The sequence below is a fragment of the Electrophorus electricus genome, chromosome 5 (assembly GCF_041902795.1).
Source record: "Electrophorus electricus isolate QZ-2024a chromosome 5, ASM4190279v1, whole genome shotgun sequence".
Taxonomy (NCBI): domain Eukaryota; kingdom Metazoa; phylum Chordata; class Actinopteri; order Gymnotiformes; family Gymnotidae; genus Electrophorus; species Electrophorus electricus.
The window spans coordinates 3,665,136-3,736,991 of record NC_137501.1 but is presented as its reverse complement, the minus strand read 5'-3'; the positions used below and the strand labels follow the sequence as shown (position 1 = coordinate 3,736,991).

General features: G+C 42.3%; 4 protein-coding genes across 12 annotated transcripts in view; 1 reads left to right on the top strand and 3 right to left on the bottom strand.

The window, feature by feature from the left end:
• The first annotated feature begins 6,637 nt into the window (after positions 1–6,637).
• otpb (orthopedia homeobox b) lies at positions 6,638–11,387 on the top strand. Its single transcript, XM_027006291.3, has 3 exons — positions 6,638–6,752; positions 7,111–7,505; positions 8,825–11,387. Exons 1-3 carry the CDS (start codon positions 6,716–6,718, stop codon positions 9,344–9,346), a joined length of 954 nt encoding a protein of 317 aa, XP_026862092.2. The 5' UTR covers positions 6,638–6,715; the 3' UTR covers positions 9,347–11,387.
• A 3,279-nt stretch (positions 11,388–14,666) lies between these two features.
• Positions 14,667–20,725, bottom strand: ckmt2b (creatine kinase, mitochondrial 2b (sarcomeric)). The gene is made up of 10 exons (XM_027006281.3): positions 20,566–20,725; positions 18,953–19,125; positions 18,028–18,226; positions 17,755–17,850; positions 17,399–17,620; positions 16,305–16,390; positions 15,886–16,009; positions 15,653–15,787; positions 15,338–15,463; positions 14,667–14,910 (listed from the first exon to the last, which is right to left on the bottom strand). The coding sequence occupies exons 2-10, from the start codon at positions 19,096–19,098 to the stop codon at positions 14,794–14,796; spliced, it is 1,251 nt and encodes a 416-aa protein (XP_026862082.3). The 5' UTR covers positions 19,099–19,125; positions 20,566–20,725; the 3' UTR covers positions 14,667–14,793.
• A 1,231-nt stretch (positions 20,726–21,956) lies between these two features.
• On the bottom strand, positions 21,957–70,405 carry rasgrf2b (Ras protein-specific guanine nucleotide-releasing factor 2b). 8 transcript variants are annotated; one of them, XM_081715041.1, is made up of 29 exons: positions 69,693–69,831; positions 55,768–61,726; positions 51,256–51,362; positions 50,134–50,281; positions 47,649–47,738; positions 47,242–47,495; positions 46,872–46,951; positions 46,175–46,368; positions 45,924–46,033; positions 45,675–45,793; positions 44,959–45,119; positions 43,197–43,263; positions 42,323–42,459; positions 38,456–38,538; positions 37,949–38,197; positions 37,106–37,198; positions 35,944–36,368; positions 34,316–34,456; positions 32,632–32,721; positions 31,630–31,736; positions 27,612–27,724; positions 27,394–27,454; positions 25,902–26,005; positions 25,513–25,597; positions 25,199–25,396; positions 24,954–25,033; positions 24,739–24,856; positions 24,566–24,634; positions 21,957–24,246 (listed from the first exon to the last, which is right to left on the bottom strand). In XM_081715041.1, exons 4-29 carry the CDS (start codon positions 50,245–50,247, stop codon positions 24,154–24,156), a joined length of 3,435 nt encoding a protein of 1,144 aa, XP_081571167.1. In that variant the 5' UTR covers positions 50,248–50,281; positions 51,256–51,362; positions 55,768–61,726; positions 69,693–69,831; the 3' UTR covers positions 21,957–24,153. The 8 variants fall into 8 exon arrangements, with proteins under 8 accessions (XP_081571167.1, XP_081571168.1, XP_081571165.1 ...); XM_081715042.1 differs by having other exon boundaries at positions 55,774–61,726; XM_081715039.1 differs by lacking the exon at positions 55,768–61,726 and having other exon boundaries at positions 69,693–70,403.
• Positions 70,406–71,597: 1,192 nt separating this feature from the next.
• msh3 (mutS homolog 3 (E. coli)) overlaps positions 71,598–71,856 on the bottom strand; it is a 41,366-nt gene continuing 41,107 nt past the window's right edge. For both annotated transcript variants that reach the window (XM_035529535.2, XM_035529536.2), the window contains exon 24: positions 71,598–71,856. This exon is cut by the window's right edge and continues 154 nt beyond it. The gene's annotated coding sequence lies outside the window, so the exon portion shown is untranslated.

Genomic DNA, 71,856 nt, shown 5'->3' with positions numbered 1-71,856 from the left:
GTCACGTGTCAATTTTATTAGACCACGTGAAAAACTGAATTGAAAAAATATATTGTCAGTGTGGCTTATGAAGATAATAGCTCGGTAGGCCTTAGTCATCATTACACGGTCAATAATTTCATTGCTACTATCGTTATCAGATGAGTGAAACGATCGTGTTCCTCTTAAAATATTTAAGGTGGTGAACCTATTGTGCTGGTAAACGTTCAAGCAAATTGAAATATATGCGAGACCTCTGAGAAAGAAGTGTTATGGGAACGTTTTTTCCCCACAAAACACATAACGCCTGTCCCGGATGCTTATTTTTTAAATAACATTTAACCATATAATTGAAGCTGAATACAGACTATATATTGATACACTCGTGTATTTACATATATCTTTGGAAAGATTCTCAACTTTTTTATGAAATAAAGGCCAAAGCTAAAATGTAAAATTCATATCATATTCATTACTTAAAGCATGTTACTGCACACACTGCGGCTGATATTTCCTTTGGTGCAATATTGATTTTATTTTGATAGGCTCAAATTGAAAACGGGTCCCGGGTGAACCCATATAATGGCTGGTGCCAAATGTACGAGACATAGCCCTACAGTTAATCTAACTGATCTTAATTTAATTTGCATTTTAGAGTCATTGATGGCGAGATGTAGCAATATAATGTGTTTCAGTTTATGCATTAGAAAATGTTATATGCTCACAGTATAATAATACATTATTGCATATAGACATATAAAACATCATTGTAGACAAATATATTTTTCCTATACAGATAAAGTCGTAAGAATAATGGCTTTATGACGCTGGAAGATAGAAGTAGCTAGTTAAACTAGACGGGGCATTTTAGAGCTACAATAAGCCACTTGGTTTTCTTGCACTAAATAAAAAGTAATCTGATTGAGAAGTGCAACAGTGTAAAAAAGACATTTATCAATACATTTTAGTTAAAGGTTCCATATAAATAACTACACTAATGGCAGATTAAAAGTTTATTCATTGTTGTAATAAACAAGAAAACTGGAAAGCTTAAGCCCTAAAATGAGCACATTTCCAATGCCCATGCATTTATATCCGTTTACTAACATAATAAAACTACAGAGGCCTAGTTACTATTATATTACAGTATGATTTTAAAAACTGATGCGTTTTAGTAACGCATATTCACCGCAGTTCTGCGAAATGCTGTTCACTGGATCGTACGCGCTGAGGTTGATTGTTCACCGCACACCCCTTGCTCAACAGTGTGCGTTGAAGATGTTTATTATGCACACCACACGTACAGCAAAGATACAATGGGTCTTACGCATACGTTAAAGAGTTTTTAATACTAATTTTAAAATTCTGACATATTCAAAGTGCCATCAATTAAGTCTCGGACAGCGGTACATAGTGAATCAAGATAACCTCTGAAAGGATTTCAGGGGTCAGGTTAAAAGAATGCAGCTATACGTTGGGTGCCAAACTAACTTGACCTAATGCTTGACCCAAACCACGAAATAAAACAAAATAGTCTAGGGATATAACAGCTTAATGCATTATTTACGCATTATTTACAAAGGTATGCAAAAGGATCTGCCTAAAAGCAGCACAAACATGCACTGCTTTAAGTTTTTTACTTTTATAGCAAATAAGGAAACACTTTGTTTTGAATAGCCTAGGAAAAGACTGGGTTTCGTCACATGTAAAGCACAATAGCTTATACGTGATCGTTTGTGTCAGTATCCACTAGACAATATATGGCGCCTTCCTGTTTACCTTTGCCCCGCCTTGTCACGTGGCCACCGCACTGTTGCACTTTCAGCTGCAGGCCTACGTGTAAAAAATGAATTATTTAGTTATTTTCAGGCTTAATAAAACGGAATTAATCATGTGATCAACGTTGACTAATTACATTTGCACGTAGTAGTATTTAAAATCTGTAGCTGGTACCAGAACTTTGAAATAGGCCTAATTTTGTTTTGTTTTTTTATTCTTTGCAAGCCAAAGTACGACTGCTGCTACGTTATTGTCACTGTCACGCAGAGATCTAATTTCAAATTAATGCAGACGAATGGTTTTAATAATGGCCTCGCATTTCCTCTCGCATTTCCCTATGCAGAGTTGTCTTTAGTCTGATATAGGCTATTTCATACGACCTATATATAGACTGCTATTAATAGCAATATAAGTAGGTTCCACTTGGTTAATAATGAAAATCTGAATTAAAAGGGCATCTCTTATAACACTTTTTCGTTTACACAGAAATGTTCAGGAATGGGGTAGACCCAGTCATCCAAATAACACGTCACGACATTTAGAAAAGAAGCGTGTGTAGGTCTGTTTTCTCTCGAAATGCTTTACTAAAAGGGATAAATAAAATAAAACTCGCTAATAAGCCACACTCATCAGAGCTGGAACAGCAGCGTCTCTTGCTATATTAGTCTAGCTAGATTCCTCTGCAGTTGGTTCCCCCGTGTTGGAAGCCAACATAACTTTGACTTCTTTCATTTCGTGGACTTAACTTTGCATAACCCAACAATAACAGGATGCCTTGATGGAAATGTATTGAAATCCCAAGTAATTGACACAAAATATGACAAAGTATTTCAGGCTCTCTGGGCAAAGAACACACATTACTATGGATGTGCCCCATAATGCATCTGATTAAAGTGTGCTTGCCCGCGCACGCAGCCGATTCCGTGAAAAATGAATTCTCTACTGTCATCTCGACAAGCTAGTAAAAGCCGGAAAGAGACTATTAGTACGAAATCATTATCAATAGCGATATTTTCAAACTCTATTATAGCAATCAGGCTGGAATTTATTCAATAGATTTAGCTCGTTTGGGCGTAATTGATAAATAATCAAACTGTACCAATGCAACTTGCGCAAATTTCACTAACAATCAAGTAAAAGCAGTCCATTTACCACCTGACTTGGTTCGAATTAGAGTTAAATTGACGATCAATTAATCTTGGATGGGCCAGCGCTGTACATTGTGGACAAGCAGCAGAGAAACAGACAGAAAATTAGCGGAACGAACAGAAAGGAGTTGAAACGTCACGGCCTGGAGATAATGAGATTGGTTGCAAATTGTCAGATTTATAGCGTCACTTAGCAGTTTGAGAATCAAACAGGTGAGGAAATATGGTGAAGCCCAAATGCTGGTTATGCCAGTGAGATATCAAACGATGCCTTTTTACACGATGGCTTTGTTGATCATTGTTGATTGTCTACCTTTGAAATGAGCACTGGTGCATCGGCGTCCTTTCTGGATGACACTTCCCTCCTGTCAGAAGGAAAAAAAAACGTAATAAGAACAATTCATTTAAACATCTCAGCATACCATGACAGTTGCTGGAGTCTTCAAGTGCATCTCAACACAGTGGCAGTTGTCGATGTGCAGAAAGTGATTTCCCACTGGTGATCTTAAACGCCTTGCCATAGTAAACTCATTTCTGATATTCAGTGCGAGGTGTTCTGGGAACATCACCGTAAAATGGTAGGCCCCATATCCCGTCACATAGCTTGAACACGGTTTATGCTTTCCTGCAAACCTGACCCAGAACTGTATCTCTAAAAAGTAATAAAGGTAAACAAAACAATTGTCAAGGCAGTAACCGACTTGCATTGTTACCTTTTATTGTTAGCCCATGAAAGATACACGGATGAATGAGCAGCGGTTTTTGTCGGGAAGGAGACTGGTTTGATTCATTTAAGCATCGTGGTTCGCTATAGCCTTTCAATGTACAAGGTCAGTGAAACTAATTATTTTCAGTACTAATTTGCTGATGCATTAAATTGCATTAGCAGTGTGATTATGCCGGAGTTTAATAATTACCGGCACATGTTCCTAATTTAGAACAACTCAGAATGACCACTGACCCAAGTCCCCCCTTCTTTCAAGCCATCGATCCTTCGCTTGAATGAATGAAGGTGGAAGATGCAGGCTATATGGGTTACTGCGTCTGGCTGTTTATACGTTCAGTTTCTAAGAGTAGGGATACTCTTGACGAAATCATTTCCGTCATAAGAGAGCATATTCCTCAAACCCATTTTGGCCTGCTTTTACAGTATCACTGCAGTGTACAATGTAGCCAGTGTAATGTGACGCTATATTTTACCCTCGATGCAAAACAGGGCTTCACAAAATATTTGTGAGTTGTAGGGAGATAAAAGAAATGAACGAAGGGCATCGGTTATGGAATCGGTGATGAACTGAGAGATATTAATCACGCATCGGTCTCCACTGATGACTATGAAATCTAATGTCATATTACAATTTTCCCCTCATCGTACTATGCCACCATTGATCAGAACACAGAAATAAACTACTGAATTATCACCTACAGTGTACATAAAATAACAGCCGGATACAAATAAACACTGTAAGAAGTAAGTCAATTCTGCAGGCGCTAATTCAAACACTGTGTGAACGTAGCACCAAATTGAAATTGAAAATAACGCGACCTTTAGTTTACTCGTGTAGTCTCAGGATATACATAGGCATATGCATTTGTGAGACACTAGGATATCTTCGCTATATATGGGTACAAGATTCGGTTGACAATACGGTAAACATTTATCCATCAAAGCATGACTTTAATGGAGTGCATTTTACACGTTTGGACAGTTGTCGTGTCCATCCCCTAAAGTCTCATTACCCGCCATAATGGAGGCTAGTTACTCCGTGACACACCAGATCTCAGTCTCATTACGGTAATCGCCGTCCAATGCTGATTATTTTATTTAGAACCTTAATTGTATTCTTTCCGGATAACTCACGTTGTAATCGGGTCCGCATGGAGGGCACCAAGTCTAATCACGGTTTGAAATGCGACTGGGGTCATCACCTTGTCTGGACGAAGGAGGTCGCACTCCATAAAGCTCGTGCTACTGGTTGATGTCGGTTTTGGTGACAAATATTGCCCACGCTGTAGCCCAACTACCACGAAATAGAAATAACACAACAGCAGCAGCAACAACAACAACAATAATAATAATAATAATAATAATAATAATTATTATTATTATTATTATTATTATTATTATTATTATTATTATTATTATCAACATAGAGTAATTCAATATCATAATATTCAATCTACTGCATTATGGAAATGCATTTTATATTGCTTTATATTATTATACATACATTAAGAATAATAAAGAGAAAGAATAAAATGCATCACTTTCTCCATACCATCAATAAAATCCTGTTTTTTCAAAATATTTATTTGTGGCATAGGCATAGCAAAAAAAAATGTTGGTGACATGCCCTTCATTGTAGGCGCATGGTGATTTTAACCATTTGTGCTTCTTCCAACAGAAAACAAGGGGAAGAAACCATGCTAGATCCTGCCTCTTTCAAAATACAGCAAAAATCACGACACGAGATGGCTGTGGAGGTTATGGATAGTCCGGAACTAGGGCGCTGCTCCCGAAGAGCGTTAAATCTTATATTAGCCGTTCATTGGTTGCCCAGTCGCACTAGTGCTACAAATCGAGATATAACGGTGTCGGATATGCTACAAGATTGATAACTGATGCAGAGCGAATTGAGAATTCCAAAATAAACGCATTCTTCTTTTTTATTTAGGTTTTTTTGTTATTGTTCTTTTTCTATTTCCATTCATGGCAACTCACCAACGCAACAAAAATGTTAATTGTTAGCTGTTAACGTCATCATTTAAACATTTAATGCTTAGTTGCATCTTATTTATTGGAGCAATTTGTTTAATCTATCTTTTAAAAAGTAAATCAAATTAATTCCATTAGTTTTGATGACATATTTATACAAATGAAGGATCAAATTAAACTTTGTCCAGCTCCCAAAAAAAAAACACCAAAAAACAGCAACAACACTATCTGTTCAATGCAAAGAATATATGAAGTATTTGCACCTTATGTAAGCACTGGAGCATAGCATTCATAGCCTAGTCACCCACTGATCTCACTGTAAAGATAAAATGTAGCACTAAACGCCTCAAATGTTTAATGGTCTTGAAAAAGACTTGTTGGAAATGTACTTTGGATGTGTGGTTAGCTGCCTCCAAGAATTAATCACACATGATGGATGATTATCCCCAAATAAATCTGCTGGCCGTCTTTCGCGCAGGCAAAAAAAAAGTACAAAACTCAAACCACGTGTTTATTTTTTCGTGCCTGGAAATAGGCACTCGCTGCACTATTCCCCTCGATTTGTTTCCCGCCACGAAAATAGTAAACTGTTGACTTCATCAAATGTCCCTTCGCCTCTCTTTACATTCATTTTTGCCGTTTGGTATGTCTGCAACTGCCAAAATCCGCGCGCAAGGCTAGCATTCAATTTTTTTTTCGCATATAACTAGATTTATTATAAACTGTTTGTGTGCTATGATTATTAAGTCATTTATTGCATATAATAAGGGGACAGATACAATAAATCAGATCGGATATTAACCAGACAGTAATTGCAGAAGAAGCTGGTTTGTGGATGCTGATGGTTGTTGGTTGTGTGTGCTCGCGGGGGTGACATTTTCAGGCTTCGATTCTGATTGGCTCTCATATGAGGAAGCTCATGGGTTCATCCAACTATTAAGCGCCTCCCTGTCTCTCTAAGGAACATTATAATGCCTGGAGCACCTTTTTAAACACACGGAGAATTTTTCTTCATTTGGGCACTATATGCTTTTTAAAGGAGTTAAAAGTTTTAGGGTAGTTTTAGAAGCATTTCGCGCTGGAACGGTGCGCAATGCTCTCTCACGCCGACCTCTTGGATACTCGCCTCGGTGAGTTATCGTCACCAAACTCCGGTCTTCAGCTCCACTGTAAGATAGAGGAACTTTTAATCTATAAAATATGAATTGATGTGCACTTAATTTGTAATCTAATTTTGAACTCAAATGACTTGATATTGTAATTCATTATCTAGTGAATTAATTATATCTAGCATATTTTATCAACCTGTCTAAATATTGATAGAATGCAGTGATGACTTAGGTGTCATTTTATCTTTGAGACAGGTTGTGAACAACATCTAATTCAATTATTAGACTTTTTGTTTTGTTTTGTTATTAAAAATGGTGTAACAGCTTTGCACTTTTTCGTTACACGGAAAGAGGTTACATTTTCACAATGACTTTGCAGGGATGAAGGATGCTACTGCCGAGCTTCTGGGTCATAGGGATGCTTTAAAGTGCAGACTTGGAGCGACGGAGAGTGGACATCCTGGCGATCTGACCTCTGCTGCCGACGCAGTCGAGGGAACCACTCTGCTCCCCGGGGAAGACATAAGTAACGGTGGATCAAATCCCAATGGCATGCAGCAGGTTAGCACCAAAGACCAAGAAAAACAGCAACAGCAAAGTTCGAGTCAGTCGGGCGGACAACAGAACCAGCAGAAACAGAAACGACACCGGACCCGTTTTACTCCGGCGCAACTTAACGAACTGGAGAGGAGCTTTGCAAAAACCCATTACCCTGACATCTTCATGAGAGAAGAACTGGCGCTAAGGATCGGATTAACAGAATCTCGGGTTCAGGTAAAACAAATTGCCTCGGAACTCTTTTTTTGAAGCACGACAATGTTTGGGTGCTGGAACAAGGTTGTTGATAAAAGGGTCTGAGTTGTTTTCGTATTCATAAAACATATTTCTTGGCCTTATGTCCGGGTTCATTAACGATTAGTGATTAGAAGACGTCTCTGCTGAAATAACTGGAAAATGTGTGACGTCTTTCCAAAAGCAATGCTACTAATCCGAGCGCTGTTCGTAGAACTGACTATGAAGAATTGTTTACTTTTCTCATTATTAAACTGTTATATTTGTAAGTCACTGCAATTTTCTATTAGGTTTGACATTCTTCTTGAATATATGTTTATATATAATCAGAGTTTAATGCAGGCTTATGTTAAAATGTTTACAGATTTATGCATTTGCCATTACTACAAAATCCTCTCTATATATTATACAACTTAATAAGTATTTTTCTAATTAATCGCAACATCTTCAAATAGCATAGTATTAGCTACAGCAGTATAAGCCGTAAGCAAAAATGTCTGTGATATGCTGATTAGCCACCAAACGAATAAATAGGATATTGAAAGCGATAATCATAATTTGTTATAAGTCACTCAATTGTTTAAATAGTTATTGTTCCACAATAGAGAGAAGAAGATAGACGCAAAAGTACAGACCTATGTTATGAATTTATTTTCAGCCCAGGTGATAAAGTACCAAGGTCAACCAACCATTTGTCTCTTCAAATGGCCTATCAACCATAATGTCTTCATTTCAGACCTCCAGCAAAATATCGTTCTCCAGTTTCTAATGGTATAAGAAGTATTTCTGGCTGCCAGAGACAAACGTAGGTTTGGGAATTTAACGATCCCTTACACGATCATAGCCTATAGTACGGATTACAATTTAGCACACCAGTATATTAGGAAAAATCGAATACTAAATAATCTTTATAGGGCAAATAATGATACTGGTGCATTGCCTGGTAGCGATATATTGGACTATTTTAAAATGGTGGATCACAAATGACCAAATTAACAACAACAAAAAAGAAATAAAGAAATTTCGAGTGATAGAATAATATTTGTCTATCGTTTTAGGCCTTGTCTGGTTGAATATTTGTGTTGTTATTGGGGCATTATCATGATAATGTTATTTTAATAATAATAATAATAATAATTTTTGATTAGGAGGCAGGAATTAAATTGCACTACTAGAAGCATTTCAGCCAGGCAAGAGCATGTTTGGACAGAAAACACTGTAAACTGGAATAACACTGGAACAATGCTATAACTTGGGTAATTCAATCTCATCGTTGCTTTTCTTTTTCAATCCCTTCACAGGTGTGGTTTCAAAATCGGCGCGCAAAATGGAAGAAACGCAAGAAGACGACAAACGTGTTCCGCGCGCCCGGTACTTTGCTCCCCACACACAGTCTGCCGCAGTTTCCGTCGGCCGCAGCAGCGGCAGCCGCTATGGGGGACAGCCTCTGCTCTTTTCACGCCAACGATACCCGCTGGGCTGCGGCGGGGATGCCCGGAGTGTCACAGCTACAGCTCCCGCCCTCATTAGGCCGACAGCAAGCCATGGCCCAGTCCCTTTCACAGTGCAGTCTTGGAGCTGGTCCGCCTCCAAACTCGATGAGTCTTTCCAACAGCTTATCGTCTAATGGCTCCGGCCTTCAGTCGCATCTGTATCAGCCCACCTTCCCTGGTATGGTGCCCGCGTCTCTTTCTGGTCCAACGAATGTGACCGGTTCACCTCAACTATGTAGCTCCCCGGACAGCGATGTCTGGAGAGGGACCAGTATCGCCTCGCTGCGTCGGAAAGCACTCGAGCACACCGTATCAATGAGTTTCACCTAATTTTAAAATGCGCGATGTTGTGTCCTTGTAAATTTCACGTGCAGTCAAGAATCGCTCAGGACCTGAGTTCATAACTGTGAAATTACAATTGGCAGCCTTAAAGGAAAACGGAATCTCAACAAAATCCAGTCGATGTTTGGCGCACATGCACAGTAGATATAGCGGTCAAATTTTTAAACAATCCTTTAGCCTGGTGTTGGATAATTTTTATTTAGTTGTTTATTTTCCTTGATTAACAGTGTCATTTATTTATTTATCTACTTGTTTATTTATTTATGTTTATGTATTTATATAAATAATTCTGTTGATTCTTTATGAAACAATAGAGGCACGGATAATTCCCTTATATCATTGATCAAAGATATTTATTAGCCCTAACGTTTAATATATGTTCATAACAGCCACGTGTGCTGCATGACATGACTGGTTTAAAGCATGGGTCTCATATGAAGTGGTTTTCCTAGTTTTGTACAGGCAAGGAATGAGACTAATATGAACAAAATCTCCACCAATCCGATTCAATTGCATGTATTGGCAAGGAACAACAGGGGAGTTTATATAAAGCAGAATAACCTTGAATAGGATGTCTGTGTAGATAAAAGCATTCTTGTTACCTGCTGGTCTGTTTGTGATATGTTTTGACTTACTGTATGTGCTTATTACTGAAATGTGTTTCGATTTCTTTTTTTGGATTTAGTTTGTTTGTTTGTTTGTTTTTTCTTAAACATTTATCCTACCAAACGCAACACACCTGGGCAGGTTTATATCGATTTATTGTAAATGGGTGAATAAAATCATTTTCAGTAATGCCAAAATTGAGAATGGTCCATTCTTGCATAGAAGAACATATGAATGTATTATAGTTTCTGAGCTCTGACTGAATATGGAGATGGTGGAGATAATTTTTCATTTTCTGGAGAGCCGGCCTTGCCAGTAAGAATGTCGTCATTATTAATAATCTGGATGTACAAAATGAATTTTTCTATAATTGAATGGTTAGAAGTTAAACATACAGCTTCAAGGATGTCATCTCGAGAATGTAGTCAGCATTGCCATGTGTTGAGGTCTCACACCATGATGTCTCACAAGTCTGCGCAGTGTCAGACAAAGCATCAGTATTTTGGCTGATAAGTATTATTTGCATCCTACGTGTAAGGGTGAGGTATCTTCTGAATTACTGCCATGCCCCTGTTCCTGTACTGACAGATGTGTAGATGTGCAGGAGTGTAGCCTTTGCTAGACAGTTTATTGTGATAGGTGGAGTCTTTGGGGCTCTTCGAACAATGCTTGTGAAAGCATGCCTAAAAGAAGCACTCACTGAAGATGGCATGAATCATGGAGGTGATAATGTTTTTCAAAAATAAATAAAATGCATATAAGAGCAACTAAAAAAAAAACTATACAAACAGCATTTCTTTGAGACTCCAAAGATTGCTTTACCAATAGGGTCACAATCAAATATCTGCAGTGTTGGACCGCTGGTGTGCCTTTCTTTCACTCTCTTTTATATATCTCTATTTCACACACACACAACACACGCACGCACGCACGCACACACGCACGCATACACACACACACACACACACACACACACACACACACACACACACACACACACACACACATTCTCACAATTACACATTCACACAAAACACAGCTGTCTCAAAAGGTGCCATGACATATCTCAGAGAATCCACAGATCTAGTGATGGACAACCAGCAGAGCTACATTGTTGTCCACAAGGGATGGAGCAGGATTGGAACCAATTAGCGAGTAATCACAGACATGTTTTGCTCCTGCATCCTTTGTATGCTTTGAAGCAGTTGCCATCGTGGCGGCTTTAGAGGCCATGAGTATCTGCTTTGTCCTGATACTGCCAAAATAAATGTCAGCTTGTGGGAAAATAGGCAAAGAAAGGGGCTCAGACAGACAGACAGACAGACAGACAGACAGACAGTCAGACAGTCTGCATAGGGTTGCCATGCACTCCCAGTCCAGTTTCTTAAATGTTGCAAATGTGTTAAAGGCATCTACATACATATATATATATATATATATATATATATATATATATATATATATATATATATATATATATATATATACAGAGAGAGAGAGAGAGAGTCCAAGTGAGTAACTGCAATGTACTGTACTGTAGTAAAAGATATAGAGATCGTAATAAAGTAGACAAGGTTTCCAGAAAAACAGAATGCTTCATACAGAGATCATCAGCTGTGTAAGCAAGCACTTTGGAAACCATGTGTAGTATGTGAAATATGTGTACTACCATTTTGCTATACTTTGAAGACAGCTTTGCACGCACTTGGTGTTCTCTTAACCAGCTTCATGAGACAGCTACCTATGATGCTTTTCCATCATTCTTGAAGACATTCTCACATATGCAGAAGAACTAATGTTCTGAAAGAAAACTATTATATATATATATATATATATATATATATATATATATATATATATATATATATATATATATATATATATAATACACACACACACATAATACATATTAGATTGAAAAATGAGTGGTAGCCTATATCTTGCTTAAATCTAGAGAAGAACATCAGTGTGCAGGGAGGCCAACATGGTCATTTTAAGCCCCGCTCTCTCTCCCTCTCCATATAAAGTTAATTGTCTCCGAGAATTAGTGAAGGAGATCTCATTGAGGTGACAGAATGCGGAGAGCCTGCGAGTGGCTCCCCTGGTCCCTGCACAGTCTCCACACACGCATCCATCATCATCAGACACAGCGTCTGCTCCGAGCGGCCTGGGCTCCCACGGCCTCCTGTGCTCACATGTTCCCTGCAGATGCACTGCTCCTATTTTCTGCAATGTGCCACATTTATGGTAAACATTGCACGATAATCAGATGATTGGGAGATGCCGGCTGATGGGGACGTTGACTGATGAGCTTTGGTGGCCTGTGCATGGCTCAGTGCTTTCCAGGCTCTTATCCACCTGGTTCAACTTATATGATAGATACTGAGAGTTGAATCAGATGTGTTATAGTTGGGACTATCCTAAACTCTGCACCGCTGAGAATGACCTTACAATGTGTGGATCAGGTGTACAGTAGCAGTTATCAGCATCTAGGCTTTTCTGTTACTTCTCATAGCAGTCTGGTCAGGAGTTGTTGCGCAATCAGAAAGCACATTGTCTTCCAGATACACACTGCTTAAGAGCTTAAGAGTGATCATACAACATCGGCATTGCAGGCATTCTCCAGCTCTCAGAAATTGTCCCTCAACATTTTGCTGTAGTCATTCCATTGTGCTTGCCTATACTTGCCCTTGTGTTCCTCTGCCTAAACATGGAAAACACCCTACAGGCCCTGACAGGGGTGGCAGCCCGGCGGTAAATCAGAAATCAGTGCTGGGGAGAGACGAGCAAGCCACCGTGAAGGTCGTAGCCAGGAGCCCTCTTGTGTCGATCCACACGGCGCACATGAGCGTGACCAATGGCTGATCCCCGTGTGAGGCCTTGGCATGTTGTCCGTCATAATGTGGTAATCCCCGGCGGTTTGGACATCCAACCGTCCTGCACAAACACATGACATTTAAATGCACCTGCACTGACACTGAACAAAAAAGAGCAATAGAAACAAGGAATATGATATATTCAGTATTCTGTTAAAAGACACAAATGTATGTTACTGTGATTGTGAAAAAAAAGGTGCTACACTCAATAATCCAAACATGGATAATCAAGTATCCCTATACCTTCTCCATTGGAGAAGGTTAAACACATTTTCACAGTGTGAAAATGCCTATGGCATTTGAAGAGAATAAAGGTTTATTTTTATCATGTTTGCCTACTGCCACCTGCTGGTGTTCTGATAGTCAGAGGTTATAGATAATAAGTAACTGGAAAATTAAAATTACATTTAAAACATTTTATGTTAATTATTAAATATACGTGTTTACTTTAATTGTTCAACATAAATTTGGAAAAAGGTAAACAATCTGTGATTAGTGTAACATATTCATATAGATTACGTAGTTCATATGAAGAGATATGTCTATAAGATCAAAGACAATGCATATATATTTTGTTGAGAATTTAAAATTGTTTTTTAAGTATAAAAAAAAGTATTTTAAGTATATTTACGATAGACCCAGAGTTCAACAGAGAAGTGTTACTGAGAGTGTCCACTGGGGCCTAGTGCATAAAGTGCGTGCCTCTTTATTTCCTCCCCACAGAAGCTGCCTCACGCTGGCGAGAGCCAAGGAAGCATGTACCACCCTGCTATAAATACTCACAGATCCCCTTCAGGTCTCCAGGCTTCATGTTCATAAGCATTCTAAATGGAACACTGTGACTTATTCACTTACTCGAGGGGTCAGCGTCTTGCGCTGACATGAGCTGAGCTTTGCAATAAAGAAGGGGTACCGGCTGTGACTCAAAGGAGTGGCTGGACCACTCCACTGCCACATGTCTACCCGTAAAATAGTCTTGTACGGGGATGTAATGGTGTTATGAGTCACACGTCATCGATCCACTTGCAGTAAAGGAAATCGGCCCAGTTGGAAGTCTTAGCTGTCTGCTGATCGGACCGCACAGGTTGGGCAGAGAGTGTGGCAAGTACATGTTCATAATTTATATTGTATTGTGTTAGATGTGATATGCATTGTGTTAGATGTGATATGTCAACCTGTATGATGGAAGAGCCAGAAATCTTCTCTTCCAGTGTATCTAAAATTCATTTGTGATTACAGTCTCAGAGGCAACCTCTTAAAACATCAACAATGAAGTAAACATTCATTATTTAGAGGACTATTTGCATAATACTAACATTTACAAACTGACTCTAATAAATCAGAAAAAAAAGTCTCTTGCCATGTTCTGAATATCACCCACATAACTGATGGACTGCTTATTGAGTAAGCACACTGACATATGTAGGCATGAATACAGTTCAACCAAAACTGTAGACTCATTAAGTGTGGAGGGGGGGGGGGGGGGGGCACGCTTTGTGTGTTGTCTGGGTAGACTGCAATGTGCTTAATTGCTTTAAGGAGTCCAAGACAGGACAGCACAGCAGGAGGCTGGAATATTGACTGTAGGTCAGGCTCAAAACAAGACTGATTCATTGGTTCATTGCTGTTGTAATCCACAGGGACTATGGGATTATCGTGTGTGTGTGTTTATTGCTGTGCTTCCTGTACTATCATAATAAAAAACTGCGCAACAATGACCATTAGGTCATGGCCATAATGCAAACAGCCAGTTTCTACACTGAAGCTATTTTGCCTATTATATCAGTTTTAGAAGGCTCTAGTCAAACTCCACCAAACACACAAAATGGTTTTATTAGAATAATTTATTGAATAACGATTTCCAGTCAAATCTGCAGGGGTAATGGAGACTGGCAGGGTCTGAGGGTTTCTCATCAGCCTAGTGCCCAGATAGACACTCTCCCTCACTACTGCTCATTTCCTGAACTGGGCAATGGGTGCTGGAACTTTGATGTCTTGGCCCTTCTCCAGTTTCTTCTCACAATCGATCAGATAGTGGACACCGTCGATCACTATTTGAACGAGCTCAACCTGGAGCAAAATCAGAATTTGGAGTTTCATATCAGATCTTCTTGTGAACATAACCAACATAGGCTGGTTTGTACAATACACTTTTATATTTTAGATTGAATTCTACTGTCTAGTCATAGGTTGAAACTTAAAAAAAAAAAAAACATGGATTAATCTAATGTTTCCATTTGCATCATGACAACTAGTGAGCTATGGCATGGTTTTCCACATGGCATGGTTGCCTATGGAGTTGGGAACCTACCTGGTCTGAACTGATCTGTTATCTTGACTACGTGTCCCAAGATTCTCTACGAGGTGACTGCTAAAGCCTGAGAAAGGTCTCGTGACACCTCTTTATGTCCTCTAAACCTGCCCATATAATATGTAGGCTGTCCTGTTCAAGGATTTACAATTACCATTTTTCACTCAATCCCATTAAGACATTTACCTCAGACTTGCCCAGACGGTCGAGGTTGGAGATGTCAAAAACGTCCCCCACGGCGGCAGTGTCCACACCACCTGTGCCGCGTTTCTGCAGTCTGAGATTATCCAGGATTTTAGAGAAACGTGGGTCCTGAAGAGGTAGCAGACACAGAGTCAAGCAAGCCCTCCCAGTAAAGTGAGGCCTCGCAGAATTTCAAATCAACTTACCAATGACTTGAGAGCTAGACAAATGCTTTAATGGTTGGCTGTCAGTTTATATAGAACGTTAACGGATTACTCCATTATCAAAGCATTCATGAACATGTCCAGTGGGTGGCACCTTGCTGAGAAGGGGCAGGCGGACGTGAACTCCTGCCCTCAGGCCAGTGCCTAGGTTGGAGGGGCACGTCAGGATGTAGCCCAGGTGTTCATTCCACATAAACTCCCACCCTCGTTCATGAATTAGCCTCTCGACCTAAAACAAGCAATAAGAGGAACAAATATATTATATAAGCTTTCTGGTTCACAGGGAGAATGGTGACGTTCTTATTGCTCTGGGTGGGTTAGATATACTTCTTTCAGTCCTCTGCAGAATCTGTCAAAGACCCTCTTCATGTTACCGCCCTTCTCCATGGAGATGACGCGGGTATGGTCCTCTTCATTGATCCAGATTAAGAATGTCTTCTCATTGTTGTGCCTGTTTAATGACATATCTGTTGGATTTTGAACCTAAGTTCAATTAAAGACAGTCTTTATTTCATCCTGAAAGGTCATAGTACATCATAATTTGAAAATCCTCAAATTATTAACATGCCTTTGTTTTCAAGATTTGGTATTAAGATTAGTATGTAACCCAAATAAATCTGTAAAAAAAATTAATAAATACACACAAATACACATTCTCTGTCAGGACGATAAAACCTGACCCTCACAGAAAAAAGTGGACACAGTCAGTAAGTGTCCACACATGGTGCAAGTTTCATGCACCATACCAGATTCCCCTGGCATCAGGCCAGTCACGAGCCATCCCTGCACAAGTCAGCAAGGGTGAGATAGGCTTGTCAAACAGGAAGTGATCCTGGGATGGACAGACCAATCAGACAAAAAGGTGAGGGAAGGGTTAAGAAAAAGGCTGAGATCTGAATGAAATTCTAAAGCTTGCTCGTTGTCACACATCCTGACTTTTTCCAGGCCAGTACAGGCAGTCAGCCAAACCTGGTCTGTCTTACTCCGGCCAAGCAGTTTAAGCACTAATTTCTTGAGGTATAGTACCAACATAATGGTATGCTGGAGAGCAGTACAAAAGCAATGCTGTAAAACCTTTAGTTTACGCTTAAATTTTACACCCTTATCCAGTCCAGCTTGTTAAGCAAACGTAATGTTAGCAGTCTTGGCCATGGACTCTTACTGGTCTATATAACACATTCCCAAATAGAGTTTTATCCCAGGGCCCCACAGAACCACCAGCATTGTTACCCACATTGTGGACTTTAAATCATGCTAACAAGTTTTCTTTTTCTTTTTTTTTTAGCTACATTAGCATTTTAACTGGAATATTTCTGCGATGTTACTGGTTGCAGTATCCATGTTGTGAAGATTGTGCCTGACCTTTTGAGAGTCTACGAGGTCTAAGTGGATAAACAGGCGGTGTGGGGGTGACTACTGTAGACTAGCATGGCTACACTCTAAATGGGGAATTTATACTTGCTACACCTTACCAAATGCCTCGAGCATCAGGCCAGTCTCTGGCCATACCAGACGCAGTGAGGAGAGGAGACACTGGCTTGTCAAAGAGGAAGTGTTGCTGAGGTGGGCCGACATGAGAGAAGAGCAGCAATGTTTCTGTTACCTAGCATGACAAACTTCAAGGGGTGAAAACACCGATGTTTAGAAAGAGACTGAACCTTGGGTTCCGATAAAAGAGGGTGGTTGAAACGAAATTAAATTAGTTTTGGTGATTAGAAATGTGCACTGTGTAATGTGCACTGAGAACCTGAGGTATGCTTCTCTTATCTTACTGACGGACGCCCGAGGTGGTTTGTATCAGGTAAATGTGCCCTGATTTGTCTGTACTGAAATGTCTTACATCAATCAGCTGCTGTTGTTCCTTCTCGGTCATGTCAGTCAGGCTGTAGTATCTACCCGACAGGTCTCCCTTGAGCCCGGCCAATGCCTGGACAGCGACGCGCTCCACCTCGCGGCGCTCGGCACGTGTGCAGGCTGGCGGCAGCATGAGGCCGCGGATGCTGCGGCCCGTGCGCACGCGGGATGACAGCACGTACTTATCGTCGAACACCCCGGAGGTGATCTGCAGCAGGGAGAGAGAAGCGTGACTGTTCATGAGCAGAACTCCCTGTTTTTAATGCGTGCACCCTCTGTCATCATTCCTCAGAGGCTGCGTACATTCCAGCCTTCTGCCCGAGCCCACAGCATAGCCTCTACCTTTGAGCTGTCCAGATCCGTAGGGTGCTTCATGATCTTTGGGTCGTAGCCATTGTGTCTATCCTTAATGACTGGGTTAAAGATGTCAGCAAACACCTGAGGATTAAGATTGTACTCATGAACACAATCCTGGAGCACTGCAATAGTCAGTCTTTGATCTTATATCCTCCAAGTTTAAACTCCTGAGGAAAGTGGGAGAAAAACAAACAGATTTTCCCCCTGTTCACAGGGTAATGCAGCTCTGCTAACGGCCAAGCATGCTGGCTAACCCACCTCGTAGCTCTCCTCATCGCCAGCCACCATGCCCACGGTCTTGATGAAGGGGTGCCCAGGGTTGTCCACCCCAGTCTGGATGCACTGGTCCAAGGTCCAGTTGTTTGGGGTCTCCTTGTCTCTCAGGTGAGAGTAAATGGCAGGGGTCAGAGCAGATGCCATGCAGTTATTGTGCTTGCGCAGATCTGGGTAGTCAGCACTACAGGGATAAGGTGGAAATATAATAAGGGATAATAAATTTAAAAAAAAAACCAACAACATAAATTTAGAAGTAAATGTAAATGTAAATGACATCTGGGCCAAGCAATTAAACCACTTTGTGCATTCATAACATGGAACTCTACATACCTAAACTTTCACAAAGGAATAGCTTAATTCATTATACCTCTCGATTAAAGCAGAATAAATTAAGAATTACAAAATGAACTATAGCCCAAAACACTAGGCGATTCTATATTACAATTATAAATGTATCATGTTTGGAGCACACAGTAAATATATATTCAGGTATATCACATGCGAAGTGTAGCAGAAGATGTGACTTTCTGTAGGGGATTTTGTGTACAAGTGTATGACAGTATGCCAGCAAACATGTCCTGGCCCTCTCACAGTCACACAATTCTCTTTCAATCTCTGTGCAAACCAACAATGAAGGTTATGGGATTTACATGGCACTCCAAAAAATAAAAATAAAAATAAACAATTTAATGATTTATTCAGGTAGGCAGCTAAAGAAGGCTGGGAAAATAATTTATCACAGTTCTACAGTTGGGCATAGTGGGCTTAGTTCCAGTACACAAGCAATTTACTTTCAAAGTTGAGCTTGTTTTTGAGAATAAAAACATTGATCTGATGTAAACATCTTAGGATTTTGTCTTCATGCAACTGAAGCGCCGTCTAAGATCCATGGTGGTGGCTCCCTCACCTAGGCGGGTAGAGCTTCTTCTTATCCGCAGCGGAGATTCTGGATTCGCTCAGCAGGTAACCAGACGCCAAGGTGCCCGCCCCCAGGGTGGCCACAAGCGCAGCCGTGTTGCGGCTGGACAGCATTCGAGTGAAGGTGCTCGCCATCTCGCTGCTCAGACGTCCAGTTCCGTTCTGGGATAGCGCAGTAAAGACTCACATTATATGGTGCAATGCCTTAATTCTACTGCAAGCTATATCAGGCAGCACATCAGAAATATATGTAAGTCTGTTTATTGTGATGCACGGGGCTAATCAACAGGAACAGTGGTTTGCACTGTACTGTAATATTGCTATACTACTTTTGAAAAAAAAAAAAGATAGAAACCATAGCTCTGTAGGTATGCCCATAATAGTTTAGGTCTTTGACTCTTACATCAACCACTGCAGCTATATTATGCTACTTGTGTGTGTTATAGAGCTTAGCTTGTATGCAAACATGGAGACAAAAATGTTTCAAATAATCTTTGGATGAATCTAGTTAAGAGGACAGTTAAGACAAAAAACAAAACAAAACAGAGGTATAACTGTGTTATTAGTACAATGTTAAATATTATAAATATAAACCTGAAGAAGAATCCAGATGAATAATTACAATGTACCATAGTAAAAGATGTAGAGATAGTCAAAATTGTAGTGAAGAACACAAGGTTTCCATAGAAACAGGATGTTGTGGATAGAGATCCTTCATGAGTTGTGGCAGCAAAGTGCTTTTGAATTTGTAGGAGGAGGAAATTTAAAAATGTATATTAAATATTTATATTAAAAAATATAGCTGTGCCCATATATCTCGTACTTACTTAGCCCATAAACATTTGCAAATGACATCATTTCTTCTTTTTGTTATTACGAAACTCCTCTGAAAGTCTTTACCAAGCTCACAGTAGCATCACAGTACTCCAGACTATTCTGGCCACCTGCAGGGGAGGTCAGCAGCTCTGACCAAAGGTGAGTGCTGTCCCACCACCTACCCAGCTCACTGTCCAAACAGGCAGCGTGTCAAGTATTAATAGCAGCAGGTCTAGATGAAGCATTACTGCAGAGTCCCTGCTGGCGTTAACCCAAGTGGCCACATGATCCACGGTGACATTCTATACAGGTCACGGTGGCTTACAAGCGGAGCGGGGACAAAGACCTAGGCCCTGCCGTGCTAGAGCTAGTCACCTAGCTTTGGATTTGTCTGATTTTTCTCGCCTCTAAGTAAATGTGGATATTTGCGGTTTCTGTGGATATCTCAGTTTGATGTCCTCACTAATTTGCATTGGACATACAGTACTCAGAGGATAGAGGACCAATACAGGAATGTGACATTTATGATTACAATATGGTCAGAAATAAAACACTATATCACTATATTTTATTCTAAAAAATTCCCAAATTCCCAAATAAATCCCAAATTATTTCATATTCCAACAGTGAAAAACTAATTCAGTGCACTGACCACTATGCCATAATAGTCCTATTATTCATTCAAATAACAGTCAAATTTATATATAAATGCACATAGTGAAATAAAGGCCATAATATATATTACAAGAATAAACTGATCAAAGTTGATTGTTGTGTTGTACTCACTGTTGAGAGAGGGGAGTCGGTTCCAAACACACAGCCGAGCAGGTGGGTTGCTGTGGAGTGAGGCTGCCCTGGGCCCACACAGGCAATAAGAGCTTAGCTCAGCAGCCAATCCTATTTGTGCCGTCAGCATGCAAGGGCCTATGCGCCTCCCCACTGTCAGGGCAGTGTGCCCTTCAGCCGTCTCCCTGCCGGGCAAACTTGACCTCTGGGTCTTTCCACATCTAGGCGGCTGCCCTATGGCCTATGCACGCATGGATGTGTGTGCGCACACTCACACACACACACACACACACACACCCACACTATGCTGCTCCATTCTCCATAGTGTTTTACGGTACTATGTTTGTCAACAGATCTTAGATGCATTGGATTTCATATTGTGTGTATTATGGAAGGCTCTCAGCTTTAATTCTGTGCATGATTTTACTATACTGAGTAAATCAGAATATGACACTTGAAAAAAGCTAATAGAGATATTAAGCTTGGATTATTGTTGTGGGTATGAGTTTCAATAAATAAATGTTCATTATGTTTATGACTACCATGTTTTCTTCTCATTTTCAAGAAAGACCCATATTTAAGTAGTTAGCCACTTTCTGCATAGGAAGGCATTAGTGAAGATCATGATTTTGTTAAAGTGGTGAATACAACAGACATATGAAAGCTGTAGTATTATAAGGTTTAAAACCAAAGTTCCACCCTGCTAGTTCCATCTCTCTTTTCCTGTGATGGGTGAGAGAGAGAGAGAGAGAGAGAGAGAGAGAGAGAGAGAGAGAGAGAGAGAGAGAGAGAGAGAGAGAGAGAGCAAGAGAGAGAGAGACGAAGAGACAGACACACACACACACACACACACACACACACACACACACAACACAAACACATACACACTGGGGTGGGCACTAAATGTACAGAAAATACATTTAAAATTTAGCCTCTACACACAGCAAATGTTGGCATGATTAGTACTACTGTGGCAGTGTGATTACACTATAGGCTGCTCTGAGAGCATGCTAGTGCATGCACCGGTGCTTCAGACTGCACAGAGAGTGAAATATGATACTCTGCCACTGAGCCAAGACTCACCAGTGTCATACACACCAGCTGTGAGGGAAAAGTCCCACTAATAGCCAAACCAGCATTTGAGCCAAACCCTCACCTCACTAAGGGTACCTTATGGATCTAAAGGTCTTATGGGTATAAAATATAGCATCTTTTCTGCAGATCCTAAAACTTGCCTATATTAATAAATGTTTTAAGAAGTAATTAATATAACAAACTCATTTTGATGTGAAGAAGACTATGATAAAAAGTAAAAGGGAAGTTTCCATTTGAACCACTAGATGGCAGTACTTGCCTATCGGTGAGGACAGATAGCGCTCCCAAATGTCCACTTTATATCTTAGTCATTTTTATTTGAAATGAAAGCATAAAACTGGAGTGCCAAAGCCAGTCATTCTCCACAAGAATCAGTAAGAAAAAAAAAATTAACACCAAGAGGACAAACAGTATCGATCATATACGAGAAAAGCATTTAACACGAGGAATCCCTAGTAGACATGCACCAGCATGCAGTACACAACACCAATCCGATGTGTGTTTAACTACTTATCATTGAATCTAAAAAAAACCAAAACAAGACACAGAACTGAAAAGCAATCGGATATGCTACATTACTTTTGCCTAGTTTTGCAAAGTGGAACAGTACATTAATAGTGCTTGCAGAAATAAAAGAAGTTGGTTTAAAAAAAAAAAAAATCACCATAACTTAGTGTCATAAACTACATACTATATACAGAAAAATATCAAATAAATATGTCAGGAAATAAATATTACAATTACCCACTCATATAAGCAACGCTACATGGCTGAAACCTACCTATTGCAGGTCTGTCCCAATTTCAGACAACCCATTGCCTTTACAGTATATTGACACAAACAAGAGAAATAAATCTAACTGAATACATTTCTGTCAGACAAACATAATATTATCTTAATACAGCACAGTGGTAGTTATACATCTATAGCCAGATTCACCGTTATCTGTCAACATATGCATATGAAATTTCCAGCCTTAATGGGGGGATGGGGGGGGGTTGTTCAATGAAAATTTGTCCATCATTCTTTTGAGGTTTTGAGAGACTATACAGTAGCTATGAAACATCAGCACGAACAAATCTCTTACAATGTAGTTTTACAGCATGCATATGAGGTCTTTTGCATGCAAACTACAGAAAGGATGCCCCATTGTAGCATACACTGCAGGGTAATCAATCAACCAGATATTTCTATAACAGCAGACTGGAGTAATCCTTCCGGATTGAGAAAGGAAAAGTTTTCTCCACGAGCATTAGCCAAGTGAACATACTACCGTCTCTCACTTTCAGCATGGGATCAGCTCAGACTCCTAAGTTCAACTTGCAAAGTATGGCCTTAGCATTATTTGTATGCTTACTACAATGCTACAGGCTGGTCACATTTCAAAGATATTGTTAAAGAATTTGTTTTAAAGATTAACAGATTTACTGTAGAGTATTTATTTATTTATTAACAATATACCTTGCTGACGGAGATAGATCATGTTATAAACTTTTTTTTTTTTAATGAAATAGTTTTGGCTTCTTAAATTTATAATCAGAATCAAAAAAATATGTTTAAAGCTAAAATTTGATGTCACAATTTGACATCCATTTAAAAATATTTATATCAGTTTGCTACAGCGGCTAAAAGAAAATCCTATTTAAAATCCTATGTTAAACACTGGTTTGTGTGTGTTGTGGGAAGAAGGCACCATATTAGCATTTAATAATAACTATATAATTTATTTTGCTTATTCATAACATATATGATTTAGGGGGGATCTTTATGAAACAAAATCAATTTAATGAGCACCAACAGCATAAAATATTATCTCCAACCAGCTACTATACATTTCTACTGTTTTCAGAGATAAACTCACCCTCCGAAATAACAATCTAGTGATTTGGTTCATTGCAACTGTCCTGTGGCAAAACAACAACAAACGTATCGGGGCGAGCATATGACAGAAAAGAAAGTATAAAGCAAGTCCTTATTTGCAAACCAGCTCGGAGACCTCAGACTTGGAGAAAGGTTTATGACGAGGCAAAAAGACGGCGTGAACCCGCAATCTGGTTCATGCCACCATCACGACCAATAAGACTACACGCCTTGAGCCACCGATCTCGGCATCGCTACACAATGTGTAAGGTCTAGCACAGACTACCGCTGTACATGCTACATTTCTTCTCATACCATCTTCACCGCAGGGGTTTAAAAAGCGTCCCCCCTCCCTCTTTTTGCTGCGTTGACCTTAGCATGCACTCGCTCCCTGGATGATAGCAGTAACGCCCACTTCTCATGTTTTATTCAGCAGTGTAAACTGGAGACCTTCTCGCTTGCAGCATTCAAACCTCGGCGACTACTTTCGTTCTCCTCACTCAGTCAGCCTTTGCCCTCCGCACTGGCAGGCCCTCTGTTCCAATGTCCTGGCTTCACCCCGGCACCAAACATGAGCTCGACGCCATGTCCCAGAAAGTGCCCCCCGGTGGAAGAGGAGTAAACTTGGGGAGCTCAAGCAGGAAGCCTGGGCTCGATCTTCAGAGACAAGTCGTACAGCGTGTCTTCATCCATGATCAAGGCCTTATCCAGCAGATACTGGGTGACCTGGATATTGTGAATAGTTGGAAAAAAGGGTTTTTTTTTAGAAATGAATCTGTCATGAGGTTCTGCTGTTCAGTACACAGCTAAGAAGCAAGCAGCCTGACAGAGCACAGTGGGGGATGGCTGTAAAATACTGAACAGATCTGAAAGCAGACCCGTAACGCTGTCCAGGATGCAGCCATAGATGGCCCAAAGTCTACCAGCCCACCGGTATTTTTGATCTCTACTATCCAATACCATGAAGCATCATGCCAATACCTTGAACCATATTCCTGATATTTCAGTGTTACTGAGGTAAGAAGGGGTGGACGGTCTTTATAACCTTTGTCTGGTGTTCTATCCGGTAGGGAGTTTGCTGAAACTGTCGAATCTCACGGATGATATGAGATATCTGTTGGAGGAGAGACAGAACCAATACAGGTCAACATTCAGAGGGGTCAGAGGGGTCAGAGGGAATACAGAATTACATAAGAATAAATTTGAGGTTTTGTTTACCATTCTCATCTTTGAGAAGTTGACTAGACCCTCTTCAGTGAAGTTTGGGGTTCCCTCCTCAATGAATGCCAAGTCAGTCAGATACATACCCAGATAAGGGACGCATGGTGGGTTACAACTGCCAGATAACCAAAAGCAACATTAAATGAGAAATCTGAGTGCAATAAAATAACAGCCATTTCTAAAGAGTGGCTTATTGGTGTGATCAGTTTCACTTTTTCAAGGTTTCCCTCAGGTTTTTAAATCTTCCCTCTGATGACACCGTCTTCTGTAGCTTGTCCATGAGAGCTTTTGTCTGATCGGAAATTAAACAAACCAACACACAAACAAACAAATTCCTTTTATCATGACGAAATCCATCAAGCCCCAGCCAGGCCGGCAGCCGAGCAGGAATGCTGTTCATTCTCTTGAAGTCACACAGTTTTCATTAAAACAATCACACAAAATTACAGGCCCTTACCTGTTTGTTGATTTTAGCCCAGGTCTTCTTTAGCCTGTAGACGGCACTGCGGTTCAGGGCTGAGGTGATCTCCAAAACGCCGTTATAGTTGTTCAGGCAGCGGCAAATGTCAGCAACAGTCACCCACTTCTCTATGGAGCTGGCCCTGGACCCTATGTCTGTGTGGCTCATAATCTGGGAGGCTACCAGATTACTCATCTACAGTGACGGGAGGAGAGAAATGTATTCCTACGACAGTTTGTAGAACATGTGTTACAACACACTTCAAATGTTATTTTTATTCTGCAGGAAACAGCAATGTTCACTGTCCTCACGTCGTTGAAGTGCTGGCTTGTCTTCATGATGTAGGGAGTTCTCTCTGTTTTGTCTGTCTTCATCCAGCCCTGGCCCAGAAACTCCCTGAGTGAAAGGCACAGGGAGATACACAAAGAAAGGCAACGAGACGGTAGAGAGAGGGGTGAAAGGGGGGCAGAGAAAGAGACACCGAGGAAAAGGCAGGACGCATGAGGCAAGCAAGATCCAATTACACGTCTGCATTTTGTTTCTCTTGATCGTGAGTTGCTTTCATTTTTAAAATCAAAACTCTATCATCAACTCTATTATCATTAGATAGATTGGATCACAGGTGTGCAGAATCTCCCAAACATGTAGTGGATCAGCTCTCTGAGATTCTGAACAGTTCAGTGGCCTTTTGGTCACTCACTCATAAGGAATACTCCGGAAAATGATGTGGTCGAGGAGAGTGATCTGCTCTGCTAGCTCCATCGCTGACAGGGATTCAAAGCACTCTGCCTTCGGGCATTCAGCCTACATAACATGCAAGCACACATATCAGTGCACAGAACACTCCCAAAACACTCTGCTTCTTCACTATAGTGGTGCCCTTCATTATATACGGTGACAAGTATTAAAAGAAAGACCTGGAATACTACATAATAAACTACAAAACTACATTGCTTTTATAATACTGCATCCGTTTTTCCAATAATCATTTCCTGGAAGCCTGGGTTTACACCTGCAGCTTATAAGGAATTCATAGCTTAATACACAGCAGTACAATGAGTGTGCAACACTGTAAACATGCAATACCATAAAATAAAGACATAATTGTAATTGAATGATGCTGATTAATCAGCGGCCTCTCTGGGCTCCGTTTGTGTTCTGCAGAGCAAATTTTCAATCAAAACAGGTTTGTATAAAGGCGAGGCAAAGTGCGTCCTGATGGGCCATCACAGCCTGCCAGGGCAGGGGCACAGTGTGGCACGCACCAGTGCGAGCGCCAGGGCGTAGATCGCCATGTGATGGTCGAGTGTTGTTGAAATGCAAAGAAACTAGATGAAAGGGTGACAACCATTTCCCTTAACCCTTTGAGATATTATCATATGAGCTCAAAAGAGCAACATGTTGCATATTTATGAGTAGTAGGAGTGGAGCAGAAAGCAGGGCTTACTGCATAATGCATGAGGGGGCTGAAAGTAGAGAGATATATAGGTACATCACAAAGAGACAGAATATTATGTTTGCTCGCAAACAGTTGTTTTGTCAACTGCAAGTGAACTGCTCACCAATGATAAGCTTAACAGGAAGTCCTTGAAATGTAATAGTGAGTGAACTGCCTTCAAAATGAAAGAGGCATGGAAAAGTGCTTCTTCTTTCTTCTAAGGTCTCTCTCACAGCATCCCAAAGAGGTGGGACCTTCTCTCCTCCCTCACAGGAAGTTGAAACCGTCTCTCCTCCCTCACAGGAAGTTGGGACCTTCTCTCCTCCCTCACAGGAAGTTGGGTCCTTCTCTCCTCTCTCACAGCTCGAAGAGGACATGAACAGCAACAATGACCCGCTCTCTGTCTCTTCTCTTTAATGTTGTAATTACAGCCCTGTTGCTTGGTGAGAATCACTGTTTCAGGTACTGTTTCAGCCCACGAGCCTGACGTGACCCCTCAGGCTACTCCACGAGGCGAGTAGAAGAGAAAGTCTCCATTACCACCCCCCCCCCCCCCACACCCACTCCCTTAATCTATCGCTCAGGCTTGGTGACCCATAATTGGATAATGTACTAGAGGTAATTTGACTTTCATGGATTCTCTGAGGAGAGCGTGTGAACTTTACCAAAAGTGTGGCAGGTTGGGGGAAGCAAACCAGGAAGAATCAAACACTGGCATGACACAGGGAAAGAGCTATTTAAAGAAACATCTCACCATCTGCAAGATGTCCTCTATCTTCAGCTGGGCATCCTCTTGATCGTCCTGAGAAAGGGTGCTGGAGAGAGAAGACAAATGGCAGCTGAAACATGAAGCTCAAAGTGAGAGGCTTGAGGGATTTTTTTCAAGGGTGGCCTCGGCGTGACCATGGTCTATACAACCCTTTAAAACACATGCAGTATGTGTGGGGCATGCTTAGCGTATATGGGACCTACTTCAGTATGTTGGCAGTGGCTTTCCTCTCCTGAGGCAGCAGGTCAGGATCCCTCAGGACCTCTTCCAGAAGGCCCATCACGCCCATCTTCAACTCACAATTCAGCTCAAAGTCCTGCAGCGCCATAACGACGACCATTAACACACAAACACACTCACAAGACATGCACACGCGCATGCACATAGACCCTGCTGGCACAGATACACGTACGCAGCTACACCGTGCAATACGGATAACTAAGGACTGACAGATGTTTACAGACATCTCCCACCTTGCCCGCTGAGTGTTGGGAGCTAGGCAGTTGTGTCTTTGACAGATTAAGGCCAACCTCCACATTACCTGTGACCACATCACAGGGCACCTGCCCAGCAGAGTCCATATGAGACGTAGAGCTGAATAATGAACCAAATGCAGAGTCAGAAAGATTTATGTAAATTAGGCTCCGCATGCAGGCCTGCTTTATGCACCCTGATACACGGAGGGACGGAGGAGCTTTGAAATGCTCACCCACCATTAGACTGCATGGGAGAGTAGAGTGGCACAGTTCTCTGGCTCCCAGTGCTAATCAGTGACCTAGCTGCCTACTCTGCCCACAGGAACTGCAGGAGGGTGGTGACCCTCTGGTGGCAAGGCTACAGAAACGCTGTACTCGTCACCAGGGTGCTCAGAGGACAGAATGTTCAGACACTACTGCAGTCATATTTCATGGGTGCTTTCAGTGTGTGGCACCTCCATCAATCTGTAAATGAAAGCATATAATGTGTTCATTACAAGATTGGGGCGTAACCGCTAAATCATGTAGCATGTGCAAAATTGATTCAACAGAACAAAAAACATAAGGTATTTGGACGTACATCAGCTGCTGACTATGTCAGTTAGATTGGTAAATATCTCACATGCGCAAGAGAGTTCTACAATTCAGCCTCAGAAGTCACCAGAATTGCACCTGCACATTAATTCATGTTTAAAAAGACTAACTGTGTATTGCTTGCATGTTCTTGGTTCAAAGAAATGAACCAAGGAGTATTTTATGCTCTGAAGCACTCTAATGGCATTCATACTGCACAGAAGAAGAGTGTTAAAAGAGAAATGCAAAAACAGCCGATTTTATCCAACCAAAGACGGAGCGCCGGCGTGGAAACACCCCCCCAGATAATTACAGCATGCTATTTCCCTGTTAAGAGCACTCCTGCTAAAAGCCCCACAGACAACCGCATTCACGTGGTACATTTCAGACAGGTGCCATTCAGTGCCGTACAGACACCTGGTGAGGGGTGTCTGCACTAAAAGACTCAGGGAGGAGTGGGTTCAAGCTATTTACCATCTCCCTTCTACAGCTGAGAGGAGAGAAACATTTCTTTTTAAAGTCATAGAGAGGTGGCTCCGATTAGCAGAAGGAGATTTAACAATAAAAAGCTTTCTACAAATGCCATCGCTGAATGAATGAAGATTCTAGCCTTTTTGTTTGACCTATGCAACTGGATTTGTCTGGGTGTACCCTGGAATACCAGGAAAAAATCAGAAGAAATACAAATGAAATAGAAATAGAAATGAAACATGGACGGTTGTAATCATTCATTCACAAAGCACCCAGGTTAGAAAGCCTTTAAAACATTAACCATGTTTCCTGCCTCCTGTCTGAAGACGCAAGTCCCATACCTCAAGATTCTCAAATGATCCAAAAATCTGCAGATTAAACAGCGGGAAGCAAAGCTTTTTCCCTTTGTTCTTTGGCTGTGGCTGTGCTGGACAGGCAGCTACACAGAGAGAAAGCGTCGAAGGGACCTGGATGCTAAATAATAGCACAGCAGCGACTGTTGCCTGAGTGTGATGGTGTCATTACCCACACCAACAGGCTTTATTACCATGTGAGTATGAAAACGTGGACTGTTCAATAAACCTGTTTTACGCTGCAGCTGAAAAGCAAAGGACTTCTTGTGAAGCAGCTCTTCTTTTGTCTTTAGCCGCTGTAATTCTGTTGTATAACAGCACAAAACAGCAGTTCATCTGTTCGAACTCAACTATGTTTAGATCTTACATCTCGAGTCCAGAGCACCTCTTACAAAAATGTTCTCTGCAGTTTCTCTACCCCTCCCCCCATCCTACCCCCATCCTACCCTCATCTGCACTGCTCATCTAAGCTACTACAAAGGTCAGTTTTAACAACCACTTTCCGGCCAGTTTGCCATAGCCGTCTTGGCGTAATTCGACAAAAGGGTACAACGGATCAATGCAATTAGTCTGCAGCACGCCTTCAGGACCAAACAAAAGGAGACAAATTGTATGATAGCCACTTACATCAGGGCTTACACAAAAGCCACCTAGCATGTCTCGATGGCTTTATACGCCTTTGTGTATGGATGTGTGTGTGTGTGTGTGTGTGTGTGTGTGTGTGTGTGTGCGCGTGCGCGTGCAATATGAATTGCTAAAGAAGCTAGTAAGATGATCTGGCTCAGTAAAAATGTGAATGTTAGCGCTATAATATCCCACAAACAGAGAAATATGACAGTGTATGACAGGCATAGGAACAGTATGAAGGAACGGGGCAATAAGGAAAAAAAATGTTTGCAATTCAGTGATGCCCAATGAGCACAACAGATCAATAAGAAGGATGCTGGTGGCCCTAATATACAAACATGGCAACAGAAAGTGAACCACTTTATGGTGGATTCATGCAGTCAGGAGAGCTAATGTGCCCAGATATGGCACCATTACCCAGTGAGTGCGTTAGAAGCCAGGCCAAGGGACCACACACAACCAGAAACAGCTCATTCAAATTAGATCTAAGTGTTTATATTCTCACCCCACAAACAATTAAGGTTGGGTTGAAAATTTACACCCAGACCCAGTTCTTCTGTTCTTTATGTCCATTTAGAATAACAAAAAAAGTCAATTAATCTGTTCTTTGTTTTTCTGTAGCTATTTGTCTAGGCACATGGCGACACTACATCACTCGACCTCCTGCTTGTGATGAAGTAGCCCTAAGTTGGGGGTGGGGGTGGGGGGCAATAAAAGCAGACAAGCTTAATCACAGGGGAATAGCTGCTCAGACAGAGAGGCTTGTGTGCCTTAATCAATATAAAAGATCAGCCTTTACTGCGATTATTGAACATGCACTTATTGTGGGTCAAGCGCAAATCAAAGCTGTCTTACTTAAACTCACAAGGTTTGGGTGCTTAAGGATCCATTAGCTTTAATAGCTACTGCATCACAAAATAAAACATACTCCATTGGCTGCTGTCATAATTAAGACCTGGCGCCATTTGTACAAAGTAATTGGTTTTGCCTGCGATAATGGCATGGAAATTGCGGGGAGATGTCAGGCTCCCACTAAGTTATAAAACCAGGCGCAGTGAGCCTAGACTCGGTGTGTATTCACAGCCAGACACCTGGTGAACAGAAAAAAAATAAAACCTTAACTCAGTGACAAAAGAGCTAATTTCTTCCAGTTCTAACCATTAAGCTGCTCAGTGGTGCAGCACACGGGTGACTCCATCACAGCAGGTCAGGGGCTCGAGGGAACGTACAGGCTCTTCAAGGTCAGACAGGAACCTGCTTAATAAAAGAGGGCCTCAGGGTGGCAACAGATGGCACATCTCTATGCTAAGAGCTCTCAGCGATCTCTCACATGTGATGATAATATCGCCCACGTGTGATTACGTCATCCCTCACATGTGATGGTGCTATCTCCCACATGCAATGATGTCATCTCCTACATGTGATGGTTGATATATCCTACATGTGATGATGCCATCTCCCACATGTGATGACGTCATCCCCCACATGTGATGATGATGCCTCTCACGTCGTGGTGCTAACTCCCACACGTGTTAATGTAAAAGAGTTACAGCTTGTACATATCGGTCCGGCGATCGCCACATTGCTCCACGCTGTCTCAGTGTGGGATGTTCAGAGCTGCGCACGCCGCTTAAAGAGTCCCAGTGCTGGCTCACAGAGGTGTGGTTCAGAGCCGCACTGGGTGGGGCAGGGGCGGGTCATATTGACTGCACTCAACAAACCTGGGAGTGTTTGGACACCCAGTGGCGGAGGACGTTGAGAACCCGATTGGTCGCTGCCCGCCTGATGATGAACTCCTTGTCGCACATCCTCTCTGAGTTGTTGAAAACTTTAGATGGACAGAGAGTGAGAGGTTATTTTCAGCACCTCAAGGCACACAACAGTAATGCATTACTGCACCCGGCAAGTATGTCCATAATATCTAAGGCACATTCAGTACCCGGAGTTGAAATTAACAGAAATGGAACATAGTTGGAATATAATTGTCGCAGCGCAGCTTCTGTGAGTAAATGTACGCAAAAGGTACTGTTGGACCTATGGCTGTCCTTAGCTGTAATAAGCTTATACATTACTGCTCTGTCTGTGCTCTGTGTTGCTGCTTGGTATGTGTTACATGTTGCTGCTCTATCTGTGTGATGTTACTGCTGCTCTGTCTATGCTGTGTTACTGATCCGTCTGTGCAACGTGTTGCTGCTCGGTTTGTGATGCTACTGCTTTATCTGTGCTGTGAGTTGTGGATCTGTCTGCACTGTGTTGCTGCTCTCTGTGCTGTGTTGCTCTGTTTTGCCTGTTGCTGATGACTGTGCTTGGTTGCTGCTCTGTGCTGCATGTTGAAGCTATGTGTAAACTGTTGTTGCTCTCTGTGTTGCTCTGGTTACACTCTGGGTCACTGCTCTCTAAACGTATGGTGCTGCCTGCTCTGATTGTGCTGTGTTGATGCTGTCTGTTCTGCAGGTCACTGCTCTGTCTGTTCTGCAGGTCACTGCTCTGTCTGTGCTGCAGGTCACTGCTCTGTCTGTTCTGCAGGTCACTGCTCTGTCTGTGCTGCGTGTCGGTGCTCTGTCTGTGCTGCAGGTCACTGCTCTGTCTGTGCTGCAGGTCACTGCTCTGTCTGTTCTGCAGGTCACTGCTCTGTCTGTGCTGCAGGTCACTGCTCTGTCTGTGCTGCAGGTCACTGCTCTGTCTGTTCTGCAGGTCACTGCTCTGTCTGTGCTGCTGAGCACCTGGAGGGCTGCTGTGTCCGGCTGCTGCAGTGGCGATGGCGAACGCCGAGGCCGGAGACATGGAGCAGCGCGGGTTCTCCGCTGCCGGGACTGAAAGTGGAGAGGGGAGAAAACACAGAAAAATGCCGGAAAAGAACGCTAGGAAGAAAGGAGTCTCCATACTTGAGGAATGGGTCAGTGGGGCAAAATGTAAAGTAAACATACTAAACATACTAAACATAAGAAATGGAAATGGATTTAAATTCCCCCCCCCCCCGACACATACAACACACGCATACACACAGTAAGCAGGTCGATGCTGTGGTTTAATAGCCATATGGAAATGGCTTTCCATGGACATTTTGCTTGACATAGCTGGACCAAAATACGCATGAAAGACTGCAAAGTGCAAGGGCAAAAGAGGCTCATGGGAGAAAAGGATGTGCATTAATATTAATACTGCATACGGCTCTGTCCCAAGCGCAGGAGAGCAGTATGAACTGAGGGCCACAGCTCCACTGAACAAACGATAGAAACGGAACGCTGTCCCGAGCCAATCAACTTCAGCGACGAGGTAGTGCAAATATTTAACCTTATTCCAACATCCTGTACATAACCTCCATTTAATGTCACCAAAATACAATATTTACCTAACTAAGAGAAATAAGGTGGTACGACACTTATCATCACAACTGGGATACTCTGACAATTGGCCTAACCACTTTCGGCTTGAACAATTTTGCATATTGCAGTTATTCAGGAGCAGGGGAACTTTTGTCAAGGACCTACTTGTTCAACCCAAAATCACATATTTAACAGTTGTAAGAGAACCAGCAACCACGCTACTTTAACTACAACCAACATGACCAGTGGGAGAGTGCTTAGCTGTGCCTATAAGGGGGCTTGTATCCGTTGGAGCTAACAAGGATGAAGCTGTCTGCTTCTTTTCATTACAAAAAAGTTCCAGTTAAACTAGACACATTAGCATCTGGCCTACATTTCTCTGCTCCACGTGATGAAAAAGCATGGATCAGGTTTTGATCTGCTTGATGTGACATTAGTCAAAACCTGCTCCAAAGCTCAAGGCAAGACGAGCATCAAGACTGTGCTCTGTCCTGGTGCCCATTTGGTAGAATGAACTCCCACAGACTGTCTGAACAGCAGAGTTCCTTACTGTTATCAAACGCTAACTCAAGACTCATCTCTTTTAAAAGCTTGGGAATATATAATCACACAATTTAATGTAAGCGAATCTGTCACCTGAACAGACTTGTAATAGTTTTTCTTTAGAATAGAGCTTCTTTAATCCAGTCTACCACACTGGTCAATTCAATGCTACTCAATCATGTTTACGTAATTACGTAGTCAGTACTGTTTTGTGCACTGTTTACTGTTTTCTGCTCTATGTTGTGCGTTTGTATTCATATTTATTGTCTCTACACTTAGTAATGTCACGCAGATTCTCTTGTATTTTATAGCATTGTATTAAACTGTACTGTTTCTCACAATATGGGTTTCAGCACTGACTCTAGTTTCTGGCAGTATCTCTGTTTAAAGCTATTTTTTACTCTAACCTATTTGTACCTACGAATGCTTCTCTGAGTAGACAACTATGAACTTTTGTAAATTCATCTTCAACTATTCATCTGCCCTCTTTACCTCTTATACACACACAAACACATACAACGGTGACACACTCACACACCAGCTCCAGTGTTACCTCCAGGGCCTCGGTAACGCAGGTGCCGTGGGGTGGAAGGGGACCGGCAGGGGGAAAGGTCTTCTGCTTCGCTGCCTTGCGGGGACTCTGGATTAAATTTATCCAGCGAGGCTGATTCCAGCACAGCTGAGGGCAGCAGGAAACACTGTCGGATTTAACCTTGTTCATACTACTGCAGTGAGGACACAACAAATACAAGCAGACAACAACCTGATCTGAAATGCTTTCCTCTCCATCAGGCTTCCGGTCCAGAGCTCAGATTTTATAGATTATATTTTTTCTTCTATCATAGGTATGTAGGGGATCGCACTATTTTCAGTAATAGTGCATTTCTCTGTGAGAGTGAGTGGTAAGGGAAAGCACAGAGCAGCATGGGTAATGTGAGAAGCACACGCCTGAATCATAACAATGCAATCATTAACATCTCACTCTGGAACTGAGGGATACCAAGGATCCTCTCCTGTGTGTGAGGGAGTGAATTCAATCCCTCAATATTCTAATTAGATATTTTATGAGGGTTTTCTTTCTTTCTTTTTTTTTTCAGCACTTTTTTTACAGCCCAGTTTCTGGGAATGGAAGCAAGTGAACTGGCATTATTTTCTCCGGCATTTGGGTACCAAAGCTACAACAGTATCTCAGTTTTTGCAGTTTCTTGCAAACATACAGACATACAGATGTTTCTTGCCAAGTAGCAGTTTCTTGCAGATATACAGAAATCAAAACAAGAATTGTCACTCAAGAAAGAAACATTCTAAATATCATAAGCTATATTTCGTAGCAGGGAAGAACATACATTTCTGTGGATCATGACAGTCTACCAAGCAATTACCAAAGAAGCCATCCTTGATGAAGCTAAAATGGGTTTCATCAGTGCCTTTGTCTACAAACACCATTAGCCTCTGAGCACAAAAATAATAATTCTCACTTCTACAGAAAACAGCAAGATGAATCAGAATTTTGACAAAGTATGAATGAAGCTGCACTGCTATTAGATTATTATGTGGCGAATGGAACACCTGGTGAACTGGGAAATGAATGCAGTAGATCAACTAGACTCTTCTCGGATCCTTCGATGCCATGCTACAGCCATGCGCTAATGACATCACCCTCCTGCTGTCTGATTTTTGGGGAAAACAACAGCAACTCAGGGCTATTATTGCAATCTGTTGAAATGCAAATGTAATCAGAACTGCATCTGTTACTGGGCTAGTTCTGGGGACTCCACAAGGAGAGTGTATTAGCATTCCCATCTTTCTAGTCAAAATAATCTCAGAGCACCAGTGTCTTCATACTTAGTACGCACCTGATTTCAGGTCAGTTTGCTGACACAACTAAGAACTAAATGAGCTGACTGTTCTGTTTGTCGAACAAAAGAGTTTGGGTGTAATTTTCTTGCTGGGTTTCCAACACACTTCTAGCAGGCACTGAGAGACCCTAAAACTGAATCTGGGCAAAGCAACTTCAGCCTGGTATCAGTTGCAGTAAAGAAAATGTATAGTTTAATAAATGTAAGCCGTTTATATCTGGTTTTAGCCAAGGGACCATCTATAAACATCTATTAGTGCACTGATCCATGTGTATCAGCACTCTGTCTGCCCACGAGCGGCCCTTACCCCTTCTGATGCTGCGCCGTAGTTTGCCACTAAGGGCGTCGATGCGGGGCGCGTCGGCACTGTCGTCCTGGGCCCCAGGGCTCTGTTGCTCAGGCGAAGACGGGCTCTGGACGCAGCTCTGGTCCACAGGGGACTCGGGGTTGCCGGCGGGCGGAGACGAAGCGGTCGGCTGGGAGGAGGTGGGGCTGCTGGCAGCCGAGTGAGAGGTGAGGCCGGACAGGTCGGGGGCACCCATCCTGGAGTTCAGCGGCGAGTTGAGGGAGAGCTTACGAGCGCGCACGGGAGACGAGGTGCGGGAGCGGACGGCGAGGGGCGGAGGGGAGGAGAACTTGCGACACAGACGGGGGGACTTGTCGTTTGGGGGCTCGCCGCCGGAGCCGCCGGAGCGGCTGTTCTGACTGCTGGCGAAGAAGAGCTCCAGGGACCTGAGACGCATGCGAGAGGGGAGCCATGTCAGAGAGTGAGACTGAGAGCACCCTTCCTCTCAGAGGTCCGGATAAGGAGAGGAAGCATGAGTTCATCTCTGACCGGAAAACGGAGGAAGAAAAACTAAAACAGCCCAACATGTAGATGATGGATGGGAAACAATCTGTGCAGAACAAAGGAAATAAGACATGGAAAATAAATTCACGTGGATTCACACCAAAGGCTACTGTGGCTGGATAAATTATTTTTAAGATGCAGATTATACCTGTTAGGAGACCAAAAAGGCTCTCAGTGAAGAGACTTCATCAGCTTTATCATTTTGGTCACGATGCAGCTTAAACTTTGTTTAAGCCCCTAAAACCTCAAATGATACTAAGCGGTTATGTGTGTAAAAGAATCTGTGGAATATGAAACAGATCAAGAGACAGGTGGCAGTAGAGAATATCAGTGACAGGGTGGTGAGTGAAGGAGTGAGGCAGAGAGGATGAGAGAGAGAGAAGGAGATGAGGAAAATACAGAGGGAGAGTAAGAGTAGGAGAGAGAGAAGAGGGAGAGAGGTAGAGAGGGAGAGGATGAGAGAGGGAGAGAGAGAAAGAGAGGGAGAGAGAGAGAGAGAGAAAGAGAGCGAGGTAGAGAGGGAGAGGATGAGAGAGGGAGAGAGAGAGAGAGAGAGAGAGAGAGAGAGAGAGAGAGAGAGAGGGAGAGAGAGAGAGAGAGGGGGGAAAAGGTATGTTACTTTGTTTGATCCATGGCTATGTTCCTGATCTTCAAGCTGTAGTCTGGGCAGATGGATACCATGCACAAGCGGTCAAATGAGTGATAATGGACCCTGTGTGACAGCAGAGTGTGGAAGGGAACATGGACATAACACAACAAGAAAACATAAAAGCCCAACTGAACTGACAATAACATCAGTCATGCATGTTTGATGATAAGACAGAATAAGCTTTAAACAGTTTCCTAAAGAAACGCAGCAATGTGGTCACAACAGCATCAGTAAATTGTACTTTCTTAAACATCTGTTATTCCCTGCTTTATTTGTTTATTTGTTTATTATTTAAATATTTTTCCATCTAGTGGAAAACCCAGAAACCACAGCACACCAGGAAATTAACACTGGTAACATATTTTCAGGAGGAATTTGTGGTCACTGAAAGTTAACAGGCCCCCTGATCTGTTTTTCACTTTAAGGTGCAATTAGATTAACACTGGAGAAAAAAGGTCCTACATAGGGGAGATCAAATAGGGGAGATCTCCCCTATTCTCTCGCTGTCTCTGTGTCTAGCTCTCTCTCTGGCTCATACTGTCTTCCTCTGTTTACTATCGCTCTCTCTCTCTCTCTCTCTCTCTCTCTCTCTCTCTCTCTCTCTCTCTCTCTCTCTCTCTCTCTCTCTCTCTCTCTCTCTCTCTCTCTCTCTCTCTCTCTCTCTCTCTCTGTCTCTCTCTCTGTCTCTCTCTCTCTCTCTCTCTCTCTGTAGGAACTTCCTGCCTGCAACACTAGATGCTATAACAACCCCCTGGGCTTCGAGCCACTGCCTTGGCACACTCTTCGCTAGGCCCGCTGCCTCACTCTTGTTACCTGACAGGGATGGAGGTGAAGGGCTTCTTGTAGATGTCGGCCAGCTTGTCCATGACAACGGTTGCCGTGGTGAAGATGCGGTAGGTGTGCAGGAAGGTGTTGAGGAAGTCGATGGAGAGGAAGCGCAGGTCAGTGAGGCGCTCCAGCAGACGCTCCACGCTGGCGTAGCGGATCTGCGGCACCTTGCACGAGTTCAGCGTCTTGCTGAAGCAGATGTCCACGTCGTCCTTATGGAGGCGCGCATCTGACCTGGTGATGGGCGACGGAAGAGCAGCTTCGTCAAGTGAGACTTAGGCTGAGATGGACAGGCCGATTTCTCACAATAAATAAAGATGGCCATGTGAATGTAGCAATGGAGAGGTCATGTGGAGAAAGCTGAAATTCATTCTTTTACCGATTTTGACAGACACCCTAGGGTGGATGATGTGACAGCATTACCAGTAGAATTACATCACACTCACACACACCTCCACACGCACTCGGTGCACACCAGTCTCTCTGACTTACTTTATCATGTGTGGCACTGTGACTTTGGAGTTCTCCTCAAACACACTAGTCATCAGGCCATTGCAGCGGATGTTATCGATGCACTACATATCACAGGAGAAAACGCAGTGACACACAGTAGGAAAGGAGGATTAATAGTAATTTCACACTTGACTGAGCACATTAGCCATACTGAACTTAGGCAATAAACATATGGATGCAGGTGTACGGAGACATGCAGAAGGCCACCCAAGACTACATTTAATGTGTATATAATGTATAGTATGATACCATCTAGAAAATTATACACATTATATAAAAGATTTCTAAAAATAGTATATATTTATAAATTCACTATATATCATAAATAAATGCTAATACAGTTAAGCACAAAGTGAAAACAATCATTCAAAACTTTCCAAAATGTTATGTGCTTTCTAAAAAGTTATTTACATTTTTTTTTTTTTTTTTTTTGCTGGTGAAGGAAAACCTACAAATGTTAGACTTGGGGAGATTGTAGCAGTTTAACCTTAAAGTCATACATAATGGAAAGAGGGTGAGGAGCAACAAGATGTTAGACACTGGAGCTTTTCTGTCTTCAGGCACCCAACACAAGGTCTCTGCTTATCAGCCATGACATGGCGGCTTGACCGCGAGCTGGTCATCCGAGGTCATCCGCTCCCTCTTCTTGTCTCCTTTACCCCTCCCTTTCTCTTTCTCTCTCTCTGTCTCTCTCTCTCTCTTTAAGCATAGGAGTGGCTCATGGCGGACATGGGAACAGCTCGTGGCTCGTTCATGCAGAGAACATCTAATCTTTACTAGCCTTGCCTCTTTTCTTTCTACGTAGACCCTTAGAACATGCCTCACTTTTCCCCGTCATCCTGTAGATTTAGATAGTAGATATAGGGCACATATATACTCTGTGCTTTCCTCAATAAAGTGGAACTCTCTTGATTCACTACCCTGGTGTCAGTGTCTCTTGACTTCCCTGGATCCATCTACAGAGGACGGAGGGCAGAGGGTAACTTAGAGGAGATCGAACCTGAAGGACTGGTCACTCTGAGCCAGTTTCTAACACAAGACACAAGCTGATTGCCCTGCAGGAGCTTGGTCTCCCCCAAGCAGACATCTCATGGCAGGCAGGTTCCTCCAGATGTGCTGTCCAAACTCTTTTGCAGAAATTCAAACAAGCAAAGTCAAGGACAAGAACACGCAGTGTTCTGCCATGGAAACTGAGTGCAGAAGACCTGAATTGCATCAGGCTTACTTCTCTTACTTCTCACATCCAGCAAAAGCCACTGGGACCCTGGTACACCCAGCTATGGTCTACAGAGATCTTGTCAGAAATGGTCTTCAGAGCTGCGACTAAAAAGCCAGGTCTGTACCAGAAGCACAAGCACTGGGGTGCAGTACAGTGGCAGCAGGTCCTCTGGACAGATGAAGTTTTTTGGCTCCAACAGAAGGCAGTTTGTCCGCAGAAGGCCTGAAGACTGCTATGTGGATCAGTGTCTGCATTCAACAGTAGAGGTTCCCTGCATGTTTGGGGCTGTATTTCTGCAAATGGAGTTGGTAATTTGGTCAGAATGAATGGCCCCCTCATTGCTGAGAAGTACAGACGGATCATCGTCCCTCATGCCGTTCCATCAGGGAAGCATATGATTGGTCGCAAATTGTCTAGCATGCCAAAGACATGGATACACAGCCAAAATCAGAAAGAGAGAACAAGGCATCCTAAAGCAAAAAACATGGCCCCCACAGAGCCCCTGATCTCAGTCCTGATGAAAGAGTCAGTTTGGGATTACATGCACAGACAGAAACAAGCGAGACAGCGAGTCTTCAGAAGAACTGGCAAGTTTTCCAAGAGGCTTGGAACCAGCAGCAAACCTTAAAAACTGCATGCCAGTGTACATAAATATACTTCTAAATGTATCTTTGCTTTCAAAAGCCAAGGGTGGTCACACCACATTTTGATTTAGGTTTCTACTGTTTACTACATTTTCTAAGAAACTTATAGATAAATATAACTGCACATCATTATGCGCAGCGATGATTAGCACCAAGAGTAGTGCTCTACTCTTTAACTTGGTTAAACTGATTGCAAATGTGTCACCTAACAGACCAGGTTGAGGATAGCAGGGCGAGCTGATTCAACAGTGCAATTAAACTATAATACACTGCAAGAAGCTTTTGATAAGTACAATACCACATGGCATGTGTACAGTTGTCTGGTGAAATCCCATTTTATATAGTTTTGCCCAGTGTAGTGAAATGTATGTTGTATAAGGTGAAGGCTGGTATTGTTGGTCATGGAAAATGTTTTAGTGTGGGTTCAGAGGTCAGCAGTGGCAGTAACAAAAACCTTCCCATTTCCTTATTGACACAGAAATTGTTGGGTCTAAGTCAACAATTAACAAATCTTGGACAAGAGTTTGTTCAAAGAGGGAATATTGAGAAAGTCAGATATTTATGAAGTGTTTTATCCATTTGATTATGCACTGTTGACTGGCAAGAAGATATTGTTGAATGTTAAGAGCTTTAAGGCCTCTCTGAGTTTAGATATTGATGTCCAAATATGGTAGACACTGGACAGCTGTGTCTCATATGTCTTTCTAGAGGGTTGTTGATTTGATGCAGTTAATAGAGCAACTGAAGATTTTGGAATATTTGTCAAAAGACTGGATAGTCTTTGCTGAAAAAAAGGATTTGCAGGAATAGAAATGTATCATCTGCATGTAAGTTGGTATCCTCAAGACCTACAAATAGAGCACTTACAAATTGGGCTTGACAGAGCTCCACCCCCAACATAACTGAAGCCGTGTGACATCACTTGGACAAAAGTAAAACCCAAAACAGGCACCAAACCAAGACAAGCTGCTTGGAGTAATTTGCCATTTCCTCTGATCTTCTGTTGTGTTCCAGGACCATAAACACTTCTTCCATTTTCTTCTAGGACCATAAACACTTCTTCCATTTTGCTCCCAGGACAATAAACACTTTTCCATCTTTGTTGAGCAAATGAACACTCGCTGCTATCATAAACAGCTTTAAACATGTTGTGCTTGGGTGGCCTAAAAACTCCTCTGCCACCCAGTACAGGGACACTGGAACCCTGACACTAACAGAGCGATCTCTCAGTAATGAGGGGCACAACAAGCAGAGAGTTCAATGAGCCTCAGGAGATGAGCAGAGCCCAGGGGATCCACAGCGCCTTTCAGGCTCATGTATGTGTTTATTTTTTTTTAAAAAAAAAGCAATGCTTTCATGGTATGAACGTCACCGGTAATGAAAAATAGATTTGCAGCCCTTGTTGTATTGGGTTAAAACTGACACAATAACTCTGACCTATGTTTTACTCTTGTGTACAATTAAATCCCTGTATATTGATAATACTGCTGAACAATACAGGGTCTCAATGACTGAGATTGACAACCTTCGGAATAAGGGTTATTTAAGTGTTATTTAAAACATCATTTGAAAGCAAGTTTTTAACAAGAGTGTTTAGTAGTAACCAGACTTGAAAACTGTCGGGAAAATTCCAAACACTGTATGTATCAATTATATGTTGGACAACCACCCGAGGAGTAAATGTTCAGTATGGGCTGAGAGAATGTTGTTAATACTAGATATACTGTGAGAGAATACATGACAAGTGTTGCATATGGACTCAATGTGCTGAATACGTACTAAGTAAGTGCTGAGTAAGGAATCACTAATTGCTGAGTATGTACCGAGTAAGTGTTGAGTAAGGTACAGTATCACTTAGTGCTGGCTAAGTATATAGTAAGCAAGTATATATAGTGAGCAAGCATTCAGTATGGACTAAGTAAGTGATGGTCAGGTGATGGTCAGGCGTATGCAACAAGGGCCAGTTTAGGGAGGCTGCTTCACCTGGCTGATGTCACTGGTCCAAGCTGCTTTCTCCTGGCGTGATGGAGACAGAAGAACCACAGTGAAGGCAGGAGCGTCCGTTGGCTCAACCACAATCTTGAAGTCCAGATGGCCGAACACCTGCCCTGAGGTCTTAGCTGAGAGGCAAACACAAACCACTTTGTTTAAGGACATGAAACCAATTTGTAGATTCTGTATACACAATTATTCAATGCAACCAGTACTATTAGGCTCTACTTAATTGCCTGCAAACTAGCATTTGTGTAAATCCTACTTTGCAAGAATGCTTACAGTTTATATATTATTATATAATTCTATAATATAATTAAAATATTTTCTGAAAATCCAGTATTGATAAGTCATATAAAAAACAATAAAAACAATCGTAAAGTTTATATGGTTCACCCTTCGTATCATTTTTTGATTATCACCAGATTCTAAATATATCAAATTCTAAATATATCAAATTTCTCAATAAACAGTTGTAAACATCATATAGAACTGCAAGCATATCCTCACCCAGCTTCTATAACAATAACGGCATTCATGTAATAAACCCAAAGGGCTCATTCTCTCTCTGAGCACCATAAAAAGGACATGATGAGGTAATATCAGGGCATTTCCATGGGAACTCCACCCTGACCTCCAGCCGAACTAATTGATCCACATGATGACAGCATCGATCTATGTGACATTTGCGAGAGGTTGCCAGAGCTCCATCTTATCCCTTGCTTTTGACACTTAATTAACCTGTGCCACTGGACGGAATGACGTCGCCAGGTTAAGGGCAAATGTGTTAGGACTGCTGTGTCACCAGGACTTCCTGGAGGGGGAAGGGCAGAGGGGTGATTCATGGACTGAGAGGAAAACTTACAGTCTTCATCACTGGTATCAGGTTCTTCGATGAGAGTGCACTCAATCAGAGACAAGACGCCACCTTGCTGCAAGGGTTAGAGGGTTAAATGATATAGGTACCACTGGCATTATTGTGTAGGCTTAAATGAAAAATGAATGGAAGCATATCATTAAAAATAAGAAGCAAGAGTGATAATTGTATGGTGGTACTTGTATCACTAACAGCATATGAGATTAAAGGCTCATTATGCTTTTAATATTCAGGATTCTCAAGAGAAGAATGGGGAGGTGTTTGTGTTTATGAATGCATAAATTGTTCATGTTCATTATGTCTCTATACTTGCCCTCTATGAATGAAAAAAAGTCACAGAAAAAAAATGAGGATTCTCAGTCTATGAGTATGCATTGAATGACACTTGAAAAATAAGTGATTGGTGGTATGTCAATAAGTGAGGTAGAATAAGTGAGGCAGAATAAGTGAGGTAGTGAGGTAGAATTAGATTTTTCAAAGTAACGCAGCATCTGCTGCATCATTTTACTGCATCATGAGTGCACTGGCAAAATATGTAATTCATATGTAGAAATTCCAGTTTGTTATATATGTCTGCTCTCAGGGTTAATAATTGCTAGGAACACCCAGACAAAGCACATCTGCCAGTAGTGGCATTATGACGTGAGCCTGAATTTAAGGCTAGGTGCAGATGTTCACTAACAGACAGATGGAGAGAGTGGGTGGATTTAACTGCAGAAGGATCACAGATCAAGCTGGAAGAGGATGCAGTCTTATCGTACATGATTAATATCACTGACTTAATCAGCACTGTCGATCATGCAGTCACGCTTTAGGATGACATATCAAAAGCTCATTTCAGTTTAATAGGCCTTGGCTTCCTTTCCCTTCTGTCCAGGTACTGAAAACAGAGGCAAAATGTTTGTGTGAGTGTAAATGCGTGCGGGGGCATATATTTAGATCTTTAAAGAGACCAAATGATTACTTTGTGGGGAAATTTGGATGATGTTTTGTTTCCATCTTGTTTACTAATGTTAAGGTTGGGGTTTGGAGTAGGCATTATTTAGTCACGGTAATACACAAGTCTAGGGTTAGTGTGTTAGTGTGTGTGTGTGTGTGTGTGTGTGTGTGCGTGTGTGTGTTCGTGTGTGTCTGTGTGCGTGTGTATGTGTGTGCGTGTGTGTGTGTGTGTGCGTGTGTGTGTGTGTGTGTGTGCATGTGTGTGTGTGTGTGTGTGCGTGTGTGTGTTCGTGTGTGCGTGTGTGCGTGTGTGTGTTCGTGTGTGTGTGTGTGCATGTGTGTGCGTGTGTGTGTGTGTGTGTGCATGTGTGTGTGTGTGTGTGTGTGCGTGTGTGCGTGTGTGTGTTCGTGTGTGTGTGTGTGCGTGTGTGTTCGTGTGTGTGTGTGTGCATGTGTGTGCGTGTGTATGTGTGTGTGCGTGTGTATGTGTGTGCGTGTGTGAGTGTATGTGTGTGAGTGTGTGTGCGTGTGTGTGTGTGTGCATGTGTGCGTGTGTGCGTGCGTGTGTAAGTGTGTGCGCGTGTGTGTGTGCGCGTGTGTGTGCGTGTGTGCGTGTGCGTGTGTGCGTGTGTGCGTGTATGTGTGTGCGTGTGTGTGTGCGTGTGTGTGTGTGTGTGTGTGTGTGCGTGTGCGCGTGTGTGTGCGTGTGTGCGTGCGCGTGTGTGTGTGTGTGTGTGTGTGTGTGTGTGTGCGTGTGTGTGTGCATGCGTGTGTGTGTGTGTGTGTGTGTGGGCGAGAGACAAAAACTCACTTTGAGCAGATGCAGCTTGCCACCAGAGCTGCGGGTGCAGATGAGGAAGTGCTTGGTGAAGAGGAAGCACTGTCTCTCTCCTTCCTTCTTCAGGGAGAGAGAACCTAGACGCACCTTACTGAGCTTTCCCCTCTCCACCGAGGGCAGCTGGATCAAAGAGCCTGAGAGAGAGAGAAAGAGAGAGGGAGAGAAGGGGAGAGAAACACAGTGAGAAAGAGAGGAAGAGGGAAAAAGATATACAGAGAGGGGAGACAGAGAGAGAATTGTGGAATTAAATAATGGTAAGTAAATAGATGCAAATTATACGATGGTAAAAGAGCAGATGGGAGATACAAAATACACACAGATAGTAAATAAACAAAAAAAGGTGCACTTATGTGTTCTCCTTAATCCAAAGCTCAGAACCACACAGTCTAATACACATAGAGTGAAGGAAAATATGAGATGCTGACAGTAGTCAGTCACTTATTCTTTCTCTACACATTCCAACCACACACTCCTAATACTACACCATAATGTATTATGGATTATCACCCTACACTTTCAAACATTGTATCCAGCTTCAAGACAGTGCTGTTCAGCTCCCAAAAGAATGTTCTTTTCAGTTCCCCAGAGGGATCAGATCTAAGCTTTCCATGGAGCTCCAGGGCCAGGCTTGCCCTGTTGCAGGTACTGCTCAGGGGAACATGGGGTCCTGCATGGTGGGCGGAGCTCACCTTGCCTCACAAATGTCTGGCTGGTGTCGAGGAGCATGTCGCAGCCTTCTACGATCATGCGTTCAATGGCCAAGTTCTTACGGATGTTCTCTGTGTCGCTCACTTCATCATGCATCACCCTGGTCACAAACAGAAAAGTTCGAAACTGGCCGTCGATGTTCACGCTCAGTAACGGCTAGGTTAGCCATCCAAGTTAAAAAAAACTGATGGGGTGAAGAAAGTTCTACCAGAATTCAGGTCAGACATTACCTGGAGAGTTCCTCCAGCTTAGATTTGGCAAATTCTAGGCTCTTCCGCTCCACGTGCTCATGTGGTGTGTGGGCCAACAGTTCATGAAGAGTTATAATATATCGTGGGATCTGTCAAAAAGAATTATGATATATAATTATGAGCTGTCGTAATTACGCTTGGAGATGTATATGAACCCATGTGCATGTGAATAATGATGTACAATCTTCTGCATTCTGCAGTGAGAGGTAGATGAGGCGTTTCATTCACACCTGGAACATGGGATATGTGAGGAACGTCTCCAGCATCCTGCCTTCGCAGGCTGCATTGGACTCATACTGCTTTAGCAGCTTGTCGAAGTCCCGGTTCTGCTTGCAGTTAGCCAGAACCTGCAGGCTGTACTGGTGGTTCCGTACAAACTCCTGGTAGATGTTCAGCATGGGCAGGAGGATGTCGAAGAGATCAGCTAATGGGAGACAGGGCAGCACCGGCTTATGTCACATGAATATTCATCAAGTTAAGAGGACAGGTTTATCTAGTTCAAAATCCTTGCTGATATTTATGGTTGACTTTCAATTGCTAACAGTAGTTATCCAGATCGGCCCAAGGAGCAAAACTGAAAAGGAACTGGCCCCAGTACTGAAGCCAAGGTTGAACATTATAGGCTGCTTTTTTGTTGTCAGGTCTACAGAATGCTTATCTGGGCTTATAGGCCTGGAATGATGAATGGTGTTTTGTGAGGGTTCCATTGTTGGAGGTGAGTGTGTGCCTGCACACGGCAAGATAGCAGGAAGTCAGACGTCACTGAGTGTGTTGCACTAAGATGCCGTGCGTCAACGCAAACTGCTCCGTCCTTGATGTCTTGTCTAACAGCCTGTGGTGCACATCTCTGTCTGTGACGTGCACCGAACAGTTCCCATGTGCAGTAATGAGGCTTTTGAATGGAGACACTGAATGGTAGCGGCATACCTAAAACCAGTGTGGGCCAATTTGCGATCCTTGCCTTTAAGCCTTGGTGGAATATCTCATGTAAGAACATGATGGTTTCGCTGAAAAAAAAGGAGATAAGTGAGTCTTGTACAGAAGAGAGAAAGCTTCATATCTGTCTTTTTCTTCACCTTTTTTCAATGTTTTAGATTTTTCCATAGAAATTATAAGCTAATACTTCACCCAGGGATTTGACAGCTTTGAGTAGGAAAAACAACTGAAGTACAGTATCACATCTCTGCTTTCTGACACTGTAATTTTCTCCACACTGACAGCTTCACATGCACAAGAAACATGAGTGCACACACACACACACACACACACACACACGCACACACACACGCACACACACCTGTTCAGGAAGATACTGCTGACACCATCATGGCTGATGGGGGGCTTCTTGGAGCTGGCAGCCATGCGGAGTGGCCTGAGGAAGCAGTTGACCAGGATGGAGAGCTGGTGGACATACTCGGTCTCGGCCTCCACCATGTTGAAGACGATCTGGTTCCTCTTCCTCATGCTCTCTGCGTGGGGTGAGCAGATGTAGTCCTGGACAATGATTTTCCACTTCCTCCGGCACAGCCAGCCACGCATAAAACTCTGGACCTGCGAGCACCGACGTCATGGTGAGCACACATCGAGTACCATGCCACTTACAGCTCAAACACCTGACCACAGTCATGGCCGTAAAATTCCATCTCAGGTCAAGGGATTCTTGATATTAGTCAGTATTTCAACTTCAGTATACATGTGGCATACCTTTTTAATTTTCTTGATATCTGGATCATCTTCTTCCTGGTTCACTTGGTAAGGACGCATTCTCTCCTTGGTTTTATTCAAGGCCACGATCTTCAGGAATATTCATACAAACAGGTTATATGATTAACTGTGAAAAGTCATAAACAAGCTTTCTGCCATAGCTTAGTTGTATCTCTTCATATCTTCTCCACCGAAAAAAAAAAAACATACTGTCAGACATTATGGTTTAACCCATGGCTGGAAATCCAAACAATGAAATTGCTTCACAGTGAAATACATGAAAGCCAGATTCAACCTGCATGTGATTTGTACCGATACTCAGCCAATCAGGAACGGCAGTGAGATAAAGCAGTTGGATAGCACCATGGGTCACAACAAACATTTGTCTTGATGAATTTTCAGGCTTTCAGACATGTGGGTCATTTGAAGCTGTTTGGGTGCTTACCTGTACCTCTGTGTACCTCTGTACACACAGTCTCCCCTGTCTATTCAACAGCATGCCTCAGCAAGCCCCACCCACCACGTAATATGTAAGCAAATTACAGCTCAGTTGTCCATCAGGTCAGTGTCAATGAGCATATTTCATGCACGTTAGCCACATTTCGATGGGGGTTTGGAAATTGCTTAAATGTATGCACAAAATTAGCAGCCAGTGCACAATCTGCACTCTAAAAAGACTATCCTTATCTCCACCATTCACAAGGCAAGAGCTTACATGCTGCTTCAATGCATATACCTCAGTATGTGCTTTGCTACATTTTTTTCCTGAATACCAATGGGTGTTTTCACAATTTAAAGAAACAGTTACTGCCTACAGGCTTTCAAATACTCATGACTGCACCAAAGCTTATAGCATTTTTTCACACTTTCAGAATTTATTTATAATGAAATAGTTCCTGATTCCAATTTTATGCTGGATATACATTTCTGGGAGACCAGTGCAGCCTGCTTAAAGCAAATATGCAATTATGAAAAACAACGATGCGCTACCCATATATTATGGGGTAAAACAACATAATAAAAAGAAATATCACAGACACCATTACAGTTTGACCTTTACCTGGTATGTACTGAAAACATCTTGATATTTTGCATCTGTTTTGTAATCTGAGTCAAAACGCCCAAGTCTTATTCACTTGTTATATGGATGAAGGTTTACCAGCAAAACTAATGAAAGTGATACTTAAAGCTTAAATGCTATTCAGCACTGCATTCTCATGATATTTTTTCATCATGGCAGAAGTTTGCGATTGCACTGTTTGTAAGTGGGATGGCCCAGTGACATACTGCATAATTCAGCAAACTGCAATTTGAAAGTATCTCCATACAGCCTATCAGTTGAAATGATCAAAGCTTTATATTGCTCTTGGCAAAATTGAGACTGATAAGCTGGCTCATAGTTAACAAAACCTACGTACCAGTAAGTGTTGCCCAAATAAATGTAACTGCTCTATACAAATGAAAGTATACATATTAGCATACATATAAATACTGGTAGCTCTGCTTCTATACAATAAAAAAATCTCGAAGCCTGTTGGAATTTTGTAAAATCCTGTCGGACTGGTGACTGACTGCTGACTGACGCAATCAAACAAAAGGACTGCGAGGCCCCCGCTCTGCTTTGTAGAGACGTGCCAGTAAACTGGGCGCTGGGCGGGTTGATGGCAGACTGGCATACACATTTGGACACTCTTTCGATAGCACAGTGAAAATGTGCTGAAGCAAGAAATATGCACACACAGCGGGAAACTCTCCTTGTTTGGCACTGTAGTCCAACCTGCACCAAGTGCTGATATACTGAACCCCTCTAAATGATGCAGTAGGTTCTTACTGAAACAGCATGGCTTCACTCCATCAGATGTTCCTCGTGGAGCTACACAATGACACTTCCTCAGAAGTGAGCAATAACATGACGCTGCGATGCCAATAATGGGAATTTTCTGTCCCCATGGTGACAAGAGCCAACCAATGGGATGGATAATTCCCTAGTAATGTGTAATTGGAGTGGGAGAAGTGTACCACCAAGAGATGACCTATCACAGCATATCTCACCACAACTCAGCAAAGCAGCATGGACTTTTCAGTGAAATACTGTTAAAATGAGTTAAAATGCAATTAAGCATAACATTTTATGCAAATAAAAATACTAAAAACAGTCAGAAGCAGTGCTACATTTGCTTGCTGTATCTATATGAAATATTGAGGCAGGCTAAGGAATTCCCTAAATAAGTTGTAAAAATGGTTGCACATGTAAATATATGTGACTGGATCATGACCAAAACCCCAATCCAGGAGACTCTTTTACTCTCTTACAATTTAGCCTAGAGTTCAGTGAATGAGTCCAACTGAAGTGAATAACGAATCAGATCTGCTGTCCCAAAACATGAAAGCCCCCCTTTCACAAGAAGAAAAGTACAGCAGAGAACCAACAGCACAAACACAGCATGGCCTGGAGTGGCACCGTGGACGAATAGCTGACGTCTACCTCAGCTTTGAGTCTCTCGATCTCCGTGTCCTGGTCCTCAAGCTGTGTGCGCAGCTGATTGGCTGCCACCTTCTCCGTCTCCACAATCTGCACCAGGTGGATGTACTTCTGCATGAGCACCTCCCGCTCGATGATGATGTCAGAGTAACTGGGTCGGGCAGAGAAGAAAACGCCAGGCACATATTTCATTACGTTAATGTGTATTAAAGCACAGCTGCTAAAGTCTGACTTGATTAAAGCATTCATCAGTGGATGAATCGCTACTAAAAACGAGGAGCCTCAGAGGAACTCGTTCAAAGAATCACTATAGACTGCCGAGTGTTCAGTGCACATATAGTGCATTCAGGGCTCAAATGTGACATCTTCAATAAGGTTTACTTCACATCACTGGGTATTTCAGCACATGCACTCTAACCAAATTACATCCAGCAAACTGCATCATAACCCATGGTATTTCTAATTATGTAAACGGTATAATAGTAAAAATTCCAAAAGTTGTACTTCAAAAATGAAATAGCATGCCAGATTTGCATATTAAAACTTTTTATCTCTCTCTCTGGCAGAGCTGAGGCCTGGGTCCTGTGATGAGCGAATACAGGAGTTATTCCCGTTCCCCAGTCTGTTAATCCATCTCATTCCAGCAGATACAGCCACTGATGCAATCCAAACCTAAACGCTATGGCCCCACTTGTAAATAAAGAGCCTTTCTGGCAGTCGACTGCTAAATAGTGAGTGCTTCAGATCTGAGATGGCGTGTGCGTGTGGTTTGTGGACCTCGTCACTGTATCTCTACCCCCACCCCTTAGCTGACTTTCACGTCTTTTTGTAAAAAATCATTGTGGCAAATATAAAACCCTTATGTGAACCTCAGTTTCCCATGGGGGACACTGGTAACCGTGTTCTGCGGCAGTTCATTGGTTTTGAGGTAGCGCTTTCTCAAGAGTCCCGTTTGGAAAGCAGCAACAGTGCTGTTGAGCTTGGCTGTCAGGCTTTTCTACTTTCTTCATTGATATGCCCCATTACACAGCACGCTTCGCTACACCGACCCACTCCATCCTGATAAACAAGACTTGTCCTACAAACCCGAGCCTGAGGCACTACCTGTGTGCGCACATGGCTTACCTGGCCTGCTGGATAAGCTCCACCCACTCATCACACTCCACCTCCTCCTCTGTGCGCAGCTCCAGTGGCTTCTGCCCGTCATGGCCGAACACGATGAGGAAATAGTGCTGTGGAACGGACAGAGGGTACGAGTGAGGCACAGGCGAGCGTACACGGTACTGCTAGAGTTCACACTTGAAGCTGTGTGCTTCTGTGCACTTCTGTGTGTTTCTCTGTGTTCCTCTGTGCTTCTGTGTGTTTCTCTGTGCTTCTCTGTGCTTCTGTGTGTATAAAACAAATCACAGCCCTGGAGATGAAGGTACTTATCCTAGGAGAAGTGGCCAATCAGTTACATTAACTGTAACTGATTGTGATTACAAAATCCAGGAATGGAAACTGGATTTGACATCTGGCCTCTTCTTAAAGGGATGTTTTACCAAAAAGGCTTTTAACAATAAATAAAAGTTAGTGGGAGATGGTGAGCATTATGAAAATTAGATCAGGATGTCTGATTCATGATGCCAGTGTTAAATTATTACCAATCACAACAGCATTTGCGGGTGCTTTAAGGCTCATTGACCATGACCTATCAGGGTCCAGGATATCACAAAAGCACAAAAGCAACTTACATGTAAACATGTCAAAAAAGGACAGCCCAGCTTAATTTATAAATCTTAATTACAACATTTGCCTTATGCACATGCTGATAAAGGTTTTGCCCTCGGAAGATCCAATAAAACTTTCAGGGGGTTTTTAAGAGTGTATGTGCAGTACACATTTATTTCATTAATCTCACTGAAACCCTACTGAAGTGGACAGCCAGGTTAAAAGTGAAAAACGGAAGAAATATGATCAAAACATGACACCAGTGGGTTAGGGGCCCTGGCCGTTGCCATCTGCAAGGCAAATAAATACACTCAGTCACCGCACAGCAGCTGTGAGAAACAACTCAGTCAATGTCACTCAGGCCTATGAGGAAAGAGGTGGTGGGTTGAGGGAAATTAGGGCCACCTTTTAACAGGTTCCAGGCATCAGACCCTACAGAACATTCAGTTCAGCGAAGCAGAACATCCAGGACATATTTCATTCAAATAAGTACACATTATACCCATAATCCTCAAATACCAGCGATGTATGGAAACAACAGAGAAGCGAAGATGGCATTCCAGAGGCTGGGAAAGTAACAGAGAAACAACTCAAGATTCAGACCAAGTTCCAACTTGTAGGCTCTATCTGAGATGCTACATTTCAATAACCATTCTAATTAAATTGTTTCTTTAGTCTTACGGAAATTCCCAGTCTTCTTCCTGCTAAGGGGTTGCCCAGAGCTTTGACACATGCAGCAAATTTCTCCACACACTGACAGGTGGGATGTGTCCCAAGTGTCTGGAGGTAATGAGTTCTGGTTCCGTGAATGATTAAACTGTCAGCACAGCACTACTCCTGTAGCAATCTCCTCTGGTTCTTATTACAACTCAGATCTGCCAAACCTTTTGTACCATTCTCAAAAAAACACAATTTCAAGGCAGCAAAAACATAAAACAAAGATCCAGAAGCTGCCTCCAGAAAGGTCCAGAGCAGGGGGAGCACTTGCATAGGTGCTTTCTAGTGTTTGTACTCTGAACTGAAATATACACTGCTCAGGGCAAGCAGGTCCAGCGTAGCCTTCTTATGTGATGCCAGGTTACACATGCTTTTGTGTGGGATTACATATCAATGTTATGCAACTACACATCGAAACGCTGGCATCAGAGGCCAGTTGCAACACCAGAACCAGACGTCCTAGCAGTCAGAAGAAGCTTGGACATGTCGGTGTATAAATAGGGTAGTAGCACAGTAATTAAAAGTAGCAAGTATAGACAGGATCCTTGATGAAGGCTGATGGTATAAAAAAAAAACCATCTCTGCATCCTGTATCTGTTCAGCACTACGACCATGTAAGGCAAATAAGGCAGCAGAATACAAGCATGCAGGCATTCAAAAGGGCTCTTCGTATCTACCTTGTTTACAGGTGTGTGTGTGTGTGTGTGTGTGTGTGTGTGTGTGTGTGTGTGTGTGTGTGTGTGTGTGTGTGTACCAATCTATTTGCATAGACCCTTGCCTCTCTGCACTTGAAATCAAGTTGAAGGGTTTACTGTTGTACAGAATAGAAATGCATAAGAGATCTTACATAACCCTCACTAGGTCTATTCAGAATCTCTCCGGCTGGAAGCCTCTGGGCCTCTCTTCTCATACTCCCTCTACTCTTCTCCTCTCTCTATCTCCCCTACTCCCTTCTTCTCTACCCCCCTCCTCCCTCTACTCTTCTCCTCTCTCTATCTCCCCTACTCCCTTCTTCTCTACCCCCCTCCTCCCTCTACTCTTCTCCTCTCTCCATCTCCCCTTCTCCCTTCTTCTCTACCCCCCTCCTCCTCCCTCTACTCTTCTCCTCTCTCCATCTCCCCTACTCCCTTCTTCTCTACCCCCCTCCTCCCTCTACTCTTCTCCTCTCTCCATCTCCCCTTCTCCCTTCTTCTCTACCCCCCTCCTCCTCCCTCTACTCTTCTCCTCTCTCCATCTCCCCTACTCCCTTCTTCTCTACCCCCCTCCTCCATCTACTCTTCTCCTCTCTCTATCTCCCCTACTCCCTTCTTCTCTACCCCCCTCCTCCCTCTACTCTTCTCCTCTCTCCATCTCCCCTTCTCCCTTCTTCTCTACCCCCCTCCTCCTCCCTCTACTCTTCTCCTCTCTCCATCTCCCTTACTCCCTTCTTCTCTAGCCCCCTCCTCCCTCTACTCTTCTCCTCTCTCTATCTCCCCTACTCCCTTCTTCTCTACCCCCCTCCTCCCTCTACTCTTCTCCTCTCTCTATCTCCCCTACTCCCTTCTTCTCTACCCCCCTCCTCCCTCTACTCTTCTCCTCTCTCTATCTCCCCTACTCCCTTCTTCTCTACCCCCCTCCTCCCTCTACTCTTCTCCTCTCTCCATCTCCCCTACTCCCTTCTTCTCTACCCCCCTCCTCCCTCTACTCTTCTCCTCTCTCCATCTCCCCTTCTCCCTTCTTCTCTACCCCCCTCCTCCTCCCTCTACTCTTCTCCTCTCTCCATCTCCCCTACTCCCTTCTTCTCTACCCCCCTCCTCCATCTACTCTTCTCCTCTCTCTATCTCCCCTACTCCCTTCTTCTCTACCCCCCTCCTCCCTCTACTCTTCTCCTCTCTCCATCTCCCCTTCTCCCTTCTTCTCTACCCCCCTCCTCCTCCCTCTACTCTTCTCCTCTCTCCATCTCCCTTACTCCCTTCTTCTCTAGCCCCCTCCTCCCTCTACTCTTCTCCTCTCTCTATCTCCCCTACTCCCTTCTTCTCTACCCCCCTCCTCCCTCTACTCTTCTCCTCTCTCTATCTCCCCTACTCCCTTCTTCTCTACCCCCCTCCTCCCTCTACTCTTCTCCTCTCTCTATCTCCCCTACTCCCTTCTTCTCTACCCCCCTCCTCCCTCTACTCTTCTCCTCTCTCCATCTCCCCTACTCCCTTCTTCTCTACCCCCCTCCTCCCTCTACTCTTCTCCTCTCTCCATCTCCCCTTCTCCCTTCTTCTCTACCCCCCTCCTCCTCCCTCTACTCTTCTCCTCTCTCCATCTCCCCTACTCCCTTCTTCTCTACCCCCCTCCTCCCTCTACTCTTCTCCTCTCTCCATCTCCCCTTCTCCCTTCTTCTCTACCCCCCTCCTCCTCCCTCTACTCTTCTCCTCTCTCTATCTCCCCTACTCCCTTCTTCTCTACCCCCCTCCTCCCTCTACTCTTCTCCTCTCTCCATCTCCCCTTCTCCCTTCTTCTCTACCCCCCTCCTCCTCCCTCTACTCTTCTCCTCTCTCCATCTCCCCTACTCCCTTCTTCTCTACCCCCCTCCTCCCTCTACTCTTCTCCTCTCTCCATCTCCCCTTCTCCCTTCTTCTCTACCCCCCTCCTCCTCCCTCTACTCTTCTCCTCTCTCCATCTCCCCTACTCCCTTCTTCTCTACCCTCCTCCTCCCTCTACTCTTCTCCTCTCTCCATCTCCCCTTCTCCCTTCTTCTCTAGCCCCCTCCTCCCTCTACTCTTCTCCTCTCTCTATCTCCCCTACTCCCTTCTTCTCTACCCCCCTCCTCCATCTACTCTTCTCCTCTCTCTATCTCCCCTACTCCCTTCTTCTCTACCCCCCTCCTCCTCCCTCTTCTCCTCTCTGCTCCTCTCCTCTCTCTACTTCTCTCCTTTACTACTCTCTGTATTCCTCTTCTCTGAATCAGGGCTCTGCAGTCCAGTGCTCAGACACAGTTGCCAACCCACTCCCCAGCTGTGCTTGCCCCCCAAAAAAGAAAAGCAATACTGTGCTTTGAAATGTTCCTAGGACCCAACAGCCCTCCATGGTTAATGGCAGTGTCATTTTTTAAAGTTTATGTTAAGCATCACAACAATGTGAACAGATTTTTGAACAGCAGAGCCCATTAACGCTTTTGGGTGAACTATACACTGTAGTTTTATACAATACAAATTATTACAGAACTGGAATACAGTCACTCACACAGACCTTCAGCTAAAAGGCCTTGGCTCCATGCTGCAGATAAACAGCCATCATTAGGCTGCTTTTTATACATATGATTACTTCCTTGTTGCAGCTTCCTTAGCAACGGGATGCTTTCAACGCCTGAGATGACGTGTTGGCCCTGTAGAGTGCTCTACAGCCATGCTCAAGCGCAGCAGCAAGTTTCACTGTCAAAACAAAAGACATCTGCAGCTGATTTTTTCTGTAGATAGACAAGAAACAATTGAACAACGCAAAACAACATTTTGTTGATGCGCCAATATTCAATATAGTTAGAAGCCATATTTTATTTTGAAGAACAACATGTTTCTGTAACATTACATCTCACAACAGCCACATTTGCCTCTGCCTGTCTACACATACCACTATGGTGTAATGCATTTAAATGTGCCCATGCATGAGAATACTAATTTAAGATATAAAATACTGATTTGATAAGCTTCACAAATATGATTTTATCAGGTTTCCCAACATGACAAAAGTTTTAAACTTTATTAAGATTAACTATGACCATGTAAAAAAGATAAGTGCATTAACTCCAAGTAGGTTCTAGATATGGTCCTAGAAGAATCCTTGCAGTAACAAGATATGCTAATTGGCGCAACGTTTCAGTAAACTGTTCAGTTTGTTAATGAGACAAAACTACTGTTCAGTTAACTACCACTGATTACAAAATCCAGGAGCAGAACCACTGCTGGAGATGATGCAGGTGTGAGAATAGTGATGTAAACAAGACATCATTAATTTACTTGTCTCTTTCTTTGTTTAGCAACCTAATGTGCATGTGACACCCCCACATCCCACAAAACTACAACATTACAGCAGCAACACAGAACCCACAAAGAAACTACAGTCAAACATCTAACTAAAACATCTAACTCCCAAAGAAATATCAATGCCTACTGGCAGATTGCACTGACTCCAGTCGTGATTAAGTGTTTTGAAAGGCTAGTCCAGACCACATCCAGATCATCATACTGGATTCCGTAAACCTTCTCCAATTTGCTTTCTGTCAGAACAGGTACACAGAGGATGCTGTGATCCCTGCAATCCACACACCCCTCTCACATTTGGAGACCAAGGACAGTTATGTGAGAATGCTTGGCATTTAACAAAGTCATAGCATCTAAATTAACCAAGACGCTCCACACACATGGCCTGTTGACTACCCTCTGAAATCCGGTGCTGAACTTTCTATCTCAGTCTGTCGGAATCGGCCACTATACATCCAGCACATGAACCATAAACACAGGAACTCCCCAGGGCTGTGTGCTGAGTACCATGCCCTACACATTGTTCACAACTGAGGTGCTTCCCAGATCAACAAAAGTATCATAAAATTTGCTGATGATACCATTCATGGACTGATCACTGAAGGTGATGAGGCAACAAATAGAAGGGAGGTGGTGTTATGGTGCCAGGAAATCAATCTTTCCTTAAATACCAGCAAGAGTAAGGAAATGATTGTTGACCAATGATTGAGGACAGCACAACATACATATACCAGTAAATACAGGCTGAGGTGGAAAGAGAGAACACCTTCAAATCATCAACATTCTCATCAGCAAGCATCTCAACTGGTCACACAATGCATCTTGTCTGATACAGCAAGACTTGTACATCTTGAGAAGACTGAAGAAGTTTGGCATGCCAGCTAAAAGTCTTAGCAACAGATGACCCATTGAGAGTATCCTCACCAGTGGCATTAAAGCCTGGTTTGGGAACTGCTGCACACAGAACTGTAAAAGCTCTACAGAGAGTGGAGAAGACAACCAGAACGATCACAGGAGCTGTCTTCACGTCACTAGAGGACATTTACCACAGTAGACTTAGCGTACCATCAGTAGCGCACACATCACCGTTAAGGACCCAAATCACACTCCACATGGTCTCTTCACACTTCTACGAACAGGAATATGGTTCGGGAGCGTGAAATCAAGAACCACTAGACCAAGGAACAGCTTTAGTGCACAGGCCATCAGACTTGTGAATGACCAACACTGACACAAGAACTCTGTTTGTCCAACTGTGCGATGCACTCCAATTCACACGCACACATGGACACACTCATACATACATGCAAGCTTTTTTGCTGTTGAATACCAGACTGCATTTGCACACTATGCACATGACTTTTTAATGCAGATTTTTGCACAAGAACATTTAAAACTTTTACTGCTCTTAGACAACTACTACGTTTTAATGAGCACTTTACATTTAACAATCTACTTTTCAGCATCTTTTGTTGCACAGCCTTTTACATTATTCTTTTCTTAGACAGAATGGAAGGAATCCAGAATAAGAATTTCATTGTTCAGAGTAAATGACGCAGCACATGATGGGCACATGACAATAAAACTCTTGAATCTAACAAAACCAAAATTGAATTTGATCTCCTAAACACTTCTTAAGCCCTTCCACACACATCTTGTGTCCCTGACAGAAGCCCCTCCCCCAGCCAGCCAGGGGCCTGGGTTCCCTTTTTACCCTGGTAGTAATGGCCCAAGTGACTAACTTCCAAACCTCTTTCTCCACATACACCATTCAATTATGAAATGATGTAGACTTTTATTCAAACCAGCATGTCACGTGGCACAGAAATATTCAAAGAGCTTCTATTCATAGTCAACGGCAAAACGGGATGCATGTGCACACATTATATGCATGCGGGCACGGGTACATGCGCGCACGCACACACACACACACACACACACAGACACACACACACACACACACACACCTCTTTTATATCTTCCACTGACCTAAGCTGGACAGGAAGACAGTGAAGCATGCTGTAATTACAGTGCCTCAGGGTTTCATTCATCAGTGATAGAAAGGAGCCAGGTTATTACCAGGCCTTAACACCAGGTTAATGCCCCACCTTATCACCAGGTTAACAGCCAGCCTTAACGCCAGGTTGATGTCTGGCCTTAACGCTAAGTTAATGCCAGGCCTTAAAGCCAGGTTAACGCCTGGCCTTAACACCAAGCCTTAACACCAGATTAACCTCCAGCCTTAACACCTGCTTATCCATGGTCCCCATGCCTATCCAAGGGTCTGCTCACGCTTTTGTGTGTCCAGGCAAGGGGTAGGGAACTGCCAAGTTCACAGAAGGACGGAGAGAGAGACAGCGATGGAGAGTGACTGGGTGAAAGATTGAGAGAGAGAGTGCGTGCACACAAGAGAGAGAGACAGCAAGGGAGAGTGAATGAGTGAGCGAGTGAAAGATTAAGAGAGAGAGAGAGAGAGAGAGAGAGAGAGAGAGAGCATGTGCACAAGACAGAGAGAGAGAAACAGAGCAACCCTTGCGTAACATTCCTTAACAAATGTCGAACGTATTTTTAAACTCTGTCACTTCACCAGCATAACCCATTTCCATGGCAACATGGTCTTGAGAGCGTAGGCTGCATTTAATAACGCATTTTTACTCCACATCTTTATTCATTTAGCTCCTTGTCATTATTAATTTCGGTTCCTTTGCTTTATGTATCCTTTTCACTGAACACTGATAAAGAGGGGCACTTACATAAGGCAAAACGACCGATTTTCAAAGTCTGAAGGATCTGCATTAATTTCACATCCACTTCATTCTCCATTTAGCAATGCCAAAATGCAAACATTTATTTGGTCATGATGGACCTCAGTGTGGAGGGAGGGTCTATGTTAGTCCAGAGGTCAACTGTCAAAAGTAACACAAAGCATGCTGTAGCTGCTGTGTGTTTTCAGAATATTATCAAATCCATGTTTGTGAAAAGCATCAGAACTACAATATGATCTCCATTTTCGTTGCACTGGATCATATGAAAAGAAGCTCAGCTCCCAGCAAAGGAGGACTTTGGAGGTCGACTGCTGCAGAACTGAATGGGTTGATGCCAGTGTATAAGTATGAAAGACCACAACAAATGAGTCTCATCTGGCTACCCATGGGAAGCAGATGGAACCATTTTTGTCTCAACCACTTTTCCTCTTTTGCATAGCTTTATGCACGCAAACTGCGTTATGTGGAATGCGCAAGAGGAAGCATCGCTCCACTCGCTAATCAGCAAGAGCGTGTGGCCCCTAGCCTCAATTTCTAGGGAATCATTTGTACAACCAACCTGGAACCAGACATTCCATTTTAGTAGAAGGAAGATCATATTTCAGATAGTAAGGTCAGTCGTATACTGAATCAAATAAAAAAACCACAGAGGCACGGTCAAGTGCTAGCAGTCAAGTCAGTTAGTTCCACTCTCAATAGCTCTTTCAACTATAGAATAAAAAAGCAAGATCCAGAAGAACACGTGGCTGCGAGTGAGGATATTATGGCCATTGCCTGAAGCATAGCTCCTGACAAGAGATGTTTTTTTTTGTTTTTCTGATCTCAGACCAGTTTCTAACCTACCACCTATTTCTGAACCAGTTTCACTATGAGAAAGAAACATATGCAAAACATAATCTTGTCATTAAGACAAAATGAAAATTAGGCCAACCTATTCGACACAATCGCAACTGCAATCTGCAAATATTCTAATGACAACATTCAGGCTATATTCCTTCATACATATCGCCCACAAAAGTGAATAAATATGAGATCATCTGCTTCGGGTGAACAGACGTGAGTCTTCATGGTGGGTGCTTAGAAAGCTAGCACAAAAGTAATAGCAGCTCTGAGAATAGCCTCATACTATCAATAATTAAAAGCAGATGATGTTCCATCATAGCAGCTGCCTCAAGACATCTGCATGGAAATGGGTTGAACCAACAGGTTTGTTTTCCCTCATATAGACGACTCATCCATTTATCTTTGGCTGCCATCTCAAAAAATAGTAATAGTAACTAATGCTCAAAGTTGCAAAGCTCTTTTAGCATTAGCATAAGTTATCATCACTCTGACAGCAGAAGGTGAGCCGCTGTTGCATTGTAATGGTGGGGAGGATCCTCACCAGTTGGCTCTGGCCAGCGGTGAGCTGAGGATGTCATAAATAACCATCCAGGTTAGGCTCAACCATGGTGAGGTTAATAATATGTAGTCTGGTGGCTATGCAGGGTTGATACTAAGAATAGCTGCAATGGGGCCATGTCTGGGTATTGCAGAGGATCAATATTAGAGGACGGTTATCTGGGATTATACAGAAGGCCCCGGTATGCACAGCATCCTGGGAGACTGCTTAGCTTTGTATCGCACTGAGGTGGTTCTTTGGCTAGCACTATTCAACAGCTGCCAGTAACATGCACTCCGGGGGCTTTGGAGGAATAGAGACACAAGGTATACCCACGTTCTGACTGCATCAAAGCCAGCTGTGTTCCTCCTGAGACAGAGCGCTACTCAGTTTTGCATTCTTTGCATTCTTTTCTCTGATATAAAGCATGCTCTAACTCCAGAAATGTCTTATTTTTTGACACTCAGTCTATAGTGAGCCTAGGATCTGGCCATGGTTTTAGTGAGTCTGGGGTCCTTCATGTACAAGAGGAGACCAGAAATAAATCTTGGCCCTAGGGACTTATTTTCCCTGGTTTTAAAGTGCTAAGATCACTGGTCATATAGAGTAAAGTACTTTCTGTGCCTGCTGTAAAACTAACTACAAACAGGGTGCAACTGGAAAAAGAGTTGCTGTTTTTGTTTTGTTTTTTTATCACATGCACCATACTGAGTTAAAAAAAAACAACAATTAAAACCAGTCTCGTGCATTTCAGGCTTTGAGCAGATGGCTCCCTGCTAGCCCTGCGGTTTTGCACAGCCAAAAACAAAACACCCACCCTATTTTCATTGTTATGCTTTATATCTAAAATTATTATCTGCTATTTGGTCAGTAACACATTCATTTAAAAAATAATAAAACAGGAAATCCTGTCCAGTTGAAAAGGTCAGGTGATTGCTGTTCATTTTCTTAATGTTCCTTGATCTGAAGGAGGCATCTGGTTTTATGGGGGAGGTCCTCATCTGCTTTTTTCAACCAAACTGGAAAAATAAAAAAATATAGGACCAATTCATTACTGAAGGAACATAAGTGCTACTATTTTAGCATTTACAGGAAAAATGTTCTTTATAGTAACATAATGCATTTGCTTCATTTACTGTGTCAATTCGTTTTATATTTTATCAATATGTAGCATTTTCTAACTTTTTCCATGCAACCTCATTTCAACAAGATTAGACTGAATTTTGATTTAAAATGTTGAAATTTGATTAATGTGGACTTTTCAACCAAATATCAATGAGTTCACAATTACAGTGGGGTCTAGATTTATTGGGACTCTTCATAAGAATAAGAAAGGCTGAATTAAGAACAGGAAGATGAAAGACTTGTTTATTAGCATGATAGAGTGAAAATATACTCTCTCTATTAGTAAGACCACACTAATACTGAGCAGGACATCCATCTAGCTCTCTGAACAGCCTTCAAAACAATTCTTGATGGCATGGATTTCATAGGGTATCAAAAACAGCTTTGGTTCATGTTGGCATGACTGCATCAAGTCATTTCTGCAGATGTGTGAGCTCATGTTGTGAATTTCTCATTCTATCACATCCCAAAGGCGCCTTATAGGATTCAGATCTGGTGACTGGGGAGGCCACTGAAGTACTCTGAACTCATCATTATGGTCTTGGAAACGGTTTGATATGACTTTGGCTTAGTGACATCGCACATTATCATGCTGGATGTAGCCATTATAAGATGGGTAAACTGTGGCCATAAAGGGATGCACATGGTCGGAAACAATACTCAAATAGTCTGGTGCATTCAAATGATGCTTGAAGGGTGCCCAATGTGTGATAGGAACAAACTGGAAAGACTACTGGGCCCTGGGTTTCATCAGACCAATCAACATTTTTACAATCTTCAGCCGACCAGCCTGTGCCCACTGAATTCTCAGATTCCTGTTCTTGTCTAACAGGAATGGAACCAGATGCGGTCTTCTGCTATTGTAGCCCATCCACCTCAAATGTTGACATGCACGTTCTGAGAGACTCTGTGGCTCAACAAGGTTGTAGCAAGTGGTTATTTGGGTTATAGTACCCATCCTGCCAGCTCAAAACCAGTCAGCTCATTCTCCTCTGACCTTTCTCATGAACAAGGCATCTCAGCCTTGAGACCTGGCATTCACTGGATGTTTGTTTTGTTTTTGTTTTGGTTTTTTTGTTGTTGTTATCTGTGTAAAATCTAGAGACTGTTGCACATGAAAATCCCAAGAGATCTGCAGATCAGCAGATTCTGAAATATTTAAACAACTCCATCTGGCACCAATAACCATACCGTGCTCAGAGTAACCCAGATGACATTTATTTCCATTCTGAGAAATGAAAATTAACTGAAGCTGTTGACCTGTGTCTGTATATCACTTTGTATTTCATTCTGCACTTCTGCCACCTGATTGGTGAATTGGATAATTACATGAATGAGAAAGACTACATGTGATTCTAAAATGTGAATGGTGAGTTAGAGTGGCAGTGTATGTATATATTACTCACACACAATGTGTGTGTGTGTGTGTGTGTGTGTGTGTGTGTGTGTATGTATATATATATATATATATATATATATATATATATATATACCAGTGTATTTTTAAACAACTGAGAAAAAGTTAAATCCTCATAATAACATTTATTTCCATATGTTCAAAAAAAAAAATAGCAGCATCTTCATTTTCATTTACAAACTCCAATATTTAAAGTATAAACTGAAAGTTGTTTGCAGAACAAATAGCTGTTTTTAGATTTTCTGTTGATAACTGAACTAATATTTAGTTGTATGACCTTTATTTCTGATAACTGCTTTATATCTGTGTGGCATGGAGTCAACTAACATCTGACACTCCTGCGGACAGCACTGAGGAATAAGCAGCTTCCTTGGGGCAGGAGAAAGAGAAGGTAGATTTAACTTAAATTTGGTGCGGCGGTATTGGTGTCACGGTATGAAGAATGTTCTTATCATCCAAAGAAAGCAGAGAGAAACTGGTTTGATCAAAAAAATCTGACTTGATCAAAAGCCAAGAAGGAAAACCAAAGCTTAGACCTGCGCACAAAGTTTGTCAGTTTGTAAAGATTTTACCTCATAAACATAAAATCGACTGTGAAAAGTGTGTGGAAACAGTCCTTTTAGACAATTTTGAAAAAGCCAATAATGATAGTCATGTCAAAGATGCGAGGCCATCATCAAAGCCACAGGAGGACCTACTTACTACTGATAAACACATTGGGATTTTTTGCATGCATATTTGTCTTCACTTTTGGCATGTATGTGTATGTATACAGAAGTAGTAAAATTGCAGTAGTATACAAGATTTCCAAACAAACTGAGTTTTTTGGACAGAGGCCCTTCATCAGTCGTGCAAGCACAAGGTTTGGATATACACTGAAAATGTTTCAATCTGCATTCGGTACTCCATACACTATCCCTGTACCTAGAAAATAACACTGAAGTTTTTCTGTAATGCTGGGTTAGACAGAACATATATAGATGGATTCAAGTTTATTGCTCCATGCAAAATCTTTCTAATCCTTGGTCCTCACTTGCAGACTATCACCTATAGCAACACACAGATGTTCAGCATGCATTAGGTCAAGGGTCTAGTGGCACCTCCGCAAAAGCCATTTTATTTCTGGGGAAATGAGCCGTTTGTGTATGGACATGGAGGTATGCTTTAAAACATTATGCTGCTAGAAGATCCAACCACAATCAAGACCTAGTCTTCATGCAGAATTAGAAGTCCCTCCAGGGCAGGTTTTGACATAAATTATCCCGGTATTTGAAGGGGTCCGTTATGCCATGTATTGTAAAAAGATTTCCAGGGCCTTTGGAAGAAAAACGGCCCCACGTCTCAAGTCTACCATTATGCTTCTCTGTAAGCATTAGGATTCTGCCTGACCATATGTGCCAACTCACCTCTGATGTTTGTGGCTAAAAACCTCTCACCAGAGGATGTGGGTCCAATAGACTTCTTGGGATTTTTAGAAAACTCCAGGTGTTTGTCATTGTTTGTCATTTGATGACAGTGAAGACATTGTTGGTACTAAGTACGAGTTAATTATAGTTTGGAGGCTAAGATGCCACCAAGTCTTGGCATTGTCCATTTGTAGCCCATGAAGTATATCTCAGGTCTTAAATCCCCACTCTTGAAGGGCAAAATACTCCCCTGTGCTCTTCCAGGATGTTCATAAAAGCTCCAGTGGTCCAGTGTGAAACTATTTTTTGCCCGATTTATCTTAACGTACCTGTACACCACCTCATATTTATAACCAGAGAAACAGACACAGATGACATCATATCTTATTGAATGGTAATATATGTCAGTTAGATTTTGTTACACATTTCTAGAAGGAAAATGTATTTTATACATTTACATAAAGGTGGCAAACCTTTTGGGGGCTTCATTTAAGGACACCATTAATTCTGGAAGGTTTAAAGTATATATGAGATGACTATGAATTTCTCATGAAATGCAGCTTGGGTTTCCCAAAAGGCATCAATTTTTTTTTGTTGTCTTATGTTGACTTCACATTTACAGCCCAGGCAGACCCAAATCGTGTTTAATAAGAGGGTTTAGAGCACCTTCTCACACCATTCTCTAAAAAAACAAACTGAACATATTCAGGTGTTCTGCAGTATATGATGCTTGCTTTTAGTGTTTTTTGTTTTGTTTTACAACACCTAGAGTGACTGGTAAATATATGTATTCCCCCTGTTTCAAAGTTACTTGTGCTGTATAAGTGCGCGAGGTGTAACAGAGTAAATCTAATGCCACTAGGGTCTAGGCATTTATTTTGTCCGCTTAGAACTGTTCCTACTGCACCATTGCTACACTTGTATTACATACCTCTGCTGTACACCTCTGCTGTACACCTGTGCTATACAAATCTGCTATACACCTCTGCTATACACCTGTATTCTCCTTTACATAATGTAGATATAGGTTTCGCCTAACTTTTGGAACAAAATGCCACAGAAGACACAATGCTGCATAGAAAGAACCAAAATATCTTGATTAATATGTTGTAATCCAATGTAGATTGGCTCACAGAGCAGCCTTGCATGTTCCCATCATGTCAGTGGGTACGACTTAGTGATTTCTTGTTACCCTGTTTCGCACTGCATAGTCTGAGTTATCAAACACAGCTGGAGCACTGAGAATGCGATAACATGTCAGACGATTCGTCATAAATGGGGTGTCAAGATCTCAGGGCTCTATTCTCAGACATTAAACCTCAGAATAACTGGTGCTGGTGCATAGACATTTTCATGTAATGGAAAAGAAATAACACCCCTGTCGAACTAGAAATCAAAGAACCACGTTTGATATCAAAGACCCAAAGCCAGTTTCAGCTATGAACACAGTGAAACGAACAAGACCCAAATAATCAAGTGTCTGGATTAAACCAAACATATTACATAGCCAGTAAGGCAACCAGTGACATAAACATTTCTAACTGAAGCTCGTGGTACAAATCATAATATATGAGATTTAGCTCTTAAGAATCAAATCACATTCACAAGAAAAAGGGAAGGAGAGGCAAATTAAGAATCAACCTTAAGAGCTCTTATTAACTGACTGTTGGTTTACACTATCGTATACTGGGCCTCAGTGTGGGAGATGGTTAAGCACACTCATCTGTATTCATATTATATACATAATATTACCTGACCATCCCTCATTGCATCTGTCTCTGCCTGACTCAAGTTATTATCTGTGCTCCTTACAAATGATGATGCATTCGGCCCTTTCAAACACACAGAATATTATCTAATTTATGAAAATGATTCCTTGTCAGAAAACCTAGTCACATAAGTTACTATACAAAGCCTGTTGTGTGTTAACACATCTACAGGGATTGTGGAAGAAAAGAACGAACTGCTTATGTAGTACACAATGGTGAATCTGCATAAATGATCAGACAGAGCAGTTGAAAGGGCTGAAGTGTACTTGTCATACAAAAATGCAGAACATGAACGTTATACTCCTGGTACTTCCTCTGAAGGTCTGTGAATAATGATGTGGGTTTAATTAAAAAGGACAGCAAGGAGTACATGTATTCAACTTACTGTTGTGTGGGTTAAACACCTGTAAAAGGCAGTAGGTCTACTTTATTGGGGGGACATCATATAATTATTTTTCACCCATTGCTTATATACCAGTGCTTTTATCCAATTTCACTGGCCAGTAATTAGGTAATGTAAATGTATTTTATGGTTAAGTACTTTAGAAATTCAGTACTTTTCTTTTCCTCTTAAGGTCATTTTATAGTGGGATGTCTCCATGTTTGAAAAGTATCAGGAAGTCTCTTTAGCACTTCAGCAACCTCAGCAACTTCCCAGTACACTTTTTCACCATTACACTGTAGTAACTTTTCCTATCTGAAATGTGCCGCTGCCACTTTTCAAAACCACTTCACTTCTCATTTCAGAAAGCCAGGCAATTCTGAAGAAACCCAAACTCAAACCCAAAAGATAACAAGTGATTGTTACACATCACTTTCAGCAGACGCCATTATTTTCCTGATACCAACTTCAGTTTCATAATTGCTACTAAACTGTCTTATGTCACTGAGTCTGTTTAGATATCATTAATATTTTCTAAAATCCAATAAAACAAAAGGTAATATCAGAGGTCCTAAACGTACGCTAACTGTTCTCTTGTTTTCGCAGTTTTAATGCTACCACCTTAAACTAATATCAGCAAGCACATATTAAGCATCTTTCGTTAAGTGCACTGTGCAAAACCCTCTTAAACAGAAGTGTAACTGGAGCGCCACAGTAATTCTTTGATTGTAGTTTTGCAACTCTGTCATCGCAGAACCACCCAATGGGAGCACTACCACTGAGCTGTGATTGCTGGCCACCTCTTGCACTATTTATTTATTTTTTTATCCGTTTCCCCTGCGCATTCTCCTCAGGAGATGCAGCACCCCAGAATAACAATGTGTGCTCTCTGTGGCTTGTCTAGATTTATTTCTGCATGGACACGCATACACATATGCTGTGTGGGCGTCCGTGGGTGTGCGATTAAGAGGATGGATTCTTCCTCCCAGCGACTGCATTCATGCCGCAGAGATAGGTCAAGCCTGGCCACAAAAGGTACCCTGCATCAGACGAACATATTGTCCTACTGAGGCAGGTATATGTACACTTTTCCATTAATTCTCAATGACACTGGATATTAGTTTACTGGGGAGATTCCTAAAAATCAGTTGCTTGATCCATAACTCCTTTGAAAGATTAGTGCATTCAAACAAATATACTGTTGCTCAACCATACATCGTTACTAAATCCAATGTGAACTCCACAACTGGACAAACATTTCAGTGTCTCAGCTGAAAACTTATGAAGAGAAGAAGCCAGAGAGTCCCAAAAAAGGCTCTTGTATATTTTATGTTACATGCATTGCCAGAGCAAGTTACTTTGCTTACAAGCAATATCTGAAAAGGATCAAATGCTAAGGCAACAATTTGAGGCAAATCAGTATCACCTCTGCAACATTTTGCTTCTGGTCAAGTGCAGGTGCACCACATTTTGTGCAAGATTAAAGCTAGTGGGAGTACCTCATCCTGTTCAAAACCGCAGAGTAATTTGGAACTAATGACTCTTACACAGTTTAGGAGGATCACTGGCGCTGACTGAGAATGTTCAGATCTATGGCATATTGCAGCTACTTGTCAAAGGAGGCAAATTACACAGACCAAATTACACACACCTGTGATAACCATTTATATCCCTTTAGCTGGTTGAAACTTGATACTAGGCAGTGGAACAATTAGTAGCAGCTCTGTTAAGGCTCACCATGAAGTCATTGTGCACACTGACATTTCATAAAGGATGTAGTCATGTTGTCAATGACAGTGATATGTTAAAAGGGTTGATGTGAGTATAATTTCCATATGCTAATTATCTTAAACCATATCTTATTATACTGCATAATCTACATGAGAATCTTCTACATAAAGTGAGTGTTACGTATATCGTTCACATTATGGACAGAAACAAAGAACATAACCCATATTTATCTTCTGTCGATAAATTTGCATTAAATGATTAATCAAGCTGCAATAGGGTCAAATGTTAAACGTGCAGAACTGTTAGTTCTCCTACCAGAAAAACACTGACATCTCTCCACAGTAAATTAAATCAACTTCAATAGTAGCATGCAACAGAAAAGTAACGGGCAATTGCCATGGCACTTCAGTATCATTTATGAATCACATCAAAGCTCTGTGTGTAAACATAAATGTTCTGTATTTATGTCGTTAAAGTTTCACGTCATGTCTGATAGGCCTACATCTTTGCTAAATGACCCATTAGACACAGTTATCAAGTATAGCTACACCTATCGTATGAAAAAGACGCGAAACCTAATCTAAATACAAGGATCCAAAACCACAGATCATTTAAATAATTTAAATGCGCATAGAACAGAATAATTTTTCATATTTCTCTTATCATAATCTTGACAAAGGGAGAGAAACATGTATAATAATGACTGTAACTGTAGACCCGTTGGAAGGCGCGATGCAACAGGCAGAGCATCATGACGCATCCCAGCCGAACCCGAATTCAGTGTCGAACTCTGCTGATTCATATGCAGATAAAATGAGTGTTATTTTTGTTCTGATTGTAAACGAATCGATTACGAATGACAACTACTTTAAAACGTTTGAAAAGAGGGACAAACAAAAGTTTATGACAATAGTTATACTTTAGTGAGGAACTCTCATCAGACAGCTTTAACGAATCATGCATTTCATGATATATCCGATTAAAAAAAAGTCGTCTATGTCCGCCGTGGAATATGAAATTACTGAGCTTTTCTATAAATAAAATAAGTAAACATGATGATAAACACAGATTATACAACCATCTTACAGTTGCTCTTCCACTGAAAACTTTTGGCTGCACAAGTATATGATGCGAAGGCCAGTTTGTTTCGCTCACCAGTTTGTCAAGTGTCTCTTTGCCAACGGTGGACACCTTAGGCGCTGGAACTCTTTCGCATGTGCATCCCTCCAGCAGATAGATGCCCGATGGTCGCGCACTCTGCTCGGTGTCGAAGTAGAACAAGACGTTTTGATATAGCGCGAAGTACTTCTCGTGCCATTTACTGTTTTCCGTCGTCTTCTTGTTGAGATGGCCTCGCTTGGTGCCCTCTTTGCGCGCGACCACGGAGAGATACAGAGCGTGTCCCTCATTATATCGAACACTTTTCTGCATTTTCCGTCTCGGTATCCTTCAGCCTTACCTGTGAGGTAAGCACCATACCCGTGAGATGCTTCGGACTGTCCTCCTAGTCAGTTTGGGTGGGGGTGGGGGTGGGGGTGGGGGGGGGGGGGGGGAATAAGCACCGCTGAAAAACACGGAGAAGTTGCGGCGCTCAAGTGAACCGTTCCGTGCCACTCATATCCGACAAGAGTTCATAAGCAACTTATCCGAAAGAGTTTACACTCCGGTCCATTTTGGCTTGGACAGCACTTAAGTGAACACACGATGAAACAGCTCAAAACAGCACGCGTCTCTTTTGCAGCACAGCTTTAACGCACACCGTAAAACAGAATCACAGTCGAGATTATCTGTAATCGGATTTGACAGCGATTTAAAGGGACGGGCTCCGTTTCGCCGTGCAGCGCACTTTCACACGCACAGCATCTTCACGAATACGATGCGTAATCCACAAAATACGAGATGAGCAGGCGGAGCGAAGCAGTCGCTCACACCAGGACATCGGCCATTAGGATAAGGCATTCCGCGGGGCAGAACTCAGCAATTCCGTTTAAACCGTGTATATGTTCTACTCATCGATTTAGATATAACAATTCTGTATCTATATTGATTTGCTTCGCAGCAGATCCATGTTAAATCCATACTATTATATAGTGAACAATTTTTAAAACTCCCTTAAATAAGAACCATCGCAGAAACTTCACCAAAGACCAGCGTCCCTTTGGCTAATATGTTATTTTGTTAATGTTACTGATAGAAAGTGAAAAGGCACATTGTTGGATTTAAAGAACAATAAGGTCGCACTACGTGGCAAAGCCCAAACTGCAGAAAGCTCTTAGCAAGTGGGGTTCATATCAGGAACATCCATTCTACACCAAGTATGGAAATTCTATCAAAATATGTATATATGTATAAATTTAATCTGGTATATTTTATTACACCTGTCTGTAACCAGAAAAGGACGGCTGTCACGTGACCAAAAAGCGTTATAAACGATAACCTCCGCGTGCTCCACTCCTTTCATTCCGGCTTTTTTGTCTTACGCGCACAATGCACGATCCCACGCGCGCACTCTCCTTCTCTACTCTCCTCGCACGTTTGTAAGGCTATAACCACCTTGGGCTCAGCAACCAAAAGGGAGAACGAAGCCCCGCAACATCTGTGGAAAATATGGTGGGAAAGGAACGCTATTCTGTCTTTATGCACATTTGTCATTCTGTCGATTACAACGCCTGCTTGGAGAATGTGCAAGTGCTCCGGAACAATGAAACAGACCGAATTGCTCTACTGAGTAGTGCAACGCAGTGGGCTTCAGGCATACCGTACTTCACTTCCTTCGCCTATCTGATTACACGTGGCCAAACTGTTATTACAATTCACCTCAGCTCCCGTTGGGTGTCTTGGAAGGTGTTGAGGGGTTTTTATATCAAAAGAAAAGTATGCTTCTAAACCAGCATGTTGAATGGTCTTGAAGGGTCAGTCCAAACAAACAGACTCTTGTCAATTAAAATAATAAGACAAACATAAATGCAACTGGTGGTGATTAAATTAACAGTTATATTCACATTGGCTCCTTTATCCTTACACCCTTAAGAGGAAAAAAAATCAGTACAACTGCACAAAGAAGAGAATACATCATTTAATCATCACGTTGAATATTGCATAACAGCACTGATCCTTTTTTTTTTTTACATCACAATTTTTTAGTCTTTGTGTACACACTCATTAATTCCCTGCAGATTCTTTCCTGTATGCAATAAACCTGATAAACAGCACCTTAAAAATATGGCTGCTAGGAGATATTGCATGTCTTGCTCCATCTTTAAGTCAAGGACCTAGTGAGAAGTAAAGGGTGGAGATGGTAATGGGATTCACACCAACA

Coding starts and splice junctions, on each gene's coding strand:
- otpb (XM_027006291.3), top strand. CDS start 6,716: ATGCTCTCTCACGCCGACCTCTTGGATACTCGCCTCG. Junction 6,753..7,110: donor CCTCTTGGATACTCGCCTCG/GTGAGTTATCGT, acceptor ATGACTTTGCAG/GGATGAAGGATGCTACTGCC. Junction 7,506..8,824: donor TAACAGAATCTCGGGTTCAG/GTAAAACAAATT, acceptor ATCCCTTCACAG/GTGTGGTTTCAAAATCGGCG.
- ckmt2b (XM_027006281.3), bottom strand. CDS start 19,098: ATGGCGAGCACCTTCACTCGAATGCTGTCCAGCCGCAACACGGCTGCG. Junction 16,391..17,398: donor AACAACAGCAGCTGATTGAT/GTAAGACATTTC, acceptor TGTCCATCCCAG/GATCACTTCCTGTTTGACAA. Junction 15,788..15,885: donor TCTGCAGAGGACTGAAAGAA/GTATATCTAACC, acceptor TGCTTGTTTTAG/GTCGAGAGGCTAATTCATGA.
- rasgrf2b (XM_081715039.1), bottom strand. CDS start 69,968: ATGCAGAAAAGTGTTCGATATAATGAGGGACACGCTCTGTATCTCTCC. Junction 38,198..38,455: donor ACAGTGCCACACATGATAAA/GTAAGTCAGAGA, acceptor GCCCATCACCAG/GTCAGATGCGCGCCTCCATA. Junction 31,737..32,631: donor CGGACACAGCAGCCCTCCAG/GTGCTCAGCAGC, acceptor GTCCATCTAAAG/TTTTCAACAACTCAGAGAGG.